This window comes from Nerophis ophidion, linkage group LG02, assembly GCF_033978795.1.
Source record: "Nerophis ophidion isolate RoL-2023_Sa linkage group LG02, RoL_Noph_v1.0, whole genome shotgun sequence".
Taxonomy (NCBI): domain Eukaryota; kingdom Metazoa; phylum Chordata; class Actinopteri; order Syngnathiformes; family Syngnathidae; genus Nerophis; species Nerophis ophidion.
In genome coordinates this window covers 2,019,984-2,092,072 of record NC_084612.1, presented here as the reverse complement: position 1 = coordinate 2,092,072, position 72,089 = coordinate 2,019,984, and the positions used below count along the sequence as shown (strand labels likewise).

At 40.3% G+C, this 72,089-nt stretch overlaps 2 protein-coding genes across 2 annotated transcripts in view; both read right to left on the bottom strand.

Moving 5' to 3' along the window:
• Positions 1-25,010: 25,010 nt before the first annotated feature.
• Positions 25,011-63,589, bottom strand: slc9a5 (solute carrier family 9 member A5; the record flags this gene model as incomplete). The annotated part of the gene is given in 17 exon segments (XM_061875321.1): positions 25,011-25,740; positions 25,799-25,918; positions 29,264-29,333; positions 29,417-29,566; positions 29,689-29,815; positions 32,804-32,922; positions 33,008-33,134; positions 40,112-40,182; positions 40,328-40,417; positions 43,680-43,882; positions 43,986-44,206; positions 44,282-44,459; positions 44,524-44,602; positions 48,386-48,549; positions 49,830-50,132; positions 63,354-63,435; positions 63,437-63,589. Coding segments are annotated over 17 exon segments (2,799 nt in total), but the record flags the coding sequence as incomplete, so codon positions are not given.
• Positions 63,590-65,648: 2,059 nt separating this feature from the next.
• Positions 65,649-72,089, bottom strand: part of fhod1 (formin homology 2 domain containing 1) — a 54,392-nt gene continuing 47,951 nt past the window's right edge. The window contains exons 22-25 of the mRNA XM_061875873.1: positions 70,339-70,531; positions 70,119-70,260; positions 69,807-69,983; positions 65,649-66,141 (exon numbers count right to left, since the gene is read on the bottom strand). Of these exons, the coding sequence (XP_061731857.1) occupies positions 66,065-66,141; positions 69,807-69,983; positions 70,119-70,260; positions 70,339-70,531 (589 nt within the window). The 3' untranslated portion in view covers positions 65,649-66,064. The remainder of the gene's footprint in view (positions 66,142-69,806; positions 69,984-70,118; positions 70,261-70,338; positions 70,532-72,089) is intronic.

The window sequence follows — 72,089 nt, the reverse complement described above, 5'->3', positions numbered from 1 at the left end:
CATGTCATCAACATTCAAAAATTAATCTTATATTGGAAAAATTACTAATGATGTTCCATAAATTATTTTTTTTATTTTTTCAAAAAGATTCAAATTAGCAAATTTTTCTCTTCTTTTTTTTCGGTTGAATTTTGAATTTTAAAGAGTCGAAATTGAAGATAAACTATGTTTCAAAATTGTATTTTATTTTTTTTTTCCCGTTTTTTTCTCCTCTTTTAAACCGTTCAATTACGGTAAGTGTTTTTTTCATCATTTATTCTCTACAAAAAACCTTCCTTAAAAGGAAAAAAAAAATGTACGACGGAATGACAGACAGAAATACCCATTTTTTTAATATACATATAGATTTATCTATTAAAGGTAAACTGAGCAAAATGGCTATTTTTGGCAATTTATTTAAGTGTGTATCAAACTGGTAGCCCTTTGCATTCATCAGTACCCAAGAAGTAGCTTTTGGTTTCAAAAAGGTTGGTGACCCCTGTTCGAGTCTATGTTCCTGCTCCTAAACCCATGTTTATACTCCTAAACCCAGTCCATAATTTGACTGGTCTATGTTCCTGCTCCTAAACCCAGTGCATGCATTCATCTTCTGTTCCTGAACTAAACTGAATCCAAGCTCGTCCGTGTTTCTACTGTACTCCTAAACCCGGCTTTGACTTCCTTGTTCATCTTTCTATACCTAAACCCAGTCAAGAGATCAAGAGGTGTTTTCCGTGTCTGAAACACTGCTCAAAGCGCAGCGTATACGCCTATAGAGAAGATCTCAGATGACATTTTGATGACAATGTTGAGACATGTTGAGCATTTCAGGAGCCCCTTGTCCAAGAGAAAACATACACACGCAGCAAACGGTGGAGGGAACGTTCTCGAAGAAGAACACAGCCAAGCAAGCAAACATTCCAACGAGGACACACCTGAAGAACATCCTGCTCTTTTCTAATGATCCACCATGTCCTGTTGACCTTTGAACTCTGTGAGTTAACATCCATCAGCTCTGCCGCTCAGTCATCTCACACACATACACCGACAAGCAGCCACCTGCACAAGTTCCGCCCCCTCCAGCTAACTAGCCTCCTCACATTCTTTACAAACCTAACTGAGCGTGCCCGTGTGTGTGTGTGTGTGTGTGTGTGTGTGTGTGTGTGTGTGAGTGTGAGTGTGAGAAATATTTTCAGAGATATAGCATATAAAGTATAACATGTTGACACAGAGAAAACCTGCACACACATCCCCATCTTCAAGTCTGATGCTGACATTCAAACGGTTCTTCAGACTGCTCGGAAAAAGACCAATAAAACGATAAGGATTCCAGCATCAGTGAGTTATGCAGAAGGAATTCCTTCGTGTCTTGATAAGCAGCTTTGTTTAACAGCACAAGCAGCTCCACAGACTGACACGCACCGGAATTCCTGAAGGCCTTTTCTGGAACAATCCCACATAAAACACGACCGGCGAGTGGAAACATGGAATGCGAGCGTGCAAACTGATGTTACACACTTTACTGTGACCAAGGACAAAAACAACAACTTACCCTCGGCGCTCACTGGTCCACGCGAGAGATATTCCAAGATGAATCTGAGCACGAGGCAGCCAAGTTCACACAGACACAAACCTAGATAGGAGGTCAGAGAGAAAATCCAGCATGTGTTCACACAGAAGCTGCTTGACAAAATATCAGTCTGCGCCCTCAGACAGCGAGGCCCCCTTTTTCTCCCTCTCTCTCACTCACACACACACACACGTATTTTTGTATTTGTTACCTTCTTGAGACCTCTGGAAAATGCCTGCCTCTTTAGGACCACCCTTCCTAGATATATAAAGATTTGTATTTACAACATTATTAAAATATACATACTATGCAACTATAAAAACGCTTGTTGTAAAAAAATGTTGGACTTTCATGAGGAAAAAGGTCACAATTTAACAAGAAAAACTTTGAATTTTGGCAGTATTATAATAAAATTTGTCATTTTACTCGACACAAGTCAAAATTATACAAGAAAAAATTAACATTTGTGCAATATTGTGATAAAAGTTGGAATTTTACGCAATAACAATCGCAATTTTACAAAAAGAGCTTAAAATGTTGACAATTTTATGAAAAGACTCAAAATTTTACCCGACAAAAGTCACAATTTTATTTAAAAAAAAAATTAAAAATTTTGGCAATAATAATAATCAGAATTTTGCTAGGGCAAAATTATGACAAAAGTCATACTTTTACTCAAAATATGTCACTATTTTACAAGTACAACAAAAATGGCAATATTGTGATAACAGTCAGAATTGTATATGACAAATGTTATCATTTTGCAATAAAAATTAATAATTTTATATAAGAAAAATTAATAATTTTACGAGAAAATATTGCAATATTACAGAAACAGAAAACATGAGAAAATGTTCCCAATTTCACAAGAAAAAAGTTGACATATGGTGAGAAAAAAAACGCTTATAGTTAATTTTTTAATTTTTATTTTTTTTTGTAATTTTTAAAAAAATCTCTATTATTTACTCTGTTTTTTACAGTATGTCTCTACATACATATTTATTTTTATTTTTTTTGTAAATTTTGGACAAAGGGGGCACATTTCAAATTCTTACAAACACTTGTTATTTCATATGTTGGCCAGAGGGGGAGCACTCTTAAACCCAACACACAGTCAATTTGATAAATCTTTCCTTTTCTGGACAACTCTAATGTTGATAGATTTCACCACCAGGGTTGCAAATGACACATTCTCTATTAGATGCAAAGGTTTTCCATATTGGACCATGATTTATGTCCTAACTCGTTCACCACCCCCCCCCCCCCCCCCACACACACACACACACACACACAAACATTCTTGTATGTTTTACCTAATTGAGACCTCCGAAAAATGCCTGCCTCTTTAGGACCACCCTTCTTAGATATATAAAGATTTGTATTTACAACATTAATAATACATACATACTATGCAAATATAAAAACACTTGTAAAAAAAAAAAATTGGGAATTTCATGAGGAAAAATGTCACAGGAAAAACTAAAAATTTTGGCAGTATTAAATTAAAATTCGTCATTTTACTCGACGCAAGTCAAAATTATAGAACAAAAAATGAACATTTGTGCAATATTGTGATTAAAAGTTGGAATTTTACTCAATAACAATCGCAATTTTACAAAAAAGCTTAAAATGTTGACAATTTTATGAAAAGACTCAAAATTTTACTCGACAAAAGTCACAATTTTATTTAAAAAAACTTTAAAATTTTGGCAATATTATAAAAATGATAATCGGAATTTTGCTCGGCAAAATTATGACGAAAGTCATACTTTTACTCAATATATGTCACTATTTTACAAGAACAACAAAAATGGCAATATTGTGATAATAGTCGAAATTTTATGACAAATGTCACCATTTTGCATTAAAAAGTAAAAATGTTACATAAAAAAAGTAGCAATTTTACGAAAAAAAAAGTTGCAATATTACAGAAACAGAGAACATGAGAAGTTTTTCCAAATTTTATAAGAAAAAAGTCAACACATTGTGAGAAAAAGACTGCTTTTAGTTCATTTTCATTTTTATTTTTTGTTTGTAAGTGTTTTTTAATCTTCATTATTTACTTTGTTTTTACAATATGTCTCTGTAGACATACATACATACATATGTATATATATATATATATATATATATATATATATATATATATATATATATATATATATATATATATATATAGAATTGTTTTTTTTTTTTTTTATTAATTTTGGCCAAATGGGGCGCATTTCAATTTCTTACACACACTTTTAAAACAGACACACGGTCAACTTGAAAAATCTCTCCTTTTTGGGACCCCCCTAATTTTTGATAGATTTCACCACCAGGGGTGCAGATGAGACATTCTCTATTAGATGCAATGGTTTTCTGTATCGGAACCATGATTTATGTCCTAACTTGTTCACCGGTCCTCATATACTTTTATACTTCTTGATGTCTCAAGAAGGGTACAAATACAAGAACACACACACACACACACACACACACACACACACACACACACACACACACACACACACACACACGCACGCGTGCACTCGCACTGTATTGGCAGGAGTGAAGAGGACATTCTTTAGAAAGCAGAGCAGATCTTTAAATAGTTCCATCAGAAATAAACCTGACACTAATTCTTTTGTTCATCCTCACAGACACAACAATCATTCAGGTTTCTGCTCCTAAAGTCAAATCTTTGACTTCCTGGACCACGTTTGCATCCCTAAACCCAATCCATGATTTGACTTCTTATCTATGTTCCTGCTCCTGAACCCAGTCCAATCATTGACTTCCTGGACCACGTTTGCACCCCTAAACTCAGTACAAGAGTTGACTTCTTGTCTATCTTCCTGCTCTCAAACCCAGTCCAATCTTTGACTTCCTGGACCACGTTTGCACCCCTAAACTCAGTACAAGAGTTGACTTCTTGTCTATCTTCCTGCTCTCAAACCCAGTCCAATCTTTGACTTCCTGGACCACGTTTGCACCCCGAAACCCAGTCCAAGATTTGACTTCTTGTCTATCTTCCTGCTGTCAAACCCAGTCCAATCTTTGACTTCCTGGACCACGTTTGCACCCCTAAACCCAGTCTAAGATTTGACTTCTTGTCTACGTTCCTGCTCTCAAACCCAGTCCAATCATTGACTTCCTGGACCACGTTTGCACCCCTAAACTCAGTACAAGAGTTGACTTCTTGTCTATCTTCCTGCTCTCAAACCCAGTCCAATCTTTGACTTCCTGGACCACGTTTGCACCCCGAAACCCAGTCCAAAATTTTGACTTCTTGTCTATCTTCCTGCTCTGAAACCCAGTCCAATTATTGACTTCCTGGACCACGTTTGCACCCCTAAACCCAGTACAAGATTTGAATTCTTGTCTATCTTCCTGCTCTCAAACCCAGTCCAATCTTTTACTTCCTGGACCACGTTTGCACCTCTAAACCCAGTCCAAGATTTGACTTCTTGTCTATGTTCCTGCTCTCAAACCCAGTCCAATCTTTGACTTTCTGGACCACGTTTGTACCCCTAAACCCAGTCCATGATTTGACTTCTTGCTCCTTGTAACTGCTTTTAAATTCCCACTTAAGAACTTTCAGTTTTGGTTGATTTTGACGGCACCAGTGGAGCAAAATGATAAGCGTTTTGCCAGAAGAAGACCACATATAGTGGATGTGCGCTGTAAAATTGGCACAAATATATATATATATATATATATATATACATATATATATATATATATATATATATATATATATATATATATATATATATATATATATATATATATATATAATCCGTTCATGAATGAGTATATCCGTTCGGCCACCGTGTTCAATGGAGAAGTCTGATCTACAAAATTTGCAGGCATCATACCCCTTCCCCTTTGAGCTGTCCTGGATGAACTGAAATTTTTTTTTTTTCCCAATCATTTTGGAACTTGCAAGCGTACTTCTTCTTCTAACTCGTTGTCACCATGTCTCTTCTTCGTTCTTCTGCTTCGTCTCTGTTGTGCTTTTGGACATTATTACTTGCCGTAGTTTTGAAGCAATGCATGATGGGAATCTGGATGTTGTGTGTCAGTGTATTAACGTGCCGGCTGGAATAAACACACGCTGAGAAATAGCTCCGTGCCTGCCTACTTTATGGGTTATAGATAAACCTATGGATAACGGAGACATATATAATAGTCTCCTTTTCAGGTGAGAGAGGACGCTAAGGCCAGTGCCTTTGAGGCACGCCCCCAATAATGTTGTCCGGGTGGAAATCGGGAGAAATTCGGGAGAATGGTTGCCCCGGGAGATTTTCGGGAGGGGCACTAAAATTTGTGAGTCTCCCGGGAAAATCGGGAGGGTTGGCAAGTATGGAAGTAAGTCGTCGTGAAACTATCACGCTGGTGGCTTTTTATTTCTACTGTGAAAATTCTCGATAGCTAACATTAGCATAATCGTTTGATTTGAGCATCGAAAGCCACTTACTAGTCCGACAGGAACAGACCGTAGGCAGCAGAGATGCGCGGTTTGCGGTCTCATCCGCGGATAAACCGTGGGTCGGGCGGGTGACATGACGAAAAAATTGATTTTAATTAGATTCGGGCGGGTAGCGGTTGAACCATTCGGAAATATTTGATATACATGGTTCAGGGATCGGTATCCTTTACCATTCAAAGAGCCATTTAGGATCCGTGTCACAAAGCAAAGAAGACAATAGTAGACACAATCATTCTCTAGAATGATTGCCGGCAGTCACCCAGTTAATAAGTATTAGGGCGTGCTATAAAGCCATTGGCTTTGTCGCCTTCTACAACATGTACGATCTGATTGTCAGTCCAGCATCATGTTGTGTGTGGCTTTGGTAGACACACGCACACGACTGCAAGGCATATTGGGTGACACAGAGTACACTAATGGTTGTGATATAAACACTTTTAACACTCTTAGTAATATGCGCCACGCTGTGAAGCCACACTAAACAAGAATGACAAACACATTTCGGGAGAACATCCTCACAGTAACACAACATAAACGCAACAGAACAAATACCCAGAATCCTTTGCATCCGACACTTCCTGACTATTTATACGGTTCTGATAAAATGTTGGTTCGGGTGAACGGCGGGTGGATGACGACTTTGGTGATGCGGTTGCAGATGATATAATTGCCTATCCGCGCATATCTAGTAGGCAGCATTGGTCTGGAATTCCTCGTCTTTGAGCTCACGCCAGCCAGTGAAAGCCGGGGCAATGTTGATCCTGACTGTCCTTTCATCCGGGTAAGCGCCGTTTTTCTCTTTTTGTCTCCTCAGACAAACATTTTTGTTTCTTTGGTTGTTTTTTGAGCATTGGCAATGATAGCAGTTATTGCACGTATGCCTTCTTCTTCTCCTCCTTTTTCTTCTCCGGCAGCACGTCGGCTTTCACATCAACTTCCGTTTTTTTAACAATTGGGGAAAGTCAGCACATTGGTCGCTTTTGGTGTGGCAAAGTCGCTAAGTGCCATGTAAATGAGCTTGGGCTTTCAAGATGATTGACAGGCCGGGACGCTAATGAAGAAAAATCCAAGTCAATTAGCAATGTGTGTCATGAAGAACCTCTCACCCTGGACACCTTCAGAAACTTTCACAAACTACTGAGTTCCTGTGTGTGTATGATCTATAAAACCCCCCTTTCATGGCATGGCTTGCGTAACCTTTTTCAGAGTGGTGTTTACCCAGCATGCCTCGCTGCTGAGACACTTGCTGTGCCAGCTGACATGACGTCTATAAAAAGGCGGAGGTGGATATATACTGTTGTTGCGTGATGAAACACGGCTCATCTCACAAGAATGTTTCCACCTCACAGAACCATTTGAAGCAGACCAATCAGGAGCCTCACTGCCACACAGTGCAGAGACTGACTCCTGCAGGTCAACAGAAGAATGACGAGGAAACTGACAAGCATCTTTTAAAGTATTTCTATTTTGTTTGTGTCCTTAGCAAAACGTCAACATGATCCTGAACATTCCTAAGAGACAGAAGTAAATGGAACACATGTTTTCACCCCAATGGAAAAAGAATATAGTCAGAACTAGACCTACTTATTCTCCAAAAAAAAGGGGCGGCCTCAGTAACAGCATCTATCCACATTTACATCAAGTAATGAGACAAAAATTGTCACGTTATCACAGGGGTGTCCAAACTTTTTCCACGGAGGGCCGCTCACTAAAAATAAATCAAAAGATTAGGGGGCCATTTAGACATGTTTCTATTTCAAAACTAACACAATATATAGATGGTTAACACCTTCGAGCTTTCCTCAAGGTTGGTGACACAGAACGGTCTCAGTCATAAAAGTTTTCAAAGTAAGTCATATAACTATAGTCTTTTTTCAATTTCAAACCCTTAAATAATCTCTTAACCAACTTCAGATGTGTCCTTCGATATAAACAATTTTTTATAAAAAAATGTCAACAAAAAACCTCTTTTAATGGCAAAAACAACCACAAAATATGCAATATTTGAGGTGAAGTAATTTGACCCCTTAAAAGGTCAATGATTAATAATGTCAATTTTGATTAATTATTATTTTTCAAGTAAAGATGTGTTTATAAAAAAAACAAAAAAAAAAATCACACTAAATGGTCTCAAGGATCCAACTCATAAAAGTGTTAAAATCAAGTAATATATGTATATTTTTTACCTTCAATGCTTGAATGTCGAGATCAACTTTCAGACTCAATTTTTTGGATTATTTGTATGTTTTTTTGTTAAATAATGATAGGTTTAAAAAAAAAGAAATCATGCTAAACGGTCTTGAGGATATAAAAAGGGCCAGCTCATAAAAGTGTTTAAAATAAGTCATAAATTTCTAATTTTTTTACATTCAATGCTTTAATCTCTAGATCAACTTTCAGATTGTAATTCTTTTATGTCTTTTTAATTATTTTTTTACGCAATAACAAATGAAAAAAAAAATACAATAAAAAGGTCTGAGAATTCAAAATGGGCCCACTGAAAAAAGTGTTAAAAAAGGTCATACATAATTGTTTATTTTTTCATTTCAATGCTTTAATTTCTGGATCAACTTCCAGATTATATTTTTTCTTTTTTTTTGTAAATTGTTTTTCAAGCAATGAAGAGTTTCAAAAAAATTACCTTTTTTATTTTGTTTGTTTTATTTTGGTCTAAGAAACTCTTTGTTTTTGTTTAATCGCAAACACACAACATATGCAATATTTTTCCCAAAAACTATTTCAAAGTGGAATATTTGATTTATTTAGAGCATTTAATAGTCAATATTAGCAACATTGACTTTGGTTTATATTCATTTTTTGAGAAACTAGTTTTAAAGGGAAAAAAACCCTGTATGGCAGCTTTGTCTCATCAACGTCAACATTTCAACTTTTTATCTTTAAATTACACATATGTGCCCTTTTATTCCACTTCTTATGTTTGTTTTTTTTGTAAGTGTATTTTGAGAATGTGCTGTAGGCCGTTTAAAAATAGCTGTGGGATGCAAACAGCCCATGGGCAAAACCTTGGACAACCTTTTGTGTTATCAACGCTGGAGAATGTTGCACGAGTCGCCGAAATAACAGCATTAACAACAATAAATAATCAATTTTGATTCATTATTATATTTTAAGTAATGATGTTGTTGTGGCTTGCGCAGCCCTATGAGATTCTTGTGATTTAAGGCTATATAAATAAACATTGATTGATTGATGTATTTAAGAAAAAAAACACACTAAATGTTCGAGAATCTAAAAAGGGCCCACTCAAAAAAAGTGTTCAAATTAAGTCATACATTTCAATTTTTTTACATTCAATGCTTTGAATCTCTAGCTCAACTTCCAGATTCTAATTGTTTTATGTGTTTTTAATTATTTTTTTAACGTAATGACGAATGAATTTTTTTTTTTTTTAAATACACTAAAAGGTCTGAAAATTCAAAATGGGCCAATGATAAAAGTTAAAAAAAAAAAAAAAACATTCATAATTGTATATTTTTTCATTTTAATACATGAATCTGTAGATCAACTTCCAGATTATAATTTTTCTTTCTTTTTTTTTTTTAATAGTTTTTCAAGCAATGCGGATTTTTAAAAAAAAAAAAAAACTTTTTCATTTTGTTTAATGTTTTATGCCCTTTGAGTCTAAGACAGTGGTTCTCAAATGGGGGTACACGTACCCCTGGGGCTACTTGAAGGTATGCCAAGGGGTACGTGAGATTTTTTTTTAAATATTCTTAAAAATGGCAACAATTCAAAAATCCTTTATAAATATAATTATTGAATAATACTTCAACAAAATATGAATGCAAGTTCATAAACTGTGAAAAAAAATACAAAAATGCAATATTGAGTGTTGACAGCTCGATTTTTTTGTGGACATGTTCCATAAATATTGATGTTAAAGATTTCTTTTATGTGAAGAAATGTTTAGAACTAAGTTCATGAATCCAGATGGATCTCTGTTACAATCCCCAAAGAGGGCACTTTAAGTTGATGTGTAGAAATCATTATTTATAATTGAATCACTTAAAGTTTATTTTTCAAAACGTTTTTAGTTATTTTTATATATTTTTTTCCAAATAAGTCAATAAAAACAACTACAAAGGAGCAATACTTTGCACTGTTATACAATTTAAAAAATCAGAAACTGATGACATAAGAACCACCCCCCCCAACCCCCCTTTTATTTCTTTCGATACCGTCGATCATAATATTTTATTAGAACGTATCAAAACACGAATCGGTATGTCAGACTTAGCCCTGTCTTGGTTTAACTCTTATCTTACTGATAGGATGCAGTGTGTCTCCCATAACAATGTGACCTCGGACTACGTTAAGGTAACGTGTGGAGTTCCCCAGGGTTCGGTCCTTGGCCCTGCACTCTTCAGCATCTACATGCTGCCGCTAGGTGACATCATACGCAAATACGGTGTTAGCTTTCACTGTTATGCTGATGACACCCAACTCTACATGCCCCTAAAGCTGACCAACACGCCGGATTGTAGTCAGCTGGAGGCGTGTCTTAATGAAATTAAACAATGGATGTCCGCTAACTTTTTGCAACTCAACGCCAAAAAAACGGAAATGCTGATTATCGGTCCTGCTAGACACCGAACTCTATTTAATAATACAACTCTAACATTTGACAACCAAACAATTAAACAAGGCGACACGGTAAAGAATCTGGGTATTATCTTCGACCCAACTCTCTCCTTTGAGGCACACATTAAAAGCGTTACTAAAACGGCCTTCTTTCATCTCCGTAATATCGCTAAAATTCGCTCCATTCTGTCCACTAAAGACGCTGAGATCATTATCCATGCGTTTGTTACGTCTCGCCTCGACTACTGTAACGTATTATTTTCGGGTCTCCCCATGTCTAGCATTAAAAGATTACAGTTGGTACAAAATGCGGCTGCTAGACTTTTGACAAGAACAAGAAAGTTTGATCACATTACGCCTGTACTGGCTCACCTGCACTGGCTTCCTGTGCACTTAAGATGTGACTTTAAGGTTTTACTACTTACATATAAAATACTACACGGTCTAGCTCCATCCTATCTTGCCGATTGTATTGTACCATATGTCCCGGCAAGAAATCTGCGTTCAAAGGACTCCGGCTTATTAGTGATTCCCAAAGCCCAAAAAAAGTCTGCGGGCTATAGAGCGTTTTCCGTTCGGGCTCCAGTACTCTGGAATGCCCTCCCGGTAACAGTTCGAGATGCCACCTCAGTAGAAGCATTTAAGTCTCACCTTAAAACTCATTTGTATACTGTAGCCTTTAAATAGACTCCCTTTTTAGACCAGTTGATCTGCTGTTTCTTTTCTTTTTCTTCTATGTCCCACTCTCCCTTGTGGAGGGGGTCCGGTCCGATCCGGTGGCCATGTACTGCTTGCCTGTGTATCGGCTGGGGACATCTCTGCGCTGCTGATCCGCCTCCGCTTGGGATGGTTTCCTGGTGGCTCCGCTGTGAACGGGACTCTCTCTGCTGAGTTGGACCCGCTTTGGACTGGACTCTTGCGACTGTGTTGGATCCATTGTGGATTGAACTTTCACAGTATCATGTTAGACCCGCTCGACATCCATTGCTTTCCTCCTCTCTAAGGTTCTCATAGTCATTATTGTCACCGACGTCCCACTGGGTGTGAGTTTTCCTTGCCCTTATGTGGGCCTACCGAGGATGTCGTGGTGGTTTGTGCAGCCCTTTGAGACACTAGTGATTTAGGGCTATATAAGTAAACATTGATTGATTGATTGATAATTGCAAACACACAAAATATGCAATATTTTTTCCAAAACTATTTCAAAGTGGAATACTTGATTTAATTGGGGCATTGAATAGTCAATATTAGCAACATTGATTTTGATTTATTATTATTTTTTAAGAAAAATGACAGTTTTAAAAAAAAAAAAAAACGCCCGTATGACAGCTTTGTGTTATCAGTGTCAACATTTCAACTTTTTATCTTTAAATGACACCTGTTCGCCCTTTTATTCCACTTCGTATGTTTTTAAAATGTGCTGTAGGCCGTTTAAAAAATAGCTGTGGGCTGCTAAAGGCCCACGGGCAAAACCTAGGACACCCTTGTGTTAACTCTTGAGAAAGTTGCACTAGTCGTCAAGCAGAGGCCGCCATAACAGCATTAAAAAATTTTTTTTTTAGTGATAGCCGCTTTACGCCACTAGATGGCAGTGTTGTATCACTCAGATATAATAATGCTGCATCATAAATAATGTTTTAATGGTAAGGATATTATTGTCCAAATATGTTCACAGTCTGCTTAAAATCATATTGTTAGGTTTTTGTGACGTCAAATGAGGGGCGATTAAGTACATTCATAACAATAAGCCAAGGGACAGCAGAACAAATATGCCTATGAAAATCAATCCAAAAATGGATTTTGGAATATTAAACTGTCATAACACAGTTATCATTCCCGTCACTTACGAAGCTAATTTCATGAATTGGATCAAATAAAAATACACCGCAACTGTGATTAACATTCCCATTTCTTTATATTTAAAGGCCTACTGAAATGAGATTTTCTTATTTAAACGGGGATAGCAGGTCCATTCTATGTGTCATACTTGATCATTTCTCGATATTGCCATATTTTTGCTGAAAAGATTTAATTGACGATAAAGTTCGCAACTTTTGGTCGCTAATAAAAAAGCCTTGCCTGTACCGGAAGTAGCAGACAATGTGCGTGTGATGTCACGGGTTGTAGGGCTCCTCACATCCTCACATTGTTTATAATCACAGACACAATTAGCAAGAGCAATTCGGACTGAGAAAGCGAGGATTTCCCCGTTAATTTGAGTGAGGATTAAAGATTCGTGGATCAGGAAAGTTAGAGTGAAGCGCTAGAAGAAAAAATATAAATAAAAAAATTAGAAAAAAGGCGAGTGCAGTGGGAGCGATTCAGATGTTATTAGACACCTTTACTAGGATAATTCTGGAAAATCCCTTATCTGCTTATTGTGTTAATAGTGTTTTAGTGAGATTATAAAGTCATACCTGAAAGTCGGAGGGCTGCGGTGACCGCCAGTGTCTCTGAGAGAAGCCAATGGAGGAGCCAAGATGACAGCTGCTGCAGAAGGACGCCAAGAGCCGACTTAATATCACAATTTTCTCATCCAGAAACTTGCTGGTTGACATGTGGTAGAGTAACATGTTCGCTAAAGCTTCACAACAAACAAAGAAACACCGGCTGTGTTTCGGTTGCTAAAGGCAGCTGCGATCCACCGCTTTCCACCAACAGCATTCTTCTTTATAGTCTCCATTATTAATTGAACAAGTTGCAAAAGATTCAGCTACACAGATGTCCAAAATACTGTGCAATTATGCGATGAAAAGAGATGACTTTTAGCCGTAAGTGGTGCTGGGCTAAAAATGTCCGCTCAACCAATAACGTCACAAACACACGTCATCATTCCGCGACGTTTTCACAAGAAACTCCGCGGGAAATTTAAAATTGTAATTTAGTAAACTAAACCGGCCGTATTGGCATGTGTTGCAATGTTAATATTTCATCATTGATGTATAAACTATCGGACTGCGTGGTCGCTAGTAGTGGCTTTCAGTAGGCCTTCAAACAACTTATGGTGTGTTTGTTCATTCTGGGCTATTTATTGATTTTTCTATGCATATGTTCTAATTTAATGCAATGATTGGATGACGTAACCGTTGTGATTACACTGTTACATATTGGGGTGAGGGTGAAACTTATGATGATGAAACAGATTTTGAACTTTGAAATAATTATTAATTGTTATTATTAATTAATAATATAATAATTTTTAATAATAACTTTGAATTTTCCTAATGGAACTCTCCTGGAGGAATCAATAAAGTACTATCTAATGTACTTGGTCCTGACCTACTGTGTGGGGACTAACTTCCATCCATCAATTCATTTTCTACCGCTTGTCCCTTTCGGGTGGTAGGGGGTGCTAGAGCCCATCTCAGCTACAATCGGGCGGAAGGCGGGGTACACCCTGGACAAGTCGCCACCTCATCGCAGAGCCAACACAGATAGACAGACAACATTTACACTCACATTCACACACTAGGGCCAATTTAGTGTTGCCAATCAACCTATCCCCAGGTGCATGTCTTTGGAGGGACCACGCAGTCACGGGGTGAACATGCAAACTCCACACAGAAAGATCCCGAGCCCGGGATTGAACTGAGGACTACTTAGGACCTTCGTATTGTGAGAAACATGCACTAACCCCTGTACCACCGTGCCATTACCTAGATCCACTCAACATCCATTGCACTGGTTGTCCAGGTGAGGGGTGGGGGTCCCTTCCAAGGTTTCTCATTGTATCCCATCGGGTTGAGTTTGTTCTTGACCTGATGTGGGATCTGAGCCGAGGATATCGTTGTGGCTTGTGCAGCCCTTTGAGACACTAGTGATTAGGGGCTATATAAATAAACTCCGGCTTCCTCCCACCCCCAAAGACATGAACCTGGGGATAGATTGATTGGCAACACTAAATTGGCCCTGGTGTGTGAATGTTGTCTGTCTATCTGTGTTGGCCCTGCGATGAGGTGGCGACTTGTCCAGGGTGTAGGCCGCCCTCTGCCCGAATGCAGCTGAGATAGGCTCCAGCATCCCCCGCAACCTTGAACAGGACAAGCGGTAGAAAATGGATGGATGGATGAATAAACTTTGATTGATTGATTGATTGATTGATTGATTGATTGAATTGTTGAATTATGATTTTGTGGCCCTTTGATGAGGTGGCGACTTGTCCAGGGTGTACACCGCCTTCCGCCTGAATGCAGCTGAAATAGGCTGCAGCATCCCCCGCAACCCCAAACGGGACCAGCGGTACAAAAATGGATGGATAGATGGATGTGTAATGATTTTGTTGTCCTTATACAAACCCCGTTTCCATATGAGTTGGGAAATTGTGTTAGATGTAAATATAAACAGAATACAAAGATTTGCAAATCATTTTCAACCCATATTCAGTTGAATATGCTACAAAGACAACATATTTGATGTTCAAACTGATAAACATTTTATTTTTTGCAATTAATTATTAACTTTAGAATTTGATGCCAGCAACACGTGACAAAGAAGTTGGGAAAGGTGGCAATAAATACTGATAAAGTTGAGGAATGCTTATTTGGAACATCCCACAGGTGTGAAGGCTAATTGGGAACAGGTGGGTGACATGATTGGGTATAAAAACAGCTTCCAAAAAATGCTCAGTCCTTTACAAGAAAGGATGGGGCGAGGTACACCCCTTTGTCCACAACTGCGTGAGCAAATAGTCAAACAGTTTAAGAACAACGTTTCTCAAAGTGCAGTTGCAAGACATTTAGGGATTTCAACATCTACGGTCCATAATATCATCAAAACGTTCAGAAAATCTGGAGAAATCACTCCACGTAAGCGGCATGGCCGGAAATCAACATTGAATGACCGTGACCTTCGATCCCTCAGACGGCACTGTATCAAAAACCGACATCAATCTCGAAAGGATATCACCACATGGGCACAGGAACACTTCAGATAACCACTGTCACTAAATACAGTTGGTCGCTACATCTGTAAGTGAAAGTTAAAGCTCTACTATGCAAAGCAAAAGCCATTTCTCAACAACATCCTGAAATGCCGCCGGCTTCTCTGGGCCCGAGATCATCTAAGATGGACTGATGCAAAGTGGAAAAGTGTTCTGTGGTCTGACGAGTCCACATTTCAAATAGTTTTTGAAAATATTCGACATTGTGTCATCCGGACCAAAGGGAAAGCGAACCATCCAGACTGTTATCGACGCAAAGTTCAAAAGCCAGCATGTGTGATGGTATGGGGGTGCATTAGTGCCCAAGGCATGGGTAACTTACACATCTGTGAAGGCACCATTAATGCTGAAAGGTACATACAGGTTTTCGAACAACATATGCTGCCATCTAAGCGCTGTCTGTTTCATGGACGCCCCTGCTTATTTCAGCAAGACAATGCCAAGCCACATTCAGCACGTGTTACAACAGCGTGGTTTCGTAAAAAAAAAAAAAAGAGTGGGGGTACTTTCCTGGCCCGCTTGCAGTCCAAACCTGTCTCCCATCAAAAATGTGTGGTGCATTATGAAGCGTAAAATACTACAGCGGAAACCCCAGACTGTTGAACAACTGAAGCTCTACATAAAACAAGAATGGAAAATAATTCCACTTTCAAAGCTTCAACATTTAGTTTCCTCAGTTCCCAAACGTTTATTGAGTGTTGTTAAAAGAAAAGGTGATGTAACACAGTGGTGAACATGCCCTTTCCCAACTACTTTGGCACGTGTCGCAGCCATGAAATTCTAAGTTAATTTTTTTTGTAAAAGAAAAAATAAAGTTTATGAGTTTGAACATCAAATATATTATGTTTGTAGGGCATTCAATTGAATATGGGTTGAAAATGATTTACAAATCCTTGTATTCCGTTTATATTTACATATAACACCATTTCCCAACTCACATGGAAACGGGGTTTGTAATTCACTTCATTTAAAAAAATGCCGAGCTCTTTTTAAACTACAATACAGTCTCAAGTGGAGAAAATTATAGAAAATGAAAGCGTAACTACAACTTGTTAGCTTCAGTTGACTAAGTTTCTCCTAAATGTTTCCAAACAAAGCTAAGCACGGTAGCACCAAAGCTAATGTCATCCTTGACATGTTTCGACATTAATTACAACCTTAGCAGCCGCATTTAAACTAAATAGAAGCGTCTAGTTTAAACCAACAGGTATGTCAAATTACCAACGCGTGCGTTAACGCCAAATTAATCCCATTTTGGCTCATTTACATCTTTTGCCAGACATTGCGTTTAGCTACGTGCTAACTGCTAAAGCTAACGAAGAAATGCTAGCTGAGCTGATGTAATGTTTTACACACTCAAAACATACGTTTCATTTAAAAATATATTATTAATAAGACTTATTATAATATTAATTATAATAAAAAAATAACATTATGATTACATGCGCATTGCCTTTACTTACTTTTAAAATTCAATGTATTTTAAATGCTGATGTTATTTCAATTATTGGCCAATATTAATGTCTTATTTCACAATAGTGGTGTTTTGTTTTGTTTTTTAGATGTATTTTTTTTACGTGGTTACCTTGACAACAGTTTGATCCGGCCTTGGGTGGTCTCGTTCAATTGAAATCCAATCCAGGTTAAGTGGAGGGTTAGCCGGCTAATCCCGATACGTGAAACAGAACCCAGAATGTTAAGAAGGATTATCATCTTATTTTTGTTCTTTTTTTTTTTAAGGCGCTTCGATTTGCTTTTCACGACAAGAACTGAGAGATTGGATGGCGTCGACCAGCCGAGGACGCATGCAGGTGTCAATGGTAGATGGGACGTTCATGAACGAATCGAGTCTTTTAAACGGCTCTTTTAAGAGAACGATGAGAATCGATTCGCAGTTAGTTTGGGAGCTGTTTTTATGCACATGTGAATACAATATCTAACCCGACTGGCAACTGGACTAAAAATACACTTTCTCAAATATTTATTTTATTTTAAATATGTATATATATATATATATATATATTTTAGTTTCTTTTTTATTTGGATTCACGATTAAAGGACTACTGAAATGAGATGTTCTTATTTAAACGGGGCAGCAGGTCCATTCTATGTGTCATACTTGATCATTTCGCGATATTGCCATATTTTTGCTGAAAGGATTTAGTAGAGAACATCGACGATAAAGTTCACAACTTTTGTTCGCTAATAAAAAAGCCTTGCCTGTACCGGAAGTAGCAGACGATGTGTGCGTGACGTCACGGGTTGTAGGGCTCCTCACATCCTCACAGTTTACAATCATGGCCACCAGCAGCGAGATCGATTCAGACCGAGAAAGCGACAATTTACCCTTGAATTTGTGCGAGGATGAAAGATTCGTGGATGAGGAAAGTGAGAGTGAAGGACTAGAAAAAAATAAAAAATAAGACGGGGCAGTGAGAGCGATTCAGATGTTATTAGACACATTTACTAGATTAGATTAGATAGTATTTTTTTTATTCTTTCAGGAAAATTAAAATTCTCAGCACAATCCCATTCAAGATCAGACAAACATTACAGGGAGACAGAACAGGATGGCTGACGGGTCTGCCGGCTTCCAGCGCCCCTTACAAAAAAGGAGAGATACACGTAAACAAGGATAATTACTAGGATAGATAATTACTAGGATACAGGTAAGCAAGGATAATTACTAGGATAGTTCTGGAAAATCCCTTATCTGCTCATTGTGTTACTAGTGTTTTAGTGAAATTATATGGTCGTACCTGTACAACCTGAAGGTCGGCCTCGCACCTTTCTTCAGCACCAGTCGATGGGTGGTGGCGATGCCTATCTCTGCCCTTCGCAAGGGACCCTCTTGGAAACACGATCCCCTCTTCGAAACACAATCTTTCAAAAATGATCGCTGCATAATACACTGTACTTTGTGTGTGGTCTAATCCAACCATGTTCGTTTGACATTTCTGTTCCATAGTAAAGCTTGACTGTCATCTTTCGGGAATGTAAACAATGAAACACCGGCTGTGTTTGTGTTGCAATACAGCGCTTCCCACCTACAGCTTTCTTCTTTGATGTCTCCATTATTCATTGAACAAATTGCAAAAGATTCAGCAACACAGATGTCCAGAATACTGTGGAATTATGCGATGTAAACAGACGACTTATAGCTGGGAACGGTGCCGGAACAAGATGTCCTCTACAATGCGTGACGTCACACGCACGCGTCATCATACCGCGATGATTTAATATGATACTTCCGCGCAAAATTTTAAATTGTAATTTAGTAAACTAAAAAGGCCGTATTGACATGTGTTGCAATGTTAATATTTCATCATTGATATATAAACTATCAGACTGCGTGGTCGGTAGTAGTGGCTTTCAGTAGGCCTTTAAGGTTCATTGTTCTGGTGTGAAAGTCAAGCGTACAAAACACAGGAAAAACACGCTTTCTCCAAAAAATGTAATTAAACAAAAATAAAGAGGTGCACGGGGAAAAAAAAGAGTACTTAAAAAAAAGCAAGGCCTATAAATAGTCTTAAACTTTTTAAACGTTATACTTTTTTATGAATAGTTTTGACCATTTAAGCCAGGGGTGTCCAAAGTGCGGCCCTGGGGCCATTTGTGGCCCTCAGCTAATTTTTTACCGGCCCCCGGCACCCTTTGAAAATACTACTGGAAAAGAAAATGAAACATAAAAATGTGGAATAAAACAGCAAACAGGAGGAATGTAACGAGAAAAAGTTTCAATTTTGTCTTTCATAACACAAAGCTGCCGTGCAGGTGTTTATTCCATTTAAAAATGTCATTGCTCAAAAATAAATATCAAATATAATGTTTTGAATTATTGACCTATTTAAAGCTCCAATTACTTCACTTCAAAAATTTAATATTTTGGGGGGAAAATGTTGCTTTTTTTATGAGTTTGCCGTGTAAAAAACTACGTTTTCTTTGACAAAAAGGGTATAAAATAAACAAACAAAAACAACAGCTTTCTAAAATAATGAAAACTTATAATCAAATGATAGATCTGTGAGTTGATCTAGAGACTCAAGCATTGGAAACAAAATGTATGACTCATTTTTAATACTTTTATGGATCACCAAGAATTTTTGTGCAACTTTTTTTTATTTAATTTTTTATTTGTCATTGCTCAAAATCTATGTTGTTATATTGATTATATAATATTAAAAGATTGGCTAGTTTGTGTTTTTGTCCCCAAAAATGGATTTGACAAAAAAATATATAATTTGAAAAAATAAATAACTTTATATCGACAGATATGCCTAAAGTTGATTTGGAGATTTAAGCATTGACTTAGACCCTTTCATGTCCCTGAGACCAAACTTGAGGGGAGCCCTAAAGGTAAAAAAATATATATATATTGTATTGGTTTTGAAAATGAAAAATATCAGTGTGCGGCCCTCAATGAAAATAGTTTGGACACCTCTGGTTTAAGCTGTGACTTAAATAGTCACAGCTGTGGTCAATTAATTGAAATGTTAAATAAAAAACAACTTCAAAAATAAAAGTGCACAAATAATAGACAACATGGAAAATTGTACAAAATAAATCAAAGACTCAGTTGAGCTGTGTTTTTCAACCTTTTTTGAGCCAAGGCACCAGCAGCAGAAATCATTAAAAAATGAAACTCAGCATCTGATATTGACAATAAAAAGTTGTTCTCGCAATTGTTGGATAAAAATTCAAACCAAAACCAACCGTGCTTGACTATAGCTCTCGTCTCAAAGTACTGTCACATTGTGCCAGGTCTTATTTGGATTTTTTTGGCGTCTTCCTGTGTGTAGTGTTTTAGTTTCTTGTCTTGCACTCCTATTTTGGTGGTATTTTCCTGCAGAAGTTTCATGTCTTCCTTGAGTGCTATTCCCCCGCACCTGTTTTGTTTTAGCAATCAAGACTATTTAAGTTGTCGTTATCCTTCTTTTGCGGGGACATTGTTGATTGCATGTCATGTTTGTATGTACTTTGTGGACGCCATCTGCTCCACACCCTGTAAGTTTTTGCTGTCGTCCGGCATTCTGTTTTTGTTTACTTTTTACCCAGTTTAGTTTTAGTTTTGTTCTGCCTAGCCATCCTTAAGCTTTAATGTCTTTTCTTAGCGGCACTTGCATTTTGTTTATTTTTGGTTTAAGTAGTAGATACTCTTTTACCTGCACGCTGTTGTCTGCATATTGTGATCACAACAAACCATGTTTCTGACATCTACAAAGCAATTAGCTACCCGCTGCCACCTACTGATATGGAAGAGTATTACACGGTTACTCTGCCGAGCTCTCGACAACACAGACACTCAACAACGGCACATTTGCAGATCATAATTACTGCTTTGCTAAAAATATTTTCAACCCAAATAGGTGAAATTACATAATCTCAAACACTGCAGTGCAAAATCATAGGAAAATTATGTAATACAAAAATAAAAAATGTGTGGACAACCAACGTAATGAAACAGTTTTTATTTTTGTATTACTTTATTTTCATATGATGAGTCTTTGATTTTTTTTGTACAATTTTCCATTTCGTCTATTACTTTTGCACTTTCCTTTTTGAAGTTGTTCTTGATGTCATGTGTTGTGGTCACGTTCTGTTTGGTTTTGGACTCATTGTGCACTCTCGTTTGTTTTGTCACCATGACAACTCATTAGTTTCACCTGTCATGTGTTCACGACTCACGCACCTGATTTGTTTGGACTCACGCACCTGTCAATCACTGCACCACTATTTAAGCCTGTAGTTGCCAGGCAATCCGCCTGGCAACATCACCCTCTACACACTCCTGATTGCTAACTTCTTGCCATGGTTTCATGCTTTCCACGTCACCGTAAGTGTAGTTTTGTTTCATGTCCTTAGTCTGTTAATGTGTTAGTTTTGTTTTTTTAGCCAAGTTTTGAACCTTTGCTGAGAGCGCCTTTCGTTTGTTCCCCGACTTGTGCGCGCCCTTTTGTTTGGTACTTTTTGAGTGATTAATTATAAGAGGTCAGTACCTTCACGCCATGTCCGGTCCAATCGATTTGCACCATGGGAAAACAAACCACACCAAAGTCCACGCCTTGACACTTGACTTATTATGTCAATTGATTGACCACAGCTGTGACTATTTAAGTGCATCACTTCCTGTAAAAAAATTGCACACTGTGCAGTTTATATTAAAATTATGTGAAGGACACAAATGTTGCTGGCTTTGCTTTTTCTTTTTCTTTACACACACCAGATAGTTTAGCAGAATTTTTAATTTACATTTTTATTGGGTTTGGATTTGTGTTCTAGTTTTATCTACATATTCTTACTTTTTTGTGTATTTTTATCTGTATTAGGTTAGGTCAGTGATTCTTAGCTGTGGCACCAAATCATCACTTAATTAGATATTTAAGCACATCGTTACTGTTCAAACTGTGTGTGATGTGGCAGTGGCTAACATTTTTTTTAAATATACTTGTTTAATACAACCTCTGCCTTGTTCTTAATGAATACTAAGGCCTACTACGCTACTGTATTTTTAATGTTGGTACTTGGAACCACTGGGTTAGGGAAAATTTAAAATAGTGATTTAATCATTAAAGCATCCTTAAGATAATATTTACAGTAAAAAGTAAAATAATACATATAAAAAAAGCCAACATTCAGAATAATTCATACCAATAAAGCAGGCCTGGGCAATTATTTTGACTCGGGGGCCACATTTGGAGAAAAAAATGTGTCTGGGGGCCGGTAGATCTATTTTTAGGAACACTAATACAAAACCTCACAATAATGTCTGATTGAATGCTAAAAACGTTATGACAGACCGCCTTAAAAAACATAATGGAATTTTACATTTTTCTATGAGGGATAAAACACTGAATATTGACAAAATATGAACGCCACACCCCCTTTTCAATCGAGACATTTTACAATCAAGTGAAACACAACAAACAGTAAAATATGGTCACGAAGGGTACACAATAAACCCACCTACAATCTGATGTATCTGATATATAACTAAGCTTTAGAACTTTGTTGTGAAAGTCTCCTTCCGCGTCTGTGGAAAGGCTTCGCACCCACACTGTTTGGTGCCTCTTCTGAGCTGCTGTGACGTAGATTACCATAGTAACTATTTCGATGACCATCGTAACTAATTAGATTACCGTAGTAACTGGTGTATCATCCAAAAGAGCAGATTCCAACTATTAAAATACTTTGTATAGTTGAAGACTAACGGTCGTTAGACCTGACTGCACATCATCAATCAATCAATCAATGTTTATTTATATAGCCCCAAATCACAAATGTCTCAAAGGACTGCACAAATCATTACGACTACAACATCCTCGGAAGAACCCACAAAAGGGCAAGGAAAACTCACACCCAGTGGGCAGGGAGAATTCAGATTCAGTGGGACGCCAGTGACAATGCTGACTATGAGAAACCTTGGAGAGGACCTCAGATGTGGGCAACCCCCCCCCCCCTCTAGGGGACCGAAAGCAATGGATGTCGAGCGGGTCTAACATGATACTGTGAAAGTTCAATCCATAGTGGCTCCAAGACAGCAGTGAGAGTCCCGTCCACAGGAAACCATCTCAAGCGGATCAGCAGCGTAGAGATGTCCCCAACCGATACAGGCGAGCGGTCCATCCTGGGTCCCGACGAGCGGTCCATCCTGGGTCTCGACTCTGGACAGTCAGTCATGACAGCTACACTTTCCATCTTGAAACAGGGGTCTCAAACACGTGGCCCGCGAGACGATATCTTGCGGCCCGCACCTTAATGTGAAAATTTAATGTTTAACACATACTTATATACCCGAATTTTCAGCACCCCTGCAGGGGTGATCATCCTCCCAAATTTAAACCAATCAACAATATTTAGGGGACACCGTGGAGGCACTGCCTTTAACGTCTTCTACAACTTGTTCAAACAGCGTGCCAACCCGACCTCATGTTGTATTTGACTTCTGTAAACGCAGCATGTGACTGCAAGACATGCTTAATCAACAGCCACACAGGTCACACTGAGGGTAGCCGTATAAACAACTTTAACACTGTTACAAATAAGTGCCACACTGTGAACCCACACCAAACAAGAATGACAAACACATTTTGGGAGAACATCCCCACTGTAACACAACAGAACAAATACCCAGAATCCAATGCAGTCCTAACTCTTCCAGGCTACAATATACACCCCCACCCTCCCCAACCCTGCCCCCTATTGTAGCCCGGAAGAGTTAGGGCTGCATTGGATTCTGGGTATTTGTTCTGTTGTGTTTATGATGTGTTGCGGTAAGGATGTTCTCCCAAAATGTGTTTATCATTCTTGTTTGGTGTAGGTTCATAGTGTGGCGCATATTTGTAACAGTGTTCATACGGCCACCCTAAGTGTGACCTGTATGACTGTTGACCAATTATGTCTTGCAGTCACTTCTGACGGTTTGCAGAAGCCTCTTACAATATGCGACCGGGCTAGCACACTGTTTGCATCATGGAAAAGCGGACGAGAAGGCAGGTTGGAGAGGATGCTAAAGGCAGTGCCATCACAGCACGCCCTTATTATTGTTGTCCGGGAGAATATATGCCCTGGGAGATTGTCGGGAAGGGCACTGATATTCGGGTGTTTCCCAGAAAAATCGCGAAAGTTGGCAAGTATTTTGCTAGGGCGGGAAAGCCATTCAAAGAAGGTGAATTCATCCAAAAGTGCATGTTAGATTTTTTTAAGAAATCTTTTCTGGCGGCCTACCCTCACCCAGTTTCTGCATCCAGTGGCCCCCAGGTGAATTGAGTTTGAGAGCCCTGATCTTAAAGATTTAAAAATATTATTTAGGAACGTCCGGCGGGCCAGATTGAAAAGGCCGCATGTGGCCCCCGGGCCTTAATTTGTCCAGGTCTGCAATAGAGTAATATTTGTGTACATTTAAATTATTCTGATTTACATCTTATCTTATAATAGCTACCGATGATTGTTTTGTTGCTAAAAAGGATAAAAAATAACTATAATAATGAGCCAGTGAATTGATTAATGTGGACCTCGACTTAAAGAAGTTAAATAAATAAATGGGTTGTACTTGTATAGCGCTTTTCTACCTTCAAGGTACTCAAAGCGCTTTGACACTACTTCCACATTCACACACTGATGGAGGGAGCTGCCATGCAAGGCGCCAACCAGCACCCATCAGGAGCAAGGGTGAAGTGTCTTGCTCAGGATACAACGGACGTGACGAGGTTGGTTCTAGGTGGGATTTGAACCAGTGACCCTCGGGTTGCGCACGGCCACTCTTCCACTGCGCCACACCGTCCCTTGTTGAAAAACTTATTGGGGTGTTACCATTTAGTGGTCAATTGTACGGAATATGTACTGAACTGTGCAATCTACTAATAAAAGTGTCAATCAATCAATCCTTCAAAAGGAACGGCTACCTTCAAAGAGTCGTGCATGTCTGGTGTCAATCATCATGTTGATGTAGTTCACACACTCTGAAGAGTTTATTTGACAATATTAAAATAGATACGGCTATAGGTGTGACTAGTGTAGTGTTTGAGCAGTCACGTACCTGACATGTGGTCATAGTAAAGGTGATCACATGAATAACACGAATAAGCACAAAGATAAAGCTGCTTCATGTTTGTGTTGCTGTGTTCCGATGCGCCTAAAGCTGGGTGGGGCCTCGGGTGTGCGGCTCGCCGGTGCCACTAGGCGGCGCAGTCACCAGGCTCCTCAGGTACACACAAGGTTTCCTCTGCCTCCCTGAACCGGAGGCGGGACCCGGTAAGGGCGGCGGGGGCGGCGCGGTGCTGGGAGGTCTCAGAGGTGACATGAGCGGCTTCATCTCCTGCGACGCTTCGTCTTCGCCCTCCTCTTCCTCCTCCTCTCTGCTTTTTTCAGAGAAACGGAAGGAGGCCAGCGTGGGCGCCTTGGAGGCGGGGCCGACCCATGTGCTGCTGGGCGGGGTGTAGGAGGCGGGACGGGCGGCTCTCGGCCTGGGGAGGGCGGCGATGCGCGGGTGGAAGGGCTCGGCGGAGGCGGGCGGGGAGGAGATGCTCTCCAGGGAAGAGATACTCTGATTCCAAGCCTGCTGGAGGTCCACTGGGATCACCTTGGTGGCCTCCAGGGACACGCAGGGAGGGGGTGAGGACACGCCCCCTTTCCACGGCAAATGGCTGTCTCCGATGGTGGGCGGGGACATGGAAACTGAGGAGAGGCAAGCGTCATCTCCTACGACGATGGCGTCCGAGTGGTGTGTGTGTACCTGAGAAAGGTCGGTGTTTGGGCGTTTCAGCTTTTCCAGCGATGAAGGTGATACCGACGTCTTCCTCCTTGTCAGCTTCGCCTTTCTCCTCCTCCGACTCCACAGGAACCACCACGGGATCTGTGCGCGCACACACACACACTTTAGTTTTGTATCCATTTTAATGCTAACACCCCTCCTTTACATTGCAAATATGAATTTGTTTGGGCCGGAAAAAAATTGTGTATGCTGTTAATGTTTTTAAATTATTCTAAAATACATTTTCTGACTGGTGATGTCATCCAGACCCCCAAATATTTGTGCTGTTAATTCATCCAGCCATACCTTTTCTATCGCTTGTCCCTTTTTTGCGGTCTTGGGGGGTGCTGGAGCTTATCTCAGCTGCATTTGGGTGGAAGGCAGTGTACACTCTGGACAAGTCGTTTCCTCATCGCAGATAGACAGACAACATTCACGCTCACATTCACACACTAGGGCCAATTTAATGTTGCCAATCAACCTATCCCCACGTGCATGTTTTCGGAGGTGGGAGGAAGCCGGAGTACCCGGAGGGAACCCATGCAAACGCCACAAAGAAAGATCCCGAGCGCAGGATCGAACCCAGGACTACTCAGGACCTTTGTATTGTGAGGCACATGTACTAACCCCTCTACCACTGTGCTGCCTGTTAACTCAGTGAATCTCAAACTGCGGTCATTCACATCATTTCATTAAATATTCGAGCACAGTGTTACTGTTCAAATGGTAATTTTACAGTGGCCATCAGCTTTAAATAAACCTCCGCCTTGTTTTTAACTAATACTCAAGCTAACTACGCTGCTGCATTTTAATGATGGTCATTATCGTGGTACTTGGAGAGCCAAGTGTTTTTTGAGGTGATACTTGGTGAAAAATGTTTGAGAAACACCGTTATAGTTTTTTTATCTTATGAACTATTTTAGCTTTTATGTTATTAATTATGTTAAATTGTATACTCTAGCCTTTAAATCAGGGGTCTCAGACACGCCCCCCGCGAGATGTTATTTTGCAGCCCCCACCTTAATATGAAAGTTTAATATTAGTGCGGCCCGCAAGTTTTATATAAATGACGCTTGACAGCGTTGTGTTATTTGGCTCCAAAATGGCTCTTACAACATTCTGGGTTGCCTACCTCTGCGTTAGTGGAAAAGCGGCAAATGAGTGAAAGTGAGAGAGACGTTGCCATGGAGACGAGGGTTTTCTTACGTGCCTGGCAGCAGTTACACCGCGACACCTGTCCGTCAGTAATAACAGTCCCCGATAAACTGGACCAATTCAAACAGTTATTTGTTTTTTTTTATTGTTTAATTTGCATTCCTTCACACGATGAACACTACATATATTTCTATGTGATGCCTGATAACACTCCGGGAGCCGTCACTTTTTTGCACTCACTATCCCGGTACTTTCCGGCTATTATTCGCCGACCGCCGTGTTGCTGTAGGGAGGAAAAGCGGAACGACACACAATGCGGAAATAACATTCTCCGTGCATCGACTAAATACAAATACATTCCACAACCCCAAACATGTTTTTTTCAAAGCCTGCAGTGAAGAGAAAGGTTAGTGATGAGCAAAGACAGTTCCAGGAAAAGTGGGAGATGCAATATTTCTTTGTTGAGCACAGGAGCATCCCGACGTGTCTTATTTGCACAGAGAAAGTTGCGGCGCACAAGGGATACAATTTGAAACATCATTATACAAGTAGGCATGCTGAGGAGTATGCAACATTTTTTTTTAAATCTTTTCTCGCGGCCCAGCCTCCCCCAGACTCTGCTTCCAGTGGCCCCCAGGTAAAGTGAGTTTGAGACCTCTGCTTTAAATAGACCCCCCTTTTAGACCAGTTGACATGCCGTCTCTTTTCTACTCTGCCCCCTTCTCTTGCATGGAGAGGTTTAAGGTGACCACAGATGACACGCTAGCTGTTCAAAGTCGAATTTCGGGAGATTTTCAGGAGAAAATTTGTCCCGGGAGGTTTTCGGGAGAGGCGCTGAATTTCATGATTCTCCCGGAAAATCCAGGAGGGTTGGCAAGTATGCTACAATCTGATATATTACTAAGCTTTAGAACTTGGTTGTGAAAGTCTACTTCCGCGTCTGTGGAAACGCTTTCCGCCCACACTGTTTGGTGCCTCGTCTGAGCTGCTGTGACGTAGATGACCATAGTAACTAATTAGATGACCATCGTAACTAATTAGATTACCATAGTAACTAATTAGATTACTATAGTAACTTGTATATCATCCAAAAGCGCAGACTACAACCATTGAAATACTTTGTATAGTTCGAGACTTACGGTCGTTAGAAAACATGACTACACATCATAATGGCAGCTACACTTTCCATCTTAAAGATTCAAAAAAATGATTTGGGAATGTCCGGCGGGCCACATTGAAAAGTTTGTACTACAAACTTATTAGTTTGTAGTACAAACTAATAAGATTGGGCAGATTTTCACAAGGTGGCATCACTAATTAGAAAATGTATTTTAGACCAGGGGTGTCAAAGTCAAGGACGGCCGCCTGCTGCTGTTTTGCACGCGCCAATACACCATCAGTGTTGGCGGTAGAAATTTTCAAAATGTGGCCCCAGGGACCCCATTAAGTCATAAAAATGGGGTCCCAATATACATTTTTAGGGTCCCGCTTTTTTGTAAGCGTTTTGAAAACAAATGATGAATGTATGCATTATCCTGTTATAGCTCACATTCTACATTGTGTTTTGGAAAAAAGTTGTCGTGAACGTAACTTAATTTTTTTTTTTTTTAAATGCAAAAGAAAACACATTTTCATGCATATGTAAATGTATTCAGTTATAAACATTCATTCACTTTCTTCTTTCCTTCATGGATCTAAACTTTACCGCAGGTGGTATTTTTTTCTATATTTTTATTGTAATATTTTCAGAATGTGTTTGTTTTATTTTTCGCCAAAGTAAGACAAAGAAAACAATCTAAAGTTGTCTTTATTTTTTAGTTTTAATGCCATGATTTTAATAGTCCGGCACGTGTGTGCACAGATTTTCCTCCATGCGGCCCCTGAGCTAAAATTAGTTTGACACCCCTGTTTTATCCATCCATCCATTCATTTTCTACCGCATGTCCCTTTTGGGGTCGCTGGAGTCTATCTCAGCTGCATTCGGGCGGTAGGCAGGATACACCCTGGAACACCCTGGACAAGTTGCCACCTCATTGCAGGGCCAATATATATATATATATATATATATATATATATATATATATATATATATATATATACACACATACCTGTATACATAATACACCCATACACATCGGCCACATATTTTTCTCTCAATGTTTTAGAATAACTTAAAAACTGAAACGGCACAAACAAATATTTTTAAAGCACGGAGGAAGCGCCGCGTTATTTTAATATTGATCTTATATTTGCAATGATAACATGCTGTCCTGTTGTGACGTTCACGTTTACCTTTGTCCTGCCAGCTGACGTTCCTCCTGGGTTTGTCTCCAGCGTCCTCCTTGACGTCAGATCCTCGCCGCTGTATGAGTACAAGTCAGTTTGTTGGTTAGTGGAATCACTCAGACGAGAGGACAAGGTGGAGGTGTGAAAAACAAGCGACACCTTCTTGAGACTGCGCTCCTTCTTGTGCCGTTTGTGTCGTCCCGACTTAAACGTCTCCATGCGGCTCTTCATGTTCCTCTGGAACACCTCACGGTCCTGACGCTCTTTCTCGCCCGCCGACATGAAGTGACGACTGTAGTGTGAGTGATACTACGCAAACACACACACAACATAAAACACACAAACACAGAGTACGAGTGTGTGCGCGCGCATGTTTGTGTGTGTGTGTGTGTGTGTATGTGTGTGTGTGTGTGTGTGTGTGTGTGCTCTACCCGTCTTCTGGGTTTGTAGAGGTTTTCAGCGAGGACATGGTGCGTCTCCATCTCCTCTTCCACTTTGCCTCCGGGCACAATGTTGATCACCTGCAGGTCCAAACAAACACCGCTGCCGTTCTCACGCCTACAACAACAAACAGTGTTGGTTAGACATTGCGCCCCCAAATGGCGGCTCGTGGTACTAGCCATCTTTAGAAAAAAAACATTTTCTCTATGCATATATATATATATATATATATATATATATATATATATATATATATATATATATATATATATAATGTGTGTATGTGTGTACATATTATTTTATTTTGATGGAAATATAATTAATACAATGGATTAAGGTTATGTAAAAGTCCAACTCCTACTTTTTTACTTCCGTAACGACCTCGTTAAAGTTTTGTAATCAATCAGAAATATCAAGCAGCTAAAACATGGGTAAGTGTGCAGAGAGTCTTTTACATTTTTCCCATTATGCACTCTTTTTGGATTTAAAATGGGTGTAATTTTGACATGTTGATGGTGTTCGGACATTTTTCACAATATTTACAATATTAAGTGAGCGAGTTGTGTTATAGTGTGACCGTGAGTGGGTTTTTTTTTGCACCATGACTATGGAAGGTTGTTTGAATCATGTCATATAAGTAAATTCTGTGCTGCCTACCTTGAGTACATTTAAGGGTCATTGATATGGTTAAGTCACGTTATCGACAAGATGGCAGCAAAAAGGTAGTATTCAGAAATCTACATATACTTATACTTAAGATATATTTTAGAGCTATGCGAACTCATGACGTCTCGCAGGCCAAAATGAAGAGGCTGGCGAGCCGCAGGTTGTAGTTTGGACACCCGTGGTTTAAATGTAACGTAATTGCATGCAATACATGTATTTTTTCTGTCAAAATGGAATTTTCGAATAGATTTTGTAAGAAAAGATATAGTAGTTTCTTGACGCATATTATTGTTAGGCTTTCGCGGACCACATTACATGAAGGGGCGGGCCAAATTTGGCCCCCGGGCCATAAGTTTGACACCTGTGTGTTAGAGGAATATTTTCCACCTTTAAGCTGAATAGAACGCTTTTGTAATCACATACTAGCTTTGGCCTTTGTTCTGACTGACACAAACGCATGATGAGCTCACATGTTATTCATGCACGCTACCACACATATAACGAAAATTCCGGACTATAAGCTGCTACATTTTTCCTACGCTTTGAACCCTGCGGCTTTTAAAACGGCTCAGTTAATTTATGGATTTTTTTTTTGTGCTGACGGCCATATAGCAAATAGTAAAACAAACAAAACGCTGAATGTGTTATTTTTTGTACTATGGCACCATCTTTTGGACGAGCTTGCTCACTGCAGGGGTTGCAGGGCTGTACAGCCTGTCTGTTTAGACCAGGGGCGCTCACACTTTTTCTGAAGGCGAGCTACTTTTCAATTGACCAAGTCGAGGAGATCTACCTCATTCCTATTTATAAATTATATTTATTTATTTATGAAAGAGACATTTTTGTTAACAAGTTAATGGTGTTTAATGATAATACAAGCATGTTTAACACACATAGATTCCTTTCTTTCATGAAGACAAGAATATAAGTTGGTGTATTTGATTCTGATGACTTGCATTGATTGGAATTAGACAGTGGTGCTGATAACGTCCGCATTATCAAATGGAGGAAAAAAAAAAGTCCTCCTTTCTGTCCAATACCACATGAAAGTGGTTGGATTTGGCATCTCATTTGTCCAACTTGCATACTCCTTTTTAAACACTTTGTTATGAGAGTAGCATATGTGTGTGGCCCTTTAATGTCTGGCAGCAGGTGAGTGACGTCAGTGAGAGTGCGGGTGGGCAAGCAAGTGAGAAAGCGGTCGCTGAGGGCGGGGGAGAAATACATTGGCATCAAACTCCGTAGCTTGCTAGCTTGTGCACGCTAGCTTTCTGAGACTCTTATTTGGTTAGCACAGACAGGATGAAACAGGTCTTTTATGGTGAAGACAGGAACTGTGCAGTCGGTCTTTAGAGTTTTGACAGTAGGTACGGAGTCTCTAGAAATAAAATGTGTTTCTCTGCGTCCGCCCTGTTAGTGATTTTTTTCTTAAATATGAGCTCGCAGCAGCCAGCGTCATCTCACAAGATCCTCGGGTGCCGAGAATGTCAAACAACTGACGAAAGTGAAGTCTTGGTATGATTGATGATTGCTCATTTTTATGTCTATTTTTTAATGCCTGGCTTGAGATCGACTGACACACCCTCCGAGATCGACCAGTCGATCGCGATGGACGTAATGCCCACCCCTGCTTTAGACTGACTTTTCAACTGGAAGTAGAAGTGTGTTAGCGTCATTTCAAGCTACCTCTCTTTGTTTATAATGTATATTTTCTGCTGGATCTACTCCTTTTATGCTGCCCTTGTTTTTGCTACAGCTGTTACATATACTGTAACATTGTACATAGTAATTGGGAATTGTTATATATATTATATACTGTATATATAATATGTATATATATTACATATATGTTATATTTATATTGCTACTATGGAACATTTTTATTCTACTTTATACCTTTTGTTTTCGCTCTCTTTTTATGCCCTTGTGTGCATTATCCTTTCCATCCTTTGTAACTGAGCTACTGTGTGGAACAATTTCCCTTGTGGATCATTAAAATTAGTCTAAATTTACATTTTTTTCACTCTAACTAAAACCATTCCTACTTACCATTTGTGATGTCTGAGGTACCAGCCTGTGGTGAGAGGGAAGGAGGAAAATGTGTGTGCGAGGTACACACGTCAAGTTAACTTTCAGTTTCAATTCCTGCTGTGAAGGCAAGGCAGATTGTGTGGTCAAAAGCATGAGAAAAAGGGGGAACATTTTAGCTGCTGCTTTAACCTTTTGATAGCTCGGTTCACTCTCTCAACAGTGCTGGTATCTCTATTGTTTGTAGAATAAATTGTTAAACTTCAGTTTTAGTCACAGCTTATCATTTTAGGCAGCCTTAATACTAAGGCATCTGGGAGGACTCACCCCTTCCTAAAAGGTGAGGTCTTAATATTTCGGAGTTAGCATGTTGGTTGCTATGCAACAGGCAACAAGAGTCATGTGACTCACAGGTAGTTGGTGACGTTGGTGGCCTCGGGGAAGGAGGTCCTGCTGGCCATGGAGGGAAAGGAGGACCTGCTGGCCATGGAGGGCAGCGACAGTCTGGCGGGAGTCAGCAGGTTTCCACCCTTCATAGTCACACACACAGGTCAAAGGTCATAGGGTAATGACTGCACAGTGATAAGCAGCCGCTAAGCTCCGCCTTCCTCCTACCTGGTCGATGACGCTTATGGCGTCACGGATGTTGATCTTCTGGTACGCCTCCCACAGCTCGCTCTTTCTGTACACCGACTTCCTCAGCAGCAGCTTGCTCAGGTAGTTCTTGTCGAACTGCTCCCACCTGACCAACATCATCTTCAGTATTGCCATCATCATCATGCTGATACCAATAACTTCCCACTCCTCAAGACAGATACATGTATTATTCTTTAAATGTTGATTTAACCCTAGTTTATGAACACCTGGAGGGAGGTGGATTTGCCAACTGTACCTGTAGATCTTTCCTGATAAAAGCCAGTCAATTCAATGGCTATTCAGGGCTATCATGTCCATTATTGCAGCCCCCTGGACGTCCTTGGCAAACATTTTGCACTTATCATACGTTGCGACAAAAGAAACAAGCCTTTTCTTTGTGGTTTGCTTTGTGGAAACTTTTTTAGCAGCAGGCGTCTTAGTAGGCTTCCAAAACACTGTCTTAGCGATGCTCGCTTTTGAGTTAGCTGACAACAATGGAAACCAGTCCTATGACAAACTACATTACTCCATAAAAAAGACAGACAGCTCTGATAATTTTTAAAAATATGTGCAAAGAGACAGCAGCCTAATGAAACACATTGAAACAACATTTTTGGGCGACTATGAATAACTAAAGTCAGTAACCAATCATTATGCTTTGACGTTACTCTATCACAGCTATTAATTATATGTTACAATCCAAACAATTTTCCCTAGTCTTGGTGCAGAAAAAAAATGTCAACCACAACAAAAAGTCAACACACATGGTCACACATTACACAACATGCTCACTTTACTTTGTGGGTAAGAGGGTAAGAGTTGAACTGTCACATACTGTTAATAACCAACTATAATTATATATTTATTTATTATATTATGTACACATATATGTATAGGCTTTATATATATCTATGTATCGGATTTCTGAAAATTCCTCTTATCTGCCTGATATTCATTGTGCATCACTTGACATCATTATTAACATTGCCATCCTAATTGCTGTAATCACACTATCATCAGCATTACTATCATCATTATACTCATAGTCACAGTCATCCTCATTAACAGACATCACAACGATATTAATATAATCATTGGCATCATCACCCTCTTCATCATCAATACCGTCATCGTCGTTTTTGTCAATATTGTCATCATCCGACATTGTTGGGTCACCATAATCCTCATTATAATCATTGTAAACATCAACGTTATTGAGGTGAGCAGTTCGCACTTCGAGTAGCTGTGATGTTGTGCATAAAACAGTTTGTTGAGACGACAACTGGATCCCCTCTTTTATTGTTAAATTGACACATGCCACTCCAGTTTATACTCTTGTTTTCGCTAGTCTCCTTTTAGAGCAACAAACTCAACAGCATATAACGCTGCGCGGTGGCGGGCGGTGCGTTTCCCACCTAGGCCTTTAGTGATGTCCGATTTCAATGATTACCTCACAAAATACCATCATTTATGTCACCACATGACCATTGCTGGAGAAATACACTACATGAACACATTTACGCACTACTGAGCATTGAACACCCTCAACAGTGTACAAAACGGGTTATTTTCTGCCATATTTAAAAATCAATAAACCTGCATCAGCAATTAAAACATATCTTGTGTGGTACTGTCAAAAAAATCCTTCCATCCATCCATTTTCTACCGCTTGTCCCTTTCAGGGTCGCGGGGGGTGCTGGCCCCTATCTCAGCTGCATTCAGGCGGTAGGCGGCGTACACCCTGGACAAGTCATTACAGGGCCAACACAGATAGACAGACAACATTCACACTCACATTCACACACTAGGGCCAATTTAGTGTTGCCAATCAACCTATCCCCAGGTGCATGTCTTTGGAAGTGGGAGGAAGCCGGAGTACCCGGAGGGAACCCACGCAGTCACGGGGAGAACATGCAAACTCCACACAGAAAGATCCCGAGCCCGGGATTGAACCCAGGACTCCTCAGGACCTTCGTATTGTGAGGCAGATGCACTAACCCCTCTCCCAATCTGCCTCACCCCTCTTCCACCGTGCTGCCCCTGTCAAAAAAATAAAATTGCAAAAAAACATATAAAGCGTGAAAAAGTAAAGAAATTAAATTTGAACTCACAATTTATAGCACCCATTCGACGCCGTATAAGCCAGTGGTACCGCTTGTAGACTGCTGATACAAGTGGAAATGGCGGGAATTTCACCATTTTATCGCCGACATCGTTTCACGAGATGTAGTTTCTATTTCCTTCTTGAAAATGGCCTTGCAAATATATGTGTTGTCTTGTCGAATCATAAAAGATGCAGATGAGGCGTGTTGGCTGAGTTCTTAAAATTTACACCACAGCGTGCTCATCAACAACATCCAGCTGCCATACGGTATGGCTACATTCAACAACCTACTACTACTACCGCGCATGCTCTTCACTACTTTGGCATGCTGGGTAATGGAGTTCTTATGTTACCTATCTCATAACTAGAGATGTCCAATATTATCGGCCGATAAATGCTTTAAAATGTAATATTGGAAATTATCGATATCGGTTTCAAAAAGTAAAATATATGACAAATCTCCGCTGTGTACACGGACGTAGGGAGAAATACAGAGCACCAATAAACCTTAAAGGCATTGCCTTTGCGTGCCGGCCCAGTCACATAATATCTACAGCTTTTCACACACACACAAGTGAATGCAAGGCATACTTGGTGAACAGCCATACAGGTCACACTGAGGGTGGGCGTATAAACAACTTTAACACTGTTACAAATATGCGCCACACTGTAAACCCACACCAAACAAGAATGATAAACACATTTCGGGAGTACATCCGCACCATAACACAACATAAACACAACAGAACAAATACCCAGAACACATTGCAGCAATAACTCTTCCGGGACGCTAAAATATACACCCCCCTCCACCACCACCACCTCAACCCAGCCCACCTCAACTTCCTCTGGCTCTCCGGAGAGAGCATATCCCAAATTCCAAGCTGCTGTTTTGAGGCATGTTAAAAAAAAATATCCACTTTGTGACTTCAATAATAAATATGGCAGTGCCATGTTGGCATTTTTTTCCATAACTTGAGTTGATTTATTTTGGAAAACATTGTTACATTGTTTAATACATCCAGCGGGGCATCACAACAAAATTAGGCATAATAATGTGTTAATTCCATGACTATATATATCGGTATCGGTTGATATCGCTATCAGTAATTAAGAGTTGGACAAAATCGGAATATCTGATATCGGCAAAAAAAGCCATTATCGGACATCTCTACTCATAACATTACAGTATATATCTGCCACCTAATCAACGTTTTATTCTCCTTCTGTGTGGGTCAACACTTCCTGCTTCCTGCTAAGTTGCAACTTGTGATTGGATACTCACTGTGGAATGACAAGTGAATATCCAGTCACAGTCTCCTTAACATCAAGCTACCTAGATAGGCTACCGTCAACAACTTGTGATCTGATTGGTTATCGCAACTGTCTATCAACTCTATGTGTTCTCAAATTCAGCTGCTAATGGTCCCGGTGTGTATCCAATCACAGGACGCGTAAATGTCGTGTACAACGTAACGCCGTCTAGAACAGTGTTTTTCAACCACCGTGCCGTGAGATATTGTCTGGTGTGCAGTGGGAGATTACGCAATTTCACCTTATTGTTCCAAAAATAATTTTTATGCAAATCAATAATTATAATCTGCAAATTATGTGCTGTTGCTTAGTGACTGTGCTGTGTAGAACCCGGCAGGGTAACAACGTAATACTCCATGTCAGTAGGTGGCAGCAGCTAGCTAATTGCTTTGTAAAAGTCGGAATGTGTCGGGTGAGACGAGGATAGTTTGTTGTGATCTCAATATGCAGACCACAGCGGGAGGCAGCGTGCAGGTAAAAAGGTATGCAATGCTTAAATCAAAATTTAACAAAAGGGAAAGGAAAAGGCAATGGCTATGCAAAGCAAAAGTAAAACTGAACTGGCTACAAAATAAACAGAAACAAAATGCTGGACGACAGCAAAAACTTACAGCGTCCACAAAGTACAGCCCTACATGACATGACAATCAACAACGTCCACACAAAGAAGGATAGCAACAACTTAAATAGTCTTGCTTGCTAACTCAAAGCAGGTGCGGGGAATAGCGCTCAAAGGAAGACATGAAACTGAAACAGGAAAACACCAATAAAACCGGAAGGGACACCAAAATAACAGCGCAAGACAAGAAGTAAAGCACTACACACAGAAAAACACAAACAAACTCAAATTAAGGCACGACGACCTGGCGGAGTTTCATTTGATAACGTTTTCTGCTGGTAGTGTGCCTCTGTATTTTTTAATGAAAAAAATGTTCCTTGCCTCAAAAAAGGTTGAAAAAAACTGGTCTAGAAGGCCTTACTGACATCAACTCATGATTTGATTGGCTATCGCAACTGTATCACTGTATGTGCCTGTTCACTTACAGTGCTAGGCGCCTGCATTGTTGATGCCGAAGACCCGGGCAGATTTGGTACAGTATGGCAACATAAACTAGCTGAATTCTGATTGGGTAAAAAACTCTTATTACCTAAAGACAACAGCGCTGGAAGGAGCGTAATATGACATGAAGAGAATATGAATACTTTTAAATATTTAAGGAAAGTACCGTAATATTCGGATTATAAATCAGAGTTTTTTTCATAGTGCGGGGGTGCGATTTATACTCTGGGGCGACTTATGTGTGAAATTAGTAACACACTACGGTAAAATATCAAATAAGATTATTTATCTCATTCACGTAAGACACTAGGCGTATATCAGCAATTGTCACACACACACGTCAACCAATAAAAATCTGGCGGGGGCGGGTCATGGCAGAAGTGTATTGTGAAAAAAAAGATGCTACCTGCTACTACTTCCGTACCTATGAAAATTGATCATTTCAACATTGGAGGTAACTTATAAAAACTGAGAAGGGCTTTAAGGCAGTCCTGCGCAACCTGTGTGACCAGTGGATGATGGATGGAGAGCACAGCATCACAGCAACCGGGAGAATGCGCCACGCAACTTTTCTGGATGTTACTGTACGGATCAACAAAGCATGGGCTTCAGTGACAACCAAAACCAGGACGATGACTCTGACATAAGTGACGTACCGATAGAAGAGGAAGCGGCGCATTGTCTACCTTTGAAGTTGGCAGAGTTGTTTAGAAGCGACACAAAGGAAGAAGATTTCATGGGATTTAGCGATTAGGAGTGACAGATTGTTTGGTAAACGTATAGCATGTTCTATATGTTATAGTTATTTGAATGACTCTTACCATAATATGTTAGGTTAACATACCAGGCACATATAGCATGTTCATTATTTATGCGTCATATAACGTACACTTATTCAGCCTGTTGTTCAATATTCCTTATTTATATTAAATTGCCTTTCAAATGTCTATTCTTGGTGTTAGATTTTATGAAATAAATTGTCCCCAAAAATGCAATTTATACTCTAATGCGACTTATATATGTTTTTTTTCCTTCTTTTTTATGCATTTTAGGCCGGTGCGACTTATACTCTGGAGTGATTTATAATCCGAAAAATACAGTAAATAAAGAAATACATTTATCTTTTAACTATGATCATGATTTCTGGTTATGCTAGGCGAGCAGAGAAGACCTTGCAGGCCCTGACCGCCCACCACCGACGCTACGTCTGTACATGTTGAATGGTGGGAGACAGCAGCAAGACAATTGCTTCTTTACGAGACTATTACATTTAGTCCTCGCTCCACCATCAAAGTGTAGCTGACATCAAAGACATGCCCAGTAAGGATAATTTTAACCCGTATTTAAAGGCCTACTGAAAGCCACTACTACCGACTACGCAGTCTGATAGTTGATATATCAATGATGAAACCTTTACATTGCAACACATGCCAATACGGCCGGTTTAGTTTACTAAATTGCTATTTTAAATTTCGCGCGGAAGTATCATGCTAAAATCTCGCGGTATGATGACGCGTGCGCGTGACGTCACGCATTGTAGAGGACATTTTGTTCCAGCCCCGTTCACAGCTATAAGTCGTCTATTTTCATCGCATAATTCCACAGTAGTCTGGACATCTGTGTTGCTGAATCTTTTGCAATTTGTTCAATGAATAATGGAGACGTCAAAGAAGAAAGCTGTAGGTGGGAAGCGGTGTTTCATTGTTTACATTCCCGAAAGATGACGGTGAAGCTTTACTATGGAACAGAGCGGTCAAGCCAACACGGTTGGATTGGACCACACACACAAATTACAGTGTGTTATGCAGCGATCATTCCGAAAGATCGTGTTTGGAAGAGGGTCCCTTGTGAAGGGCAATGATGGGCATCGCCACCACCCATCGACTGGTGCTGAAGAAAGGTGCGGGGCCAACCTTCAGGTTGTACAGGTACGACCATATAATCTCACTAAAACACTAGTAACACAATAAGCAGATAAGAGATTTTCCAGAATTATCCTAGTAAATTTGTCTAATAACATCTAAATCACTCCCAAGGTATAGTCTTTTTTTTTTCTAGTCCTTCACTCTCACTTTCCTTATCCACAAATTTTTCATCCAGGCTCAAATTAATGGGGAAATCGTCATTTTCTCGGTCCGAATCAGTCGATGCTGGTGGCCATGATTGTAAACGATGTTCAGATGTGAGGAGCTCCACAACCTGTGACGTCACGCGCATATCGTCTGCAACTTTTTTATCAGCACCAAAAGTTGCGAACTTTATCGTCAATGTTCTCTACTAAATCCTCTCAGCAAAAATATGGCAATATCGCGAAATGATCAAGTATGACACATAGAATGGACCTGCTATCCCCGTTTGAATAAGAAAATCTCATTTCAGTAGGCCTTTAAAAAGATGTGTTTTCTTGCGCTACAATCCGGAACACTATCAGAATAAACCACCCGTCTTGATCGGAATTCAATTTTGATCTGAACATGCGTGATGGGGTCAGAATATTCCAAAAGGCGTGTTTACATGAAGCATTTTCATTCCGGTTAAGCTTTTAATCCGATGAAATGTGTCTACGTGGACATAGCTACTGTCATCATTCTTATTATCACCTTACTTGTCTCTCCAGTGGTGGTAGCCTTGTAGTCCTGCGATGTCCTCCACCGCCGTCAGAATGTGGTCGAACGCCTGCAAACACAAAGCCACACATCATGATCTGGCCTGTCACTTTATATGGCATAAAAAGACATATCACAAGGAGTGCATCTTTTTTTATGTGTGTAAAGCAGAGGTCATGGTTCATGATGTGAAACAGTAAAAGATGAAGGCCGACCCTCTCGTGGATCTCCTCATTGATGGTGGGCTTCCTGTTGGTGGAACGAGGAACTTTGAGCCACTCCACCAGCGGTTTGATGGTCAGACCCTAAAACGCACACACAAACAAACACACGTACACACAGCAACGTGACTGCTTTGCTCTGTGTGGTGTAAGATGACTAAGCACTCTTGAGGAAAGGTCAACGTCTCCATGACAACAGGATGTTTAGACTGAGTTGGAATAAACACGTTCCTCACACTGAGACCCCATCTGCTGGTCCACTGGAGACGTTTACCAAATACTGTAAGTGCTCCATCATCTTGCTACGTGAAATATGTGAAAAAGGCATTTATCAAAACACCCACAACCCCGAAAGGGACAAGCGGAAGAAAATGGATGGATGGATTTATTAAAACATCCAGCAGGCGTGACTAGGAATGTCTACCGTTCACATTTGAACCGTTACAGTACCCATTCCCGGTACATGCGAATCGATACTGGTACCTATTTTCAGCAGTTTTGTGTGTGTTAATAAATTTTGATAGTTTTTTTTGTAATATGTCCTTTTTTTATTGCAACATTCAAAAATGAGCTGATCGATAAATGCTGTCCAGTTGTCATATCTTGTTTTATCACATTTCTGGGTCTTACAGGTAAGACAAAATGTTCAATCAATCAATGCTTATTCATATATCCCTAAATCACAAGTGTCTCAAAGGGCTGCACAAGCCACAACGACATCCTCGGTTCAGATCCCACATGAGGGCAAGGCAAAACTCACAACCCAGTGGGATGTCAAAGGACCGCAGATGAGGACCCAATGTAGCTACGAAGGTTGCAAGTCCAAGACAGTAGATGGCAGTAGTGTATAGTTTATGGTGTGTTTTTTTTGTTGTTGTTGTTGCACCCTGAAAAGTGTTAATACTGTAAGTATTCATCATGATGCTTCATGACTATTTTTGTTTTATTTTCAACTTCCTGTGTTTAGGGATCAATTCCTTGTCCTGGTACTCTTGTTTTGTCAGTATTTCCTGTTTTGAAGCACCTTTACTTTATGCTCCATGTCCTGCCAGCACACCTGATTCTCATTAATCAGTTCAATTTAGTTCCACCCGGGTCCCGTCTTCAGGGCTGGATTATTGTGCTTGGTAGTCCGCTTGGTGTGCTGGAAATGTGTGTTTCCTGCCTTTTGTTTGCCATCAAATCTAGTTTGAATTGCAATCCACCGGCCGTTTTCTACATCTTTGGGGTCACGCTGCAAACAACACTCAGCAGATCGTGACAGTCTTGGGCTTCTTACGCACCAGCTGTTTTATTGTAACGTGCATCTTGTTAGTAGTTTTCATTAACAAGCCTTTATTTTAGGTTTTGTTGGTGTTCTTCTGTGTTTGACACGTCTTTCTGTCCTGCACACTTATTTTGGTGGCACTTCCTGTTGTGTTGGTGTTTTGTCACAACTACTTTACGCATGCCTACAAGCACTTTTTCCCCACACCTGTTTTCTGTTGGTGATTAAGACTTTTTAACTCAGTGGCCTGGTGGTTAGAGTGTCCGCCCTGAGATCGGTAGGTTGTGAGTTAAAACCCCGGCCGAGTCATACCAAAGACTATAAAAAAATGAGAACTGTTGCCTCCCTGCTTGGCACTCAGCATCAAGGGTTGGAATTGGGGGTTAAATCACCATAAAATGATTCCCGGGCGCGGCACCGCTGCTGCCCACTGCTCCCCTCACTTCCCAGGGGGTGATCAAGGGGATGGGTCAAATAAAGAGGACAAATTTCACCACACCTAGTGTGTGTGTGACAATCATTGGTACTTTAGTACTTTAACTTTACTTTAAGGTGAACCATGAATTGATTAACGTGGACCCCAACTTAAACAAGTTGAAAACTTATTGGGGTGTTACCATTTAGTGGTCAATTGTACGGAATATGTACTGTACTGTACAATCTACTAATAAAAGTTTCAATCAATCAATCAATGTGAACCACCATTCTTTGACGGCACTTTGGAGATGATAATCATTCATGTGGATACTCGTTCCTCCTCCCATGAGTTTTTGCTATAGTTCCGCATTCCGTTTTGTTGCTTCGCACCTGCCAGTTTTAGTTTCGTTTCTGCATAACCTTCCCTACGCTTCGGTGCCTTCCCAGCGGCACTCATCTTTGTTTATTTTTGAGCTACATTAAATACTTTTACCTGCACGTAGCCTCCTCAATCTTCTGCATCTTGGGAACACGCCACTAATCGCCGTCATGCGACCCGAGCGTGACAATGTGAAGAAGGGCTGGGCGATATTGGCTTTTATTAATATCTCTGTATTTTTATGCCATATCGCGATATACGATGTATATCTCGATATTTTTCCTTAGCCTTGAATGCACACTTGATGCATATAATCACAGCAGTATGATGATTCTATGTGTCTACATTAAAACATTCTTCTTCATACTGCATTAATATATGCTACTTTTAAACTTTCATGCAGAGAGGGAAATCACAACTAAGTCAATTGACCAAAAGTGTATTTATTAAATACTCTTCATTCTCTAGCAGGTGACTTTTTAAATGAAAGAACAAATTAGTAGTGCTGCTACTTTTTGTAGCAACACTTCGGCTGCATACTTTGCATATTGCTGTTGTCTGCTGAATATCTTCCCGCTTGAAGTCAAACCACCGCCAGATGATGGACCCAATGCTGTTTTTTGGGCATTAATTGTTCTCCCTCGATTTGTGATCAGTTTCGCACCTTCTCTCTCTTGTAATGTCACTCGCTCCGCTTGCTCGACCTGCCTCAGCTAACGTTAGCCAGTATGTGACGTGTGTAAGAAGGCAGGCTTGTTTTACGTCTCTGTGAGAAGGAGAGACTAAAAGGAGTGAGAAACGCATGCAGTTTAATGCCCGCAGCTAAAAGCAACTGCGTGAGAACGTATACTCGAATATTACGATTTAGTCATTTTCTATATTGCAAAGAGGCAAACCCAAAATATATCGTTTATATCGCCCAGCCCTAATGTGAAAGTGTTGAAATTGCTATGTAAAATCACTAATGCTAATCAGTAGCATGTCAATAGCAAAGCTTATGTATATTAGCATCAAGTTAGCGCATTTTTAAGAAGGTGTTGGATTGTTTTTTGAGTCAATATTTTTGTTGGCAGGAAAAATTGCAACATTGCCAAGAGATCATTTGGCAGAGTCCGCACTTGGCAATCACTCCAGCAGCACTGAGAGCAAATATCCGGCTAAGTCAGCAACTGGGCGTAACAGGTACCGTAACATAGCATCGTTGGATTTTATGTGAAGTTGCAAGATTTAGTCAGTGCCAAAAAAAGTACTGGGTTCAGTACCCATACCTATGACGTTCCTACCTGGAACATGACGGTGAAGAAAACCACCACGATCGTGGTGGCCACAAAGTAATCCTTGGCTTTGACTCTCTCGCCGTCCAGCAGCACCACCAGAGCAAAGGCCACCGCCCCCCGCAGGCCGCCGTAGGACATCACCACCTGGTCTATCTTCTCCAGCGGGACCAGACGGAAGCGGTTCAGTACCCACGTCTGACCCACCACACCTGGAGAGGGATGTTTACCAAAGATCACAAAAGGCCAGGAGCGTGTTTCTTTCAACGAGGACGAAAGCATGCATCGTCCTCATCGCTATGGCGACGGACCGACCCATGGCTCTGAAGATGAAGATGAAGACGAGCGTGCAGGACACCAAGCCCGTGTCCCATGCCCACTTGGACTTGTCCACGGCGGAGATTCCAAGGAAGATGAAGATGATGGTCTCGGCGATGCTGGCCAGGGTCTTCATGGTGTACTTGACGGTAGTCCGGGACTTCTGGGAAATGTTGGCCTCCACGTACTTGTTGGCACCGATGCCGCAGAAGGTCATCCTAGCGAAGGGGGAAACATCGCAACCAAACCGCTGAATTCTGGATCGTTCCTAAGGACTCGTGCGGCGTACTCACGACAAGATGGCGGACAACGAGCAGAGCTCGGCGGTCAGGTAGGCGAGGTAGACGAGGAGGAACACGAAGAGGGGCTCGATGATGCGGACCTTCTTGGTGAAGCGCGTGATGAAGCCCAGGATGACGGCGAAGACCAGACCCACCAAAGTCCCGCCCACGCTGACAATGAGGAACGAGGCTGCGCCAAAAGAGGGTCTTTTGTGTCTGGTTAAGGCACCCGATAGTGACGCCTCCTCTCTTACCGACTCCTTTGAAGTAATCCGCTGTCTGCACGTTCTCTGGTCCCACTTCCACGAAGGAAATGTACACTTTGTACAACACCTGGAAGACACAAAGAGAAGCTACCGGTTAGCCATGTTCGAGGAATATGTTTCCCTCCTTTTGGCAGAACAAGAACCATTTTGAGAAAAAACTGACAAATATAAGTTAGAACTGTACGCTACTTTATGTTAGAAATGGCAACAGCGGAGGATGAATGCTACACAACAAGAGGACAGAGAAAAAGGACTTTAGCGAGGACTACAATTACGGACACGCGCTAGTTTTTGGGATCCCAAACACACACATCAGCAGGTACCAATAGGAAAGAAAAGTTGGTTTTGCATTATATTGCGAAACAAAATGCTGGATAATGTCTCCTCTTCGATGCCATTTTGGGGTCCTTATACACACACACCATAATAATACCCGTATGTTGAAGCACAGTACGTCTGACTATGGTACCTGTAATGTGCCAACAATCCATCAAGCAGTGCGGCTTCATTACTTACCAAAGTCGAACTAAAACATTTTGACCGTTTTTTTTTTTGTCTTATGTAATTGTCTATATTTGCAATTACACATCAAAGTTTTGGTGTTGTTAGCCTACGGGTACTTGCTAGCATCATTTATTTACCACGCGTCAGTCTGATGTCCACAGGAATCTTATGTGTGACTGCCATCTACTGGTTACACTTGTCATTATACCATGTACCAAATAAAATTGTTTCGAGGTGGGTAAACACAACCAGTATTAATCAGTACATTGGCGCTCAGGGTTATATAAACGCACTGTTGATTTTTGAGAAAAATTAAAGCATTTTAAGTGTGCCTTTTACAAAAAATACGATATACTGTGAATGCTCCAATGCTGAAGTTAAACCGAAATCCTGGAATTTTTTTTTTAATTGTTGAAGTAGAGCACACAATTCCCAAACAGGCAGACTATTTTGAAGTTGGAACAGTTTGAATGATATGAAAAATGTGGGAATTGTGAAACTTTGAAGAATGTCACCGTTGATTTCAATGGGAAATTCCCCAAAATTTAGGAATTTCAGGAAAAGCGTTTTTTTGGGGGGGAATTGGTAAAAAACCTGAATGGTCTGAATGAATTGAAATGGTCTGTGTTGGAATTTTTCAAATTGGGCGAGAACTGCTGAAGTGGTAACATGTTGTATTGAGAAATGGTATTTCTGAATTCCCGGAATTTCAGGAAAACCGGGAATTTTTTCAGTTCAAAAAACAACTAGTTTTTTTGTCCTGATTAAGAGTAATGTTTTGATGCTGCAACGGTTGAAATGCATAAAAAAAATGTGGAAGGAGTAGACGCCAGAAAAAAGACAGTAAATAGGCCTTTGGAAAACCAGAAATTCTGTAAATTTCTGGAATTTTTTGAACTTGGAAACAATTTAGTTTAAATTTCCAGGATGGTGGAATGTATTGAAGGTGGAAGGGTTTGAATCGGTTAAAAAATGTGGAAATGGTGGAAGTTTGAAAAATGGCTTATTCATTTTGAAAGGGAAGAAAATGTCTCAGAAAACCTGGAATTCTGGGAAATCTGGGAATTTTTGTAATTTAGCAAGGGAAAGCCCGTGATTCCTGAATAGGCTGAACCGTTTGAAGTTGGAACAGTTTGAATCAGTTGAAAAATCTGGAAATTGTGGAACTTTGAAGAATGTCACATTGATTTAAATGGGAATTTCCCAAAAATTGGAGAATTTAGAAAAAAGTGTGATTTTTTTGGAAAATGGTAAAACACTTAAATGGTCTGAATGAGTTGAAATGGTTGGTGTTGCTATTTTTCAAATCGGCCGAGAACTGCTGTAGTACTAACATGTTGAAGTGAGAAATGGTCTTACGGAATTCCTGGAATTTTGGGAAACCAGGAATGTTTGCAGTTCAAAAAACAAGTTTGTCTTTTGTCCTGATTAAGAGGAATGTTTTGACGCTGGAACGGTTGAAATACGTTAAAAAATGTGGAAGGAGTTGCCGCCAGAATAAAGGGTGGAAATAGGGTTTTGGAAAACCAGGATTCTGTAAATTCCTGGAATTTTTTGAACTTGGAAACAATTTAGTTTAAATTTTCAGGATGGTGGAATGTATTGAAGGTGGAAGGGTTTGAATCGGTTGAAAAATGTGGAAATGGTGGAAGTTTGAAAAACGGCCAATTCATTTTGAAAGCAAAGAAAATATCTCAGAAAACCTGGAATTCTGGGAAATCTGGGAATTTTTGGAATTTAGCAAGGGAAGGCCCGCGATTCCTGAATAGGCTAAACAGTTTGAAGTTGGAACGGTTTGAATCAAGTACATGTGGAAGGTAGAGCGTACTAAAATCTGCTGAAGGAGAAGAAGTTGAAGAAGTTTAATAAATAGATGAATTTGTGTAGAAAACCAAATGTGTGAAAGCTGTGAAAACTGTTCAGCCTATTGTTAACTGCTCGCTGTTCATATCCTACAAAGTCAGACCTACACTGTTTCAGTGCCCATTTCTCAGATGATATAATTGTTGATGACTGTAGTGCTGATATCAACCAAACCAAACCTCACATCCCACCCCTCGAATTGTAAATAATGTCAATAATTCAATGTATATACTCTGATGATTAACTTGTTTGATGACTGTTTTATGCTGATAGTATATATTTGTACCATGAATTGATTAACATGGACCCCGACTTAAACATGTTGAAAAACTTATTTGGGTGTTACCATTTAGTAGTCAGTTGTACAGAATATGTACTGTGCTGTGCAAACTACTAATAAAAGTTCCAATCAATCAATCAAAAGCTTTGGAGCATTCACACATCTTTCTTGTTTATTGCCTCTATGCAGTACCAGCCCGGAGGGAGTGTGGGGGAGTATATGTGTGTGCTCAGCACACAGATCAAGTTAACCTTCAGTTTTGATCCCTGCCAAGACGTAGCAACTAAGGTGGACAAAAGCATGAGAGACACGGGCGACCATTTTAGCGGCCGCTCCGACCTTTGGATATTTCAGCTCTCTTGTCTGTACTTACTACTTCCGCGGAGTGGAATAAATTGTTCAATTATAATTCCGGTCACCTTCCATTATTTTAGACAGCCTTTGAACAAGAGAATCTGGATGGAGTCTCCCCTCTTAAAGTCAGCGCTTAAATGATTATTCATTATTATTTTTAATTACAACAAAATAACTCAATTAAAACATTGAAATAGACAATAAAAAATAAAAAATGTTAAAATTTAAAAAAGTTGGCGCTTGTGTGCTCGTGCACGAGAGGTCAGAAAGTGATTTGTGCACGTGCCTGGGGTCAGAGCGGGTCATGGCAGCACTTGTTGGCGGGATTAGCTCATATTCAGAGTGCTGATGCGGATTAACAAAGGTGGTTAATCTGCTGCAACAAGTTTAATCTTTAAACTCCCATGAGAAACAAATACATTTTTTAGGAAGGCCGCGTAGAGCCTCTCCAGTTTAGTGGTTTTAGGAGCTCATCTCCGCTGGATGAGGATGACGGCGTCCTGAGGGCTTGTGAATAATCCGCACCTGTAAATCACAGTGGAGGTAGTTTGGACATTCTTTTCCCTCGTCTCCCTGGTGAGGTGTTCATGTGCGACCGGGAGGAGACCACATGGCAGGCGAAACTAAAGACCCGCTGGGGGCGGGGGACTATGTCTCACGGCGTGGGAACATCTCTGTGGCCCTCACTATGTCATGACCGGTATAAATGAAATTTTGGAAAAAATGGAATGTTTTTGCTTTGCAACTTCGACATAAATCTGATGGTTCTGACCTGGGTCTGGCTCACTACTGTGTGTGCGCGCGTGTGTGTGTGTGTGTGTGTGTGTGTGTGTGGGGGCCTTTTCTCACCACTGTCACGGCGTCATTGAGCAGCGACTCTCCAAACACGATAATGAAGAGCATGTCGTTGACCTGGACTTCCTCAAACACGGCCAAAACCGCCACCGGGTCCACAGCGGAGATCAGAGCGCCGAACAACAGGAAGTCCATCAGGTCGGCCTGCACTCGCTCGTCTGTGTGTAAGCGCACACACACACACACACACACACACACACACACACACACACACACACACATCAGCCAAGTATGTTGTTTGTTTGCTAAGATAACCATATACTGTACATATCTAATGGACAGGATTAGGGTTATCAACATTATCTTATACCATTTTACAGGCGTGTCTGATCAGAAATTAACTGAGACACAAGGGTGTGGAGATCAAATTTGGCATATTTATAAATAATTGTCACACAGAAAAGTTTGTCAACATTATTATGCTGCAAGCAAAAATTCTTATACATAAAAAAATGCCGATTTCTGAAAGTAAAACCTGCATTTTTTAAGTGGCTCAATGGTTTCAAATTATCAATTAAATCTTGGAAAATGGTTAAAAGTACAAAAGCCTTTAAATATATAATTTTATTTAGAACATTTAAAGTGATTTAAATCAGCCCCTTTTTTTGTCTTTTGGAATTTTGTATTTTATCTTATTGCTTATTATTCTATTTGTATTTGCTTTGTATTTTCTTTCCTTGACATGTTTTGTTAAAGTCATACATCAATCTGATGTGTAAAATTGTTGAATATGTTGAAAGTGCCATGACTTTTATGTACATTGTGGATATATATAGGGACGGCGTGGCGCAGTGGGAGAGTGGCCGTGCGCAACCCGAGTGTCACTGGTTCAAATCCCACCTAGAACCAACCTCGTCACGTCCGTTGTGTCCTGAGCAAGACACTTCACCCTTGCTCCTGATGGGTGCTGGTTGGCGCCTTGCATGGCAGCTCCCTCCATCAGTGTGTGAATGTGTGTGTGAATGGGTAAATGTGGAAGTAGTGTCAAAGCGCTTTGAGTACCTTGAAGGTAGAAAAGCGCTATACAACTACAACCCATTTATCATTTATTTATTTATATGTTTTCTATGACTCACTAAAATCCTTAATAAGCACTTCGGGAGAATATTTTTGTTTGGGAAAATAAATTAAGGTCATTTGGAATCTCGAGTGCTTTTTAAGTATTTAATATGTTTAAAATCAATTCTACAGGCGTGTCCAAGAATTGTCATTAAAGTGTACCAATACAGAAAAATCTAAAGATGTAGTTGACCAGATTTTGCAGGTTTCCTTTTAGAATATGGCGTGGGCCAATAAAAAAAAGTGACCCTCAGGTCAGACTTTGATCTACAAGCTAATGTTGCAAACAAATAAGCAGATAATTCCAATGGGAAGTTTCGCGGTTATGTCTGATTAGTACTTTGGCGTGGGATATCCCCCCTTGCCCTCCATGTCTGACCTATGACCCCCAGCAGCTTGGCGGCGTGGAGGCCGAAGCCCGTGCAGAAGGCGTTCCACAGCGTTCCCACTACGGCGTACATGAGGATGGCTCCCAGGTTGTCGAAGAAGAGCCGGGACGGCATGAAGTATCCGGCGTCGCCCACGATGGTGGGCAGCAGGAAGAGGAAGAAGAGGGCGGGCTCCAGCTGGTACAGCTGCTTCTTATTGGCTAAGAGCACCAGGCCGCCCAGAACCAGACCCAGTAGGATCAACATGCAGCTCTCCGGAACCACTGTTGTGAAGCGCTGAGACAAGTGGAACACTGCCAAGACAACAATTATCAATGTCACTATTATTGCTATTAACACCATTATCTAGAATATTATTTACATTAACACAAATACATTATAATTTACAATAAACTCCAAATTACCCGTGACCCCCATGAGGAAAAGCGTTATACAAAATGGACGGAAGGATAGATTGTTATCTACATTAACATTATTACAATACAATAACACTACATTATCTAAATTAACACTATAATATACTGTACATTAACACTATGACCTACATTAACACTATTACATGACAATAACACTATATTATCTACATTACCACTATGAGCTACATTAACACGTATTTACATTAAGACTAATATCTACATTAGCACTATCACATTATCACTTTTATTAGGGGTGTGGGAAAAAATCGATTAGAATCTTTTTTTTTTCTTTATCAATCCAACAAAACAATACAGAACAATACCATAACAATGCAATCCAATTCCAAAACCAAACCTGACCCAGCAATACTCAGAACTGCAATAAACAGAGCAATTGAGAGAAGACCCAAGGGGACGGCGTGGCGAAGTTGGTAGAGCGGCTGTGCCAGTAATCTGAGGGTTACTGGTTCAATCCCCACCTTCTACCATCCTAGTCACGTCCGTTGTGTCCTTGGGCAAGACACTTCACCCTTGCTCCTGATGGGTCATGGTGAGCGCCTTGCATGGCAGCTCCCGCCGTCAGTGTGTGAATGGGCGAATGTGGAAATACTGTCAAAGCCCTTTGGGCTCCTTAAAAAGGGGTAGAAAAGCGCTGTACAAGTTCAACCCATTTCCCAAACACAACACAGAACAAACCAAAAGTAGTGAAACAAAAATGAATATTATTAACAACAGTATCAATATTAGTTATAATCTCCGCATAGCAGTGATTAAAAATCCCTCATTGACATTATCATTAGACATTTATAATAAAAAAAAGAACAATAGCGTCACAGTGGCTTAAACTTTCATCGCATCTCATAAGCTGGACAACACACTGTGTCCAATGTTTTCACAAAGATAAAATAAGTCATATTTTTGGTTCCTTTAATAGTTCGATATTGAATCGAATCGTGGGACACCCAAAGATTCGCAGCCCTAACATTAATACTGATTTTTACATTCACATTGTGTATATAAAAATATTATAAAAACTTTTGTTTACATTATCACTTTTGTCCATGCAAGACTGTTTGCATTGATAATATTATCATGTACATTAGTACCTACATTATTATTTCATTACAATATAATTTACTTTCTCATTATTACCTACATAATCAGTGACATTTTTTTGTAAAAAAAAATGTTTAAAAAGGGGTATTATTATTATTATTATCAATTATCAATAAACCTGTAATCTGCACCATAACGTTCTGGAATTGAATCTGATTTACTAATCGCAACACTTTTAATGCAAATGTTGATGTAAAATAAAAGAAGAATGTAAACATCGAGGTGGTAGCAGGGTTTGGAGGGGGAGGAGTGAGCCAGTGTCGCATACAGTGGCTGTTCAACGCAGGAGAATAATCCAGGCTTTATTAGCATGTCATAAATACACATTTTTATAGACGTCATTCAGCATTTGCAAGACTGAAAATTAATAGATTTTAGTCAATTTGTTTTAATATATATATATACATATAGATATATATATATATATATATATATATATATATATTTTTTTTTTTTAAATAGGCAATTTATTTCAGCAAAACACACATCTGATTGTGTATTAATATTATCATTAAGTGTCTAGTTAAATGAATAAACCTGTAATCTGCACCATAAAATTCTGGAATTAAATATAGTCTAGTACTACATTTTGTTTTGCAAATGTTGATAAAGAATTGTACAACGTCAACATCAATGTGGTAGCAGGGTTTGGAGGGGGAGAGCGAGCCAGTGTAGCATACGGTGGCTCTTCAATGCAGCAGCATAATCCAGGCGTTATTAGCGTCTCGTAAATAGACATTTTTAGAGACGTCATTAAACATTTGTGACACTGCAAATTTGGGGATTTTTATTTATTAATTATTTGTATTATTTTGACTTTTTTATTTTTTTAAATAGGTATTTTTTTCTGCAAAAAACATCTGATTGTGTATCAATATTTGTATTAAATGTCTTGTTAAATGGATAAACCTGTAATCTGCACCATAAGGGATATAATTGGATCCAATCCACGAATTGCAACATTTTTATTGCAAATGTTGATAAATAATTAGAGGATAACATCAACTAAAGGTGGTAGCAGGGTTTGGAGGGGGAAGAGTGAGCCAGTGTAGCATAGTACTGTGGCTCGTCAACACAGCGGCATAATCCCTGCGTTATTAGTGTGTCATAAATAGACATTTTTATAGACGTCTTTCAGCAATTGCAAGACTGAAAATTAATGGATTTTGTTAGTCAAAACAATTTTTTGTACATATATATATATATACATACCACGGCCCTACGCCTGCCTGTACCCACCCACTCTGTGCCCTATATAAACCATTGTATGTGAATGCTTCCATTAAATCCTCCTGATGATTGAGGGAACCCCTCATGAAACAGTTCTGTAGAGATGAAGTAGTCTTGTGATTTTTCCCACACCTACATATTGCGCTCTACCACGGTATCGAGCACTATTCTCTGGATAATCCAATCAAGACAAATATATATATATATATATATATATATATTTTTTTTTTCTTTTTTTTTTTTTTTTTTCTTTTAATAAGTAAATTATTGTATCATAAATAGACATTTTTATAAGCGTCATCAATTTGGGGATTTTTCTTTTTGCTTGTTCGTTTTTTTTTATTATTATTTTTTTAATTGGCCACTTTTTCTGCAAAAAACAAATCTCACTTTTCTCATCATTAATATGATTATTTTTTAGGTCAAAAAGTTTTTTTTTATGTTTTTTTTTATTGTTTTTATTTTATGTTTTTAATAGGCCACTGTTTTGCAAAACAAATCCCACTGTGTGTCGACATTATTATTAGTTGGTATATTATTAAAGGATTAAACTTGGTATCTGCACCGTAAGGTTCTGGAATTGAATCTATTCTACTAATTGCAACACTTGTTTTGCAAATGTTGATGCCAAACTGGAGAACGTCAACATGTAGCAGCGCTTTCTAGGGGAAACAGACAACCAGTGTGGCATACAGGCATTATTAGCTTGTCAGAAATAGATATTTTTATAGGTGTCATTCAGCATTTGCGCCGCTGCAAATTTGGGCATTTTTGGGGTAAAAAAAAGGGTATTTTTGTTTTTGAATTGTTAGTATTTTTTAAACAGGCCACTTTTTCAGCAGAAAACCAATCTCACTCAGTATTAATATTATTATTATTTTTAATTATTTATATTTTTAGGTCAATTATTAAATGCAGAAATCTGGTATCTACTCTGCAAGATTCTGGAATTGAATCTAAATTAATAAATGCAACCCTTTTTTTTGCAAATGTTGATGCAAAATTGGAGGAGAACATCAACAGGCAGCGGCGTTTGGAGGGGAAAGAGCGATACAGTGTAGCATACATTATTTTACATTATTGGTATGAACACTAATATCTGCATTACACTATTATCTACATATCTAACAGCTACATTATTTTTACATTAACACCATTGTTTAGATTACATGCGTTATCAGGATATAACGATAGTATCACCATGAATTGATTTACGTGGACCCCAACTTAAACAAGTTGAAAAACTTCATTTGGGTGTTACCATTTAGTTGTCAATTGTACAGAATATGTACTGTACTGTGCAATCTACTCATAACAGTTTGAATCAATCAATCAATCAAATTAAAGAGCTCTATTGACGGTCCATCCATAAATCCATTTTCTACCGCTTATTCCCTTTGGGGTCGCTGGTGCCTATCTCAGCTGCAATCGGGCGGAAGGCGGCGTACACCCTGGACAAGTCGCCACCTCATCGCAGGGCCAACACAGATAGACAGACAACATTCACACACTAGGGCCAATTTAGTGTTGCCAATCAACCTATCCCCAGGTGCATGTCTTTGGAGGTGGGAGGAAGCCGGAGTACCCGGAGGGAACCCACGCATTCACGGGGAGGACATGCAAACTCCACACAGAAAGATCCCGAGCCTGGGATTGAACCCTGACTACTCAGGACCTTCGTATAATGAAGAAGACGCACTAACCTCTCTTCCACCGTGAAGCCCCAATTGACGGTCAAATAAATGATAAATGGGTTGTACTTGTATAGCGCTTTTCTACCGTCAAGGTACTCAAAGCGCTTTGACACTACTTCCACATTTACCCATTCACACACACATTCACACACTGATGGAGAGAGCTGCCATGCAAGGCGCCAACCAGCACCTATCAGGAGCAAGGGCGAAGTGTCTTGCTCAGGATACAACGGACGTGACAAGGTTGGTTCTAGGTGGGATTTGAACCAGTGACCCTCGGGTTGCGCACGGCCACTCTCCCACTGCGCCACGCCGTCCCTATAATTATTATATGGCATAAAGCTTATGACACACAACCCTAGTATACATTCCTATTATTAACATTGTTATGACTTTTTAGTTGAGACTTTTGACCTTTCGACCAGTTCTTTACGTTCACACACACACACACACACACACACACACACACACACACACACACACACACACACACACACACACACACACACACACACACACACACACACACAGCTGACTGACACAACAAATGATCAGTGTGTGCTCTGGTCGCGTGCACACTGAGGTTAACCATCTGCGCAACAACAACACACTGATTGTGCCGCTCCACAACATTGTGTCATTGTGTCAGAAAAATCTACTCCCAAGTGGACCAGACTGGTAAAATCACGGCACGATAACTTAAAAATAAAGACAACTACAGATTGTTTTCTTTGTTTAAAAATAGATTTAAGCACATTCTGAAATTGTACAAATCATAATGTTGTTGGGTGTTTTTTTTTTTTACAATTACCTGTTGCGGTTAATAGTATATACACTTTACGTTATTTATATTTTCTGAATAAATTATGTGATAATGTTCATCAGTCAACTCACTGGTGTTAATTTTCTATCGATCAAGATAAAAAGAAATATATCAAAATCAAATTACAGTATGCTATTTATGTGGTTTGATAATTTTCCTCTACCGATGTACTAACATCATGTGGTTTATTTTGTACATTTACGTATGTATCTCCAAAAATACAAATAATTGCTGCTGTGACATCCAGTGGACACATTTAGAACAACACTTTCTTTCATTTAAAAATTTTAGGTTAATTTTTATACTTGGCAAGCTCATCCTGCGGGCCGGATTTAACCTGTTCGCGGGCCTGTTCCGGCCCTGAGGCCATACGTTTGAACACCCCTGGTTTAAACGGTTTCAACATTTAAATCATTTCTACATTCATCCGACAATATTAACTAAATCCACTATGGACTGGACTCTCACACTATTATGTTAGATCCGCTATGGACTGGACTCTCCCACTATTAACTAGATACATTATGGACTGGACTACCACACTATTAACTAAATCCACTATGGACTGGACTCTCACACTATTAAGTTAGATCTACCGTGGACTGGACTCTCACACTATTATGTTAGATCCACTATGGGCTGGACTCTCACTATTATGTTAGATCCACTATGGGCTGGACTCTCACTATTATGTTAGATCCACTATGGACTGGACTCTCACACTATTAATTAGATACATTATGGACTGGACTCTCACTATTATGTTAGATCCACTATAGACTGGACTCTCACACTATTAACTAGATCCATTATGGACTGGACTCCCACACTATTAACTAGATCCACTATGGACTGGACTCTCACACTATTATGTTAGATCCACTATGGACTGGACTCTCACACTGTTAACTAGATACATTATGGACTGGACTACCACACTATTAACTAAATCCACTATGGACTGGACTCTCACACTATTAAGTTAGATCCACCGTGGACTGGACTCTCACACTATTATGTTAGATCCACTTTGGGCTGGACTCTCACTATTATGTTAGATCCACTATGGACTGGACTCTCACACTATTAACTAGATACATTATGGACTGGACTCCCACACTATTAACTAAATCCACTATGGACTGGACTCCCACACTATTAACTAAATCCACTATGGACTGGACTCTCACTATTATGATAGATCCACTATGGACTGGACTCTCACTATTACGTTAGATCCACTATAGACTGGACTCTCACACTATTAACTAGATACATTATGGACTGGACTCCCACACTATTAACTAGATCCACTATGGACTTGACTCTCACACTATTATGTTAGATCCACTATGGGCTAGGCTCTCACTATTATGTTAGATCCACTATGGACTGGACTCTCACACTATTAACTAAATCCACTATGGACTGGACTCTCACTATTATGATAGATCCACTATGGACTGGACTCTCACTATTATGTTAGATCCACTATAGACTGGACTCTCACACTATTAACTAGATACATTATGGACTGGACTCCCACACTATTAACTAAATCCACTATGGACTGGACTCCCACACTATTAACTAAATCCACTATGGACTGGACTCTCACACTATTATGTTAGATCCACTATGGGCTAGGCTCTCACTATTATGTTAGATCCACTATGGACTGGACTCTCACTATTATGTTAGATCCACTATAGACTGGACTCTCACACTATTAACTAGATCCATTATGGACTGGACTCTCACACTATTAACTAGATCCACTATGGACTTGACTCTCACACTATTACAGGGGTCGGGAACCTGTTTGGCTGAGAGAGCCACAAAACCAAATATTTTAAAATGTATTTCCGTAAGAGCCATATGATATTTTTTTACACTGAACACAAATAAATGTGTGCATTTTTAAGTAAGACCAACATTTCTAGAGTATAATAGGTCTCTTGTTCTTTGTAATAACATTGTTATTCTGAAGCTAACTGTGGAGGGGGCGTGGCCTGCCGGCCTGCAGTGACCTGGGGTGTGCCAGGACCGGCCTCTGAATAAGCGACAGGTGCGTAGACGGCCCACCTGGGCCTTGTTATCTAATCACCTGTCGCTCTGTTATAAGCAGCAGCCAGGAAGAGAGACGGGGTTGGGGCTGGAGCCAGAGCGCGAGCAAAAATGAAAGAGGAAAAGACAATTGCTGGAAAGCAACTGAAAGACTTATTGAAAAATAAAACAATATTGTAACCCTGAAACAGTCTGTCATGTCGGTGCTTGGTGGTCTGAAGAACACCCAGGAGGGAAAGCCCCACACTAACCAATAATAAATAAATAACTTCTTACCATTAACGCAACTTCTTGAACAGGTGCGGTAGAAAACGGATGGATGGATTAAAAATGCATGAGAATGTTTTATATTTTGAACATTATTTTTAACACTGTGATTACAAGAGGAATTATTCATTACTTATCGTGTTAAGCAATATCAGCTCAGATTTATCCGAGAGCCAGATGCAGTCATCAAAAGAGCCACATCTGGCTCCCGAACCATAGGTTCCCTACACCTGCACTATTATGTTGGATCCACTATGGGCATGACTCTCACTATTATGTTAGATCCACGATGGGCTGGACTCTCACACTCTTAACTAGATCCATTATGGACTGGACTCCCACACTATTAACTAACATCTAAGAAGGACAGCTCCAGGCTGGAGAAACTGATCAGGCGGGCCGGCTCCACGATCGGAATAAAACTGGACTGACTGGTGACTGTGGCAGAGAAGAGGACTGTGGAAAAACTCTTGAGCATCATGGCTTATGCCAGTCACCTTTGCATACAGTTATCAGTAACCAGAGGAGCCTGTTCAGTGCTAGACTGCTTCATCCCAAGTGCAGGACTATCCATCCATCCATTTTCTTCCGCTTATCCGGGGTCGGGTCACGGGGGCAGAGGCCTAAGCAGAGAAACCCAGACTTCCCTCTCCCCAGCCACTTCGTCCAATTCCTCCCGGGGATCCAGAGGCGTTCCCAGGCCAGCCGGGAGACATAGTCTTCCCAACGTGCCCTGGGTCTTCCCCCTTGGCAGGAAGGGCCGGTTGGACGTGCCCCAAACGCCTCCCTAGAGAAGAGTTTGCGTGGCATCCCGAACCACCTCACCTGGCTCACGGGTACAAGCGACCAAAATTAGTTTCGTCCGGGTCTCTCCCTTAGAGATAGGGTGAGAAGCTCTGTCATCCGGGAGGAACTCAAAGTAAAGCCGCTGCTCCTCCACATCGAGAGGAGCCAGAGAGAAGAAAAAAGCTAAGTGCAGGACGTATAGACTCAAAAACTCCTTTGTCCCACACGTCAGACAGTACATCTCCTCTCTGGGGTTAGAGGGGGTACAAGGATGAAAGGGGATGCAAAACAATAACAGTGCAATACTTTTTCATAACATGGTCACTACTGCCTGGTTTCTCTTGTTGTATTCTTATTTTTAATGTTATATTTTTTATTCTTATTGTTATATTTTCAATTTTATTTCCATTTATACCCCCATTATTTACTTTTTAAATTGCCCTGCGATGAGGTGCCGACTTGTCCAGGTGTACGCCACCTTCCACCCGAATGCGACCCCAAAAGGGACAAGCGGTAGAAAATGGATGGATGGAGTTTTTAAATTCAGGTCTCAATTCTGTACACTGCTGCTGGAATTTTAATTTACTGAGGGAACTCATCCATTTTCTACTGCTTGTCCCTTTCGGGGGTTGCGCCTATCTCAGTTGCATTCGGCAAGGAAGGCGGGTTACACCCTGGACAAGTCGCCACCTCATCGCAGGGCCAACACAGATGGACAGACACATTCACACACTAGGGCCAAATTTAGTGTTGCCAATCAACCTATCCCCAGGTGCATGTCTTTGGAGGTGGGAGGAAGCCGGAACCCACGCAGTCACGAGGAGAACATGCAAACTCCGCACAGAAAGATCCCGAGCCCGAGACTGAACTCAGGACCTTCGTATTGTGAGGCAGACCCCACTAACCCCTCTTCCACTGTGCTGCCCGAGGGAACTCTCCTGAAGGAATCAATAAATTACTATCTATCTTATTATAGTGTACATAACATTGCTTAATTTATTTTTACGCTTGCACGACCGCCTTGCACATCAAGTTGAACAACAGTTTGACCCTGGAACGGACCACGCCGCTAGAAACAGGGGGGAGTAAGAAGTGTGACTTGTCCTCCGCTCTTAGAACAATTGTGTTTTCTGCACTAACGTCCTCCAAAGACGCAAGCTGCTCTGTTATTTTGCGGTGGCGGAAGTGTGAAAGAGGCGCCATATTACAGTTTTATTGAATTATTTTTGGAACAGGCAGATTAATCAATCAATCAATGTTTATTTGATAGCCCTAAATCACAAGTGTCTCAAAGGGCTGCACAAACCACAACGACATCCTCGGTAGAGCCCACATAAGGGCAAAGAAAATTCAATCCAATGGGACGTCAGGGACAGTGACAATGATGACTATGAGAAACCTTGGAGAGGACAGCATATGTGGGCAACCCCCCCTCTAGGGGACTGAAAGCAATGGATGACTCGAGCGGGTCTAACATGATATTGCGAAAGTCCAATCCATAGTAGATCTAACACAACCGTGAGAGTCCAGTCCAAAGTGGATCCAATATAGTAGCGAGAGTCCCATCCAAAGTGGAGCCAGCAGGAAACCATCCAAAGCGGAGGCGGATCAGCAGCACTGAGATGTCCCCAACCGATACACAGGCGAGCGGTCCATCCTTGGTCCCGATTCTGGACGAGCAGTCCCACCTGGACAGCCAGTACTTCATCCATGGCCACCGGACCAGAACCCCTCCACTAGGGAGAGGGGGACGGAGGAGAAAAAGAAAAGAAACGGCACATCAACTGGTCTAAAAAGGGGTCTATTTTAAGGCTAGAGTATACAAAATGAGTTTTAAGATGAGACTTAATAATGCTTCTACTGAGGTGGCATCTCTAACTGTTACCGGGAGGACATTCCAGAGTACTGGATCCCGAATGGAAAACACTCTATAACCCGCAGACTTTTGTTGGGCTCTGGAAATCACTAATAGGCCGGAGTCCTTTGAAGGCAGATTTCTTGCCGGGACATATGGTACAATACAATCGGCAAGATAGGCTGGCGCTAGACCGTGTAGTATTTTATACATAAGTAATAAAACTAGAGGGCGGGAACAGGCTGTGGGAAAGATTACTCAGCAGTTTTCATGTGAAGTCTGCATTGACATGATGGTCAATCAATCAATCAATCAATCAATCAATTAATCAATGTTTAATATATACAGTGGGCCAAAAAAGTATTTAGTCAGCCACCGATTGTGCAAGTTCTCCCACTTAAAATGATGACAGAGGTCTGTAATTTTCATCATAGGTACACTTCAACTGTGAGAGACAGAATGTGAAAAAAAAATCCAGGAATTCCACATCGTAGGAATTTTAAAGAATTTATTTGTAAATTATGGTGGAAAATAAGTATTTGGTCAACCATTCAAAGCTCTCACTGATGGAAGAGGTTTTGGCTCCAAATCTCACGATACATGGCCCCATTCATTCTTTCCTTAACACGGATCAATCGTTCTGTCCCCTTAGCAGAAAAACAGCCCAAAGCATGATGTTTCCACCCCCATGCTTCACAGTAGGTATGGTGTTCTTGGGATGCAACTCAGTATTCTTCTTCCTCCAAACACCACGAGTTGAGTTTATACCAAAATGGATACATGGATGATACAGCAGAGGATTGGGAGAATGTCATGTGGTCAGATGAAACCAAAATAGAACTTTTTGGTATAAACTAAACTAGTCTCGTTTGGAGGAAGAAGATACTGAGTGGCTTCCCAAGAACACCACACCTACTGTGAAGCATGGGAGTGAAAACATCATGCTTTGGGGCTGTTTTTCTGCTAAGGGGACAGGACGATTGATCCGTGTTAAGGAAAGAATGAATGGGGCCATGTATCGTGAGATTTTGAGCCAAAATCTCCTTCCATCAGTGAGAGCTTTGAATGGTTGACCAAACACTTATTTTCCACCATAATTTATAAATAAATTATTTAAAATTCTTACAAGGTGAATTCCTGGATTTTTTTTCACAATCTGTCTCTCTCAGTTGAAGTGTACCTATGATGAAAATTACAGACCTCTGTCATCATTTTAAGTGGGAAAACTTGCACAATCGGTGCTGACTAAATACTTTTTTGCCCCACTGTAGCCCTAAATCATTAGTGTCTCAAAGGACTGCACAAACCACAACGACATCCTTGGTAGAGCCCACGTAAAGGCAAGGAAGAACTCACCCCAGTGGGACGTCGGTGACAGTGTCAATGATGACTATGAGAAACCTTGGAGAGGACCCTGCATATGTGGGCAACCCCCCTTATTCATGTTCAGGGTCAAAGGTGTAGTCTGCGTTGACATGATGTTATTCACTTATTCATGTTCAGGTTAAAGTCGGACATACAGCAGTGGAGTCGCCAGACAGATTTCACTGGAGCATGTGCCCCAGTGTTGATCTGCAGTGCCCCGGAAAAATTTCACCAATAAAAAAAAAACGCTTCAGAGTTTTAAGTCTACATAACATAGACAACAGCGCACATACTACTTAGTACGGTAATTGATTGCTACTGTATTCACTCCACGTAACAATGAGCACATGGCTAATTAATATGGTAATTTATTCACGTGTGGATCTAGACTTCAGTTGAGAGAGAGAGAGGGATGCGAATCACTGCATGAGGTAGGTAATGTTAGCCAACAACAATTTGTTAATTTTATTATTTTGATTTGGATTTGACTCAAACTGTAACTCCTAGATGGAATTCAGAAAGTTATTCGCCCGCAGCAGAGAAGAAGCAGCAGGAATGAGAGATGTAAGTGAAGTCGTAGCTAGCTAGGCAACATCATTGTCTTAAGTTGATGCTAAGTTAGCTGACGTTATTCCTTGTTTCAAGACAAACATTGATTTGTCTGCTGGTTCTGCTCAGGACCTCTGCATCAATGATGATTTGGAGTAAGCATGTGTGAGTTGAGTGCTTCTCAAATGGTTTATTTTCAGGAAGAAAAACACTTTTCCTATGATCAAGTTGTGAGCCAAATTTTTAAATCATTCAAGTTTATTTCACAGAAAAATAGCACAGTAGACTTGTCTTGTTAATCGCTGTGACTTTGACTAAAATAATCTTGTTTTGTCACCAGAAAAATGGCTACAGCTAAAGCATTTGGTTTTGTTTCCAGAAAAAATAGTAAACATTTCTGTATTTGTTTTCAGAAAGATGGCTGAAAATATCGGGTTTTGTTGCCCCATTTAGATTTTTTTAAATATATATTCCATGTCTGTCCTGAATCCTCCTCGCACCTTGTTTGTCGGGTTTGCCTTTTGCTAAAATACTCACTAATAGTCACTAGAAAAATGGCTAAAAATATCTGGTTTTGTTGCCACAATTTGATTTTTTTCTCCCTAAACTTTTTTTTTTTCATGCACACATCTGACTGCGACTCACTGAAAATGACACACAATCCACTTTTATGTCACGACCCAGCAGTTGGGAACAACTGGTCAACTGTATAACAGTTACTGTAATATTTCCATGTCTGTCCAGAGTGATTGACCACTTTGCAAAAATGAAAAGGAGACGTTACAGTTTACTTCTCAGAAAATGATTCCCTGAAAAGACACACAACATTTGTTCATTTATTCTACTACTGTGGCTTTATTGTTTTGTGTATATTTTATAGTTTTGTGTATCTGAAATAGGATTAGCCACATCGCCATAAATTTAAATTAAATAATATAAAAGAACCAGAGATGTAGGGGTGCTTTATTTTTAATTTACTTTTGTAGATGTAAAATTTGCAGATGATTACTGCAATAAATATTTTAAAAAGATGAATGGATCTTCCTTTTTGCTTTTACCAGTAGCAGTTTAGAAGTCTGGAGTAAAAAAGTGCACAAGTAGGTCAAATGCATGAGTTAATTTCAGGTGCTTAATCAAAAGATCCATACAACATAATCTGATGTGATTTCATAGTTCAAAGCACTGTTTATGTATTTTTTATGATAAATAAGTGCTAAAAATGTTTTTGCTTGCTCACTTTGCACGCTCACATGAATTATTTGTCCCCCGGGTGTGCCCCAGTACAGTATTAGGTCTAGTGACGCCTGACATACAGTATGTGTCACTATGTGTGTGTATGTACTCACAGATCTTGGCCACGCTGGCCACCAGGAGCCACACGGCGATGACGTAGGGAGTCTGCACGTAGGTCCACTCCCACTGGACCACCCCGGTACCCCCCACCGTGGTGCCGGTCCTCCTCCTTGGCGGCGGTGGCAGGCCGGGACAGAAGGTCGGTGGGGCCCGCGTACTCGCCGCCGGTGTGCGGGACTTCAGCCGGCGGCCCGGCGGTCGCGCTCCGGTCGGCAAGCGGCGGCCGAAGCCGTCAGCAGGACGAGCACGAGCGTCAGCATCTTCCCGCGCGCGCGCGACTCAGCCGCCTCGGATCCCCTCGCATAAGCTTATAAAGTCCGCGCGCGCACGCTCCGGTGGCACAAGGAGGCGGGGCGCAGGACAACACGTGACCCCCCCCCCCCCCCAAGACCACCTTCGCGGTGAAAAGTGAGCGTCATCTCGACGGCGTCACGCTCCCCGGATGTTACCTGTTGCGGCAAAGCAGGCGTAAGGAAAATAAACATGTTGGAAGAAGTTATTCACACGCGTTTGTTTGAAAAACGGGCAAGTCCAGGGGTGTACAAAGTGGGGTCCGTGGGCCTAGTTAGGGCGGCTGGTCGTCTCACTACTCGAAGGGTACCGAAAGACGCGATCGGTCCCACGCATGCGCGAAGGCTACGTCACTTCCTGGACTTGAAATGATTACATCTAAGAATTGCTGCGTCATGTTCTGTGATAATTGAATGTTTTATAAATGTTTTATTTTATTTTATATATATAATACATTTTTATAGTAATAATATAGTATAGTAATATTACAGTAATTATATATATTTTTTAAAAGCAAAAGAAAAAAAAAAAAAAAGAATAGTCCTTTGGGCGAGCGTGGCTTGGTTGGTAGAGCGGCTGTGCCAGCAACTTGAGGGTTCCAAGTTCGATCCCCACTTCCGCCATCCTTGTCACTGCCGTTGTGTCCTTGGGCAAGACACTTTACCCACCTGCTCCCAGGGCCACCCACACTGGTTTAAATGTAAATTAGACAATGTATTTCATTATGGAAAGCGCTTTGAGTTACTAGAGAAAAGCACTATATAAATGTAATTCACTTCACTTGTTTCACAGTTTCTCAAAGTGCAATTGCAAGAAATATAGGGATTTCAACATCTACGGTCCATAATATCATCAAAAGGTTCAGAGATTCTGGAGAAATCACTCCACGTAAGCGGCATGGCCGGAAAGCGACATTGAATGACCGTGACCTTCGATCCCTCAGACGGCACTATATCAAAAACCAACATCAATCTCCAAAGGATATCACCACATGGGCTCAGGAACACATCAGAAAACCACTGTCACTAAATACAGTTGGTCGCTACATCTGTAAGTGCAAGTTAAAGCTCTACTATGCAAAGCGAAAGCCATTTATCAGCAACATCCAGACTTTTTATTGACGCAAAGTTCAAAAGCCAGCATGTGTGATGGTATGGGGGTGCATTAGTGCCCAAGGCATGGGTAACTTACACATCTGTGAAGGCACCATTAATGCTGAAAGGTACATACAGGTTTTGGAACAATATATGTTGTCATCTAAGCGCCAACTTTTTGATGGACGCCCCTGCTTATTTCAGCAAGACAATGCCAAGCCACATTCATCACATGTTACAACAGCGTGGCTTCGTAAAAAAAAAAAAAATGTGGGTACTTTCCTGGCCCCCCTGCAGTCCAGACCTGTCTCCCATCGAAAATGTGTGGCACATTATGAAGCGTAAAATACGACAGCGGAGACCCCAGACTGTTGAACGACTGAACCTCTACATAAAACAAAAATGGGAAAGAATTCCACTTTCAAAGCTTCAACAATTATTTTCCTCAGTTCCCAAACGTTTATTGAGTGTTGTTAAAAGAAAAGGTGATGTAAGACAGTGGTGAACATGCCCTTTCCCAACTACTTCGACACGTGTCGCAGCCATGAAATTCTAAGTTAATTATTATTTGCAAAAATAAATAAAGTTTGAGTTTGAACATCAAATATGTTGTCTTTGTAGTGCATTCAACTGAATATGGGTTGAAAAGTATTTGCAAATCATTGTATTCCGTTTATATTTACATCTAACACAATTTCCCAACTCATATGGAAACGGGGTTAGTATATGCACACACATACATACATACATACATACATATATACACATATATATATATATATATACATACATACATACATACATATATACATACATACATACATACATACATACATACATATATATATATATATATATATATATATATATACATATATACATACACACACTAGAATGACCAACTTATTTGCCTATGAAATAATCATTTATTACAAATGTTCACCCAATAAACATTTTACAATAACTTTCAACTCATTTAAGTTAAAAACACACACATGTGCAGAAAAGTGCAAAAATACGTGATCCAAAAAGTGAGTGCATGTGCAATACAACCTCAGAGGTGCTCTCACAGAAACACACATTTAGTGAAAGAAAATTCCGTTTACAGTTAACCGTGGAGCAAAGACTATTTTTTAAAAACTTTTAAAATAGTTTACATTGACATGAAAACATTCAAGTTTTGGCATCAAATCTAAAAAAAAAAAAGGACTTTCAGAGTCACAATAAATGCAACTTTTAAAAATAAGATTATAGATGGACGTCATGTCCACCCTGAGGTCACCAACCGACAGTTTTTAACGTCCATTGTGTCCACGCGCTCAAACATCCTCAGTCTTGTTGAGTCCTAGAGCCTGGACCATGTCCACACTGAGGCCGCTCTTCAGAGTCCTCCTCACTGGAACACAAACATTTTGTTGACATGGACCAGAGGCGAAACACAAATGAGTACACTATTCTTCATGCTAAGAAATAGAAAATACACGCTAAACAAACAAACTAGTCGCCACGCTAACATGTAAAAAAAACTTGCTAAAGACACGTTAGCGCATTACTGAACATGCAAACAAATGGAAATCACGCAAAACAGCACATTAGTGAACCTGCTATAAAAAAGGTAACACGCTATACACACAGACTGGTCAACATACTAACAAATTAACAAACCGGTATTAGCACATTAGTTAGCGTGCCAAAAAATACGAAAAACGCACTAGTGGACATGCAGACAAAAGGAAACTTGCTAAAGACACGTTAGCAAACTAGTCAACATGCTAACAAATTGAAAACAGACTGATATAGAATAAAATGAGTCAACAAGTCGGATCGAAAACTTGCTAAAGTGACGTTAGCACATTATGCTAATCGGCAAACTTGCTAAAAACATGTAGGATTTCGATTTGTTAGAATGTTGACCAGTCTTTAGCAAGTTTCTATTTGTTAGCATGTCGACTAATGTGCGTGTTAAGCGTGTTTCATATTATTTAGCATGTCAGCTAATGTTCTAATTCCTGTTTGGTCATCATTTTTACAAATGGAAAAACAGGCATTAGCACATTAGTTGACATATATTACGTTACCAAACTAGTCAACATGCTAATAAATTGAAAACAGGCGTGATATAGAATAAATGTGAGTCAACAAGTTGGATAGAAAACTTGCTAAAGCGACGTTAGCACATTATACTAAAAACATGTTAGCAGACTTCCATTTGTTAGAATGTTGACCAGTCTGCTAACGTGTCTTTAGCAGATTTCTATTTGTTAGCATGTCGACTAGTGTGCGTGTATAGGGCGGTTCATTTTATTCAGCAAGTAAGCTAATGTGCTAATTCCTGTTTGTCAACATTCTAACAAATGGAAAACAGGCATTAGCACATTAGTTGAAGTGCCAAAAAAAATAGCACATTATGCTAACAAATGGAAAACCCTATACAGGCATCGACACATTAGTTAACATGCTACAAAACAGGAAACACGCTAAACACACACTTGACATGTTAATAAATTGAAAACTTGCTAAAGAGATGTTAGCAGCTTAGTCAACAGGATTAACGGAAAATAGGCGTTAGCACATTCGTTAACATAATATGAAATAGAAAACCTGCTAAAGAGATGTTCGCACATTATGCCAACAAATGGAAAACACTATACAGGCACATTAGTTAACATGCTATAAAAAAGGAAACACGCTAAAAACACACACTTGTTGACAAGCTAACAAATTGAAAACTTGCTAAAGGGCCTTAGCAGACTAGTTAACATTAATTAATGGAAAATAAGCACAAGTACATTTGTAAACATGCTATGAAATGGAAGACACGCGAGTAGACAGAAAAAACCTGCTAAAGCGATCTTAGCACATAATGCTAACAAATGGCAAACCCTATACAGGCATCGGCACATTAGTTAACATGCTATAAAACAGGAAACACGGTATAAACACACACTTGTTGACATGCTAATACATTGAAAACTTGCTAAAGAGACAGACTAGCCAACATGATTAACGTAAAATAGGCGTTAGCACATTCGTTAACATGCTATGAAATAGAAAACCTGCTAAAGAGATGTTCGCACATTATGCTAACAAATGGCAAACACTATACAGGCACATTAGTTAACATGCTATAAAACAGGAAACAGGCTAAAAACACACTTGTTGACATGCTAATACAAAACTTACTAAAGGGACAGACTAGTCAGCATGATTAATGGAAAATAGGCGTTAGCACATTTGCTAACATGCTATGAAATGGAAGACACGCGAGTCGACATGTTAATAAATAGAAAACCTGCTGAAGCGATGTTAGCACATTAAGCTAACAAATGGAAAACACTATACAGGCACATTAGTTGACACGCTATTAAACAAGAAACACGTTAAAAATACATTTGTTGACATGCTAATGAATTTTAAACTTGCCAAAGAGACGTTAGCACATTATGCTATCAAATGGAAAACCCTATATAGGCATCGGCACATTAGTTAACATGCTACAAAACAGGAAACACGCTAAAAACACACTTGTTGACATGCTAATAAATTGGAAACTTGCTAAAGAGACGTTAGCACAGGGGTCGGGAACCTTTTTGGCTGAGAGAGCCAAGAAGCCAAATATTTTAAAAGGTATTTCCGTAAGAGCCATATAATATTTTTTTTATACTAAACACAACTAATCACGTACATTTTTAAGTAAAACCAACATTTATAGAGTATAATAAGTCTGTTATTCTCTGTAATAACATTGTTATTCTGAAGCTAACTGTGGGGGTGTGGCCTGCGGGCCTGCAGCGAAGAAGGGTGTGCCTCGAAATCAGCGACAGGTGCTTAGATGGCCCACCTGGGCCTTGTTATCTAACCACCTGTCGCTATGTTATAAGCAGCAGCCAGGAGGAGAGACGGGGTTGGGGGTGGAGCCAGAATGCGAGCGAGAACGAAAGAGAAAAAGACAATTGCTGGAAAGCAACAATATTGGGAGTGGGAGAGTGGGAGAGTGGCTGTGCGCAACCCGAGGGTCCCTGGTTCAAATCCCACCTAGTACCAACCTCGTCACGTCCGTTGTGTCCTGAGCAAGACACTTCACTCTTGCTCCTGATGGGTGCTGGTTAGCGCCTTGCATGGCAGCTCCCTCCATCAGTGTGTGAATGTGTGTGTGAATGGGTAAATGTGGAAGTAGTGTCAAAGCGCTTTGAGTACCTTGAAGGTAGAAAAGCGCTATACAAGTACAACCCATTTATTGTAACCCTGAAACAGGCTCTCATGTCGGTGCTTGGTGGTCTGAAGAACCCCCAGGAGGGCAAGCCCCACACTAATCAATAATAAATAAATAACTTTTTACCATTAACGCAACTTCTTGAACAGGTGCGTTAGAAAACGGATGGATGGATTAAAATGCACGAGAATGTTTTACATTTTGAACGTTACTTTTAACACTGTGATTACAAGCGGAATTATTCATTACTTATCGTGTCAAGCAGTGTCAGCTCGGATTTATCTGAGAGCCAGATGCAGTCATCAAAAGAGCCATAGGTTCCCTACACCTGCGTTAGCACATTAGCCAACGTGCTAACAAATAGAACAGACACTGAACAGGCATCAGCACACTTGTTAGCATGCTATAAAATAGGAGACCCGCTAGTCAACATACTAACATATAGAAAACTTGCTAAAGACACATTCGCACACTACTCAACATGTGAGTAAATGTGAAAACAGGCTAAAGCACACTAGCTAACATGCTAGCAAACGTTGTCAGGTTGTTGTCCAACCATATGTTTACATATTTGCTTTTTAGTCATGGTAGATCAATTCCATGTCCAAATTATTGTGGAAGGTCGGGAGTTCCTTCAAGTTTTTGCGTACAGGACAAGGGTTAAAGACTGCTTATCTGCTAGTGTGTGATGTCAAACAAACGTGCACAAGATGGACTCGGCGATATATCCAGAGCCGGCCTGAAGAACGGGTCTCTGAAACGACGCGCCATAAATCTTTTTATCTGGCCGAGACGGATTAGCGCGCGCGGTGTTTTGGACACAGCCGCGACCTTCACGGCAAACTTACTGGACTTCCTGTTCAGACGAGAGCGCTTGCGAGTTTTGGGACTGGGCGGCCTCGCTGAGGGGTTCTGGGTCACCGACTTGACTAGCCTGTCCATGATCTGGTCTGTGGCGTCGTCCTGGGAGACGCTCTCGGCATCCTGAGGCGCCGACACGGGAGACGGACTCAGTCTGCCGAGACCTGCGGAGACCACGGGAAAGGCCATTAGTGGTTTTGCTGATGAATGATTGGGACAGTTTGTCTTCTAGAAGGTCATTTGGCGTATAGCTCAATGCCCCCTGCTGGTGCGTTGCAGAAAAAAGGGGCGGGGCTTACTTCGGACTGCTCGCGAGCGCCTAGCACCTCCCTGGTCGCTGGTCAGCAGGTGAGTCATGCTCTCATGCTCCGCCTCCATGCCAGGCTCCGCTTCCACAGGGGACGGACTACTAGAAGGCACCGCCCCGGAGAACTTCTCCGTCTGCAAGCAGAGAAAAGGAGGATGACATCACCGGACCCCGCCCACCCTCGCCAAAACCACACACAGAGCAATACCCACCTCGGTGATCATCTTGCCGCGGGTCTTGGTTCTTTCTCGGTGGGCGGCCCGCTTGCGTTTGAGCGTGAGCGCCCTCTCTCGGGTGGTGCGGTACTCCAGTGAGAACTCGCTGATGATGCGACAGAAGTCCGTCACTTTGGTGTCCCGCGCCGACGACGACGGCTGACCCAGGAACAGCAAAAAGGAGTGGAACCTGCGCCAGGAGACCTTTGTTACCACCTCCGTTTTAGTGTGCACGTGTTTGGACCTGGACATGATCTGGTCCGGGGTCAAACTGAGGCCGTCATGAAAGCTCGATTAGGTGTCGTGTTAGCATGTCCACTAGGGGTCCACTAAGTCATCCATTCCCAAATGAATCGCGATTCTCACTCATCCACATTATATATATATATATATATATATATATATATACACACACACACACATATATATATATATATATATATATATATACACACATATACATATACACACACATACATATACATATACACACATATACATATACACACACACACATATATACATATATATATATATATATATATATATATATATATATATATATAAAGAGAGAGCTATAGAGAAATAAAGGGATAGAGAGACCGAGATTGCGCGAGATAAACAGTAGCTACTTTTAGAGCGCAAGTGATACAAAGATATAAACAGTAGATAGACAGACAGAAAGAAAGAGATATAGCGATATAGTGCTAAAGAGAAAAATGTATAGTGAGAGATATTGCGATAAAGAGTGATAGAAAGAGAAATAGCGAGAGAGAGAGAGAGAGAAAAGTGTATAGCGATAAACTGAGAAAGACCTGGCAAGATAGCAATAGCGAGAGAGCGATAGAGATAGGGGGAAAGAGACAGCGAAAGGGAGAGCGATCGTGAGACATAGCAATAAAGTGAGACAGAATGAGAGATAGCGAGATAAAAACAGAGAGAGAAAGAGATAGCTAGCGAGAGGGAGAAAGATAGCAAGACAGAGAGTGAGAAAAAGAGCGATAGAGAGCGGATGAAAGAGAGACAGCTAGCTATAAAGAGAAAGATCAATAGAAAGAGATAGCGATAGAGGGATAGCAATAGTAAGAGAGAGAGAGCGAGTTGTGATAATATAGTGATACAGAGAGGGAGAAAGAGACTGCAATAACGAGATATAGCGATAAAGAAGGAGAGAGAGATAGCATTAGCAAGAACGATAGAGCAAGAGAAAGATAAAGATATAGAGATAGAGAGAGGTAGACAGAGCAATAGCAAGAGAGAGAAAGAGAGACAGATACAAGATAAAAAGGAACAGCTATAGAAAAAAAGCGATAGAAGTGAAGTGAAGTGAATTATATTTATATAGCGCTTTTCTCTAGATACTCAAAGCGCTTTTACATAGTGAAACCCATTAGTTACATTTTAAACCAGTGTGGGTGGCAGTGGGAGCAGGTGGGTAAAGTGTCTTGCCCAAGGACACAACGGCAGTGACTAGGATGGCGGAAGCGGGAATCGAACCTGCAACCCTCAAGTTGCTGGCACGGCCGCTCTACCAACCGAGCTATGCCGCCCCTCAAGATAGAAAGATAGCGATAGCAAGAGAACCCTATAGCAATAAAGAGAGAGAGCTAGCAAGATAGAGAGAGCAATAGAAAGAGAGAGAGAGAGATATAGCGATAAAGAGTGATAGAGGGAGAAAGACATAATAGCAAGAGAGAGATATAGCAATAGAAAAGAAAGAGGGAGAAAGAGATACCAATAACGAGAGA